The sequence below is a fragment of the Fringilla coelebs genome (genome assembly GCF_963513975.1).
Source record: "Fringilla coelebs genome assembly, chromosome: 27".
In the NCBI taxonomy this organism is placed as follows: Eukaryota; Metazoa; Chordata; class Aves; order Passeriformes; family Fringillidae; genus Fringilla; species Fringilla coelebs.
Window position 1 is genome coordinate 2,520,287 of NC_140053.1, and position 66,893 is coordinate 2,587,179.

The 66,893-nt window shown below is 63.1% G+C and overlaps 5 protein-coding genes across 10 annotated transcripts; all 5 read left to right on the forward strand.

Annotated features, from left to right (window-relative positions):
- The first annotated feature begins 256 nt into the window (after nt 1-256).
- Nucleotides 257-11,623, forward strand: CASC3 (CASC3 exon junction complex subunit). Of its 5 annotated transcripts, none has more exons than XM_084222181.1 (14): nt 257-529; nt 2,252-2,279; nt 2,573-2,610; nt 4,010-4,168; nt 4,245-4,396; nt 4,785-4,961; nt 5,164-5,849; nt 7,328-7,392; nt 7,590-7,704; nt 8,264-8,362; nt 8,945-9,159; nt 10,237-10,359; nt 10,514-10,590; nt 11,188-11,623. In XM_084222181.1, exons 1-13 carry the CDS (start codon nt 263-265, stop codon nt 10,547-10,549), a joined length of 2,160 nt encoding a protein of 719 aa, XP_084078307.1. In that variant the 5' UTR covers nt 257-262; the 3' UTR covers nt 10,550-10,590; nt 11,188-11,623. The 5 variants fall into 5 exon arrangements, with proteins under 5 accessions (XP_084078307.1, XP_084078304.1, XP_084078308.1 ...); XM_084222178.1 differs by having other exon boundaries at nt 10,527-10,590; XM_084222182.1 differs by having other exon boundaries at nt 9,005-9,159; nt 10,527-10,590.
- A 4,105-nt stretch (nt 11,624-15,728) lies between these two features.
- RAPGEFL1 (Rap guanine nucleotide exchange factor like 1) lies at nt 15,729-26,120 on the forward strand (the record flags this gene model as incomplete). Its single annotated transcript, XM_084222183.1, has 15 exons — nt 15,729-16,158; nt 18,001-18,103; nt 18,515-18,671; nt 18,742-18,839; nt 19,232-19,344; nt 19,516-19,683; nt 19,764-19,861; nt 19,956-20,078; nt 21,311-21,489; nt 23,123-23,213; nt 24,198-24,248; nt 24,503-24,590; nt 24,680-24,744; nt 25,020-25,074; nt 25,996-26,120. 15 exons carry the CDS (start codon nt 15,729-15,731, stop codon nt 26,118-26,120), a joined length of 1,944 nt encoding a protein of 647 aa, XP_084078309.1.
- Nucleotides 26,121-27,038: 918 nt separating this feature from the next.
- WIPF2 (WAS/WASL interacting protein family member 2) lies at nt 27,039-37,184 on the forward strand. 2 transcript variants are annotated; one of them, XM_084222185.1, is made up of 8 exons: nt 27,039-27,101; nt 33,092-33,204; nt 33,378-33,510; nt 33,649-33,768; nt 34,198-34,848; nt 35,905-36,114; nt 36,223-36,324; nt 36,997-37,184. In XM_084222185.1, exons 2-8 carry the CDS (start codon nt 33,142-33,144, stop codon nt 37,035-37,037), a joined length of 1,320 nt encoding a protein of 439 aa, XP_084078311.1. In that variant the 5' UTR covers nt 27,039-27,101; nt 33,092-33,141; the 3' UTR covers nt 37,038-37,184. The 2 variants fall into 2 exon arrangements, with proteins under 2 accessions (XP_084078311.1, XP_084078312.1); XM_084222186.1 differs by lacking the exon at nt 35,905-36,114.
- Nucleotides 37,185-38,988: 1,804 nt separating this feature from the next.
- CDC6 (cell division cycle 6) lies at nt 38,989-42,108 on the forward strand (the record flags this gene model as incomplete). The annotated part of the gene is made up of 11 exons (XM_084222184.1): nt 38,989-39,223; nt 39,463-39,681; nt 39,957-40,156; nt 40,233-40,396; nt 40,514-40,620; nt 40,766-40,905; nt 40,990-41,090; nt 41,213-41,277; nt 41,400-41,599; nt 41,707-41,847; nt 41,954-42,108. The coding sequence occupies 11 exons, from the start codon at nt 38,989-38,991 to the stop codon at nt 42,041-42,043; spliced, it is 1,662 nt and encodes a 553-aa protein (XP_084078310.1). The 3' UTR covers nt 42,044-42,108.
- Nucleotides 42,109-45,795: 3,687 nt separating this feature from the next.
- RARA (retinoic acid receptor alpha) lies at nt 45,796-66,887 on the forward strand (the record flags this gene model as incomplete). The annotated part of the gene is made up of 9 exons (XM_084222187.1): nt 45,796-45,929; nt 52,982-53,277; nt 63,537-63,685; nt 63,790-63,931; nt 64,752-64,912; nt 64,998-65,174; nt 65,249-65,453; nt 65,637-65,795; nt 66,790-66,887. Coding segments are annotated over exons 2-9 (1,269 nt in total), but the record flags the coding sequence as incomplete, so codon positions are not given.
- Nucleotides 66,888-66,893: the final 6 nt, after the last annotated feature.

A 66,893-nucleotide genomic window follows, 5' to 3' on the forward strand; every position in this document is an offset into this window, starting at 1 on the left:
TTTTATTTTATTATTTTTTTATTGCTTTTCGTTGTTGGTTTTTTTTTTTTTTTTTGTTCTTTTTTTTTTTTACAATAAACAAGGAAAAGGCCGCTGGGTGCTGATGATTTACCCGCCCTCGGGTCTGACGTCATTTCCGCGGGGCCGGTGACGTCACCGGCGCGCGCGGCGCGCGCCCCCTGGCGGGCGCGGTACCGGCGGGGGCGGGGGGGGGCGGGCGGAGGCCGCGCGCGCGGCGTTCCCGTCGTGCCCCGCGGCCAAGATGGCGGACCGGCGGCGGCAGCGCGCCTCGCAGGACAGCGAGGACAGCGAGGGCTCGGCGGCCTCCGACAGCGCCGGATCCGCTCCCGGCTCACCCCGCTCCGCCCGCTCCCGCTCGGGATCCGGATCCCGCTCCCGGTCCGGCTCGCCCCGGCTGTCGCACCGCCCGCCGCGCGGCGCCGCGGGGGCCCTCGGCGCTGGGCCGCGGGGCCGCGGAGCCGAGAGCGCCGGTGGGGCGGGGGGGAAGAGCGCGGCCGAGTCGGAGTGTGTGAGTGAGGGGCGGGCGGGAGGGGCCGGGGGGCTCTGGGGTGGGAGTGTGGCCGGGGGGAAGGCGGGGGGGCTTGGGGACACTGAGGAACCAGGGCAGGGAGGGGGCTGAGAGAGGGGTTCAGTCTCTAAGGGGGCTGAGTGAGGGGTTCTGGTCTCTAGGAAGGGATGAGAGAGGGTTCTGGTCTCTAGAGAGGGCTGAGAGAAGGGTTTGGGTCTCCAAGAGCGCTGACAGAGGGGTTCAGGTCTCCAAGGAGGTCCTTGGGGAAGAGTGAGAGAGCTGGGGGGCTCTGGTGTCGGGGGGACGCTGGGGACAAAGAGGGGGGTGATGAGCTGGGGGAGCACCAGTCTGGGGAATTGGGGGCAGTGGGCTGAACACCCATAATGTGTGGGAGAGCTGGGCTGGGGCAGCCTCGGCTGGGGTGGGCACTGCAGCTCCCCAGGACCAGGCTTTGCTCTGGCTCCCTGTGCCCTGTGGCTCGATCTCCCCAGCCTGAGATCCCATCCCTGCTCCTGGGGTGCTGGCCCTGCTCCTGGGGTCCCTGCAACAAGGCCAGGTGGGGGGTGGGTGCTGCTGTCCCATCCCCCCCCCCCCACCATGCAGTTCTGCTCTTGCAGTTCACATCCAGGTGCAATTCCCTCTTGGTTTGGGTTCTGCATGTGGTTATTTCCAGCTCTTTCCTGTTTTAGGTTCCAGGGCTGGTTATTTCCAGCTCCCCCTGACTCCCTAGGTGTTTTTCTCTGGTGGTTTTGGGTTTATCATGTCACCTTGGTCAAGTTGTTTGTGCTCTAGGGTTGTTGTTTCTGTACAGTTGGGTTATCTTTGTCTTTATGCTGGAATCATGGAATGGTTTGGTTTGAAAGGACCCTTAAAGCTCATCCAGTTCCACCTTCTACCATGGGCAGGGACCAATTTCCACTATCCCAGTTTAATCCAAGCCCTGTCCAGCCTGGCCTTGGACACTTCCAAGGATGGGGCAGCCACAGCTTCTCTGGGCAGCCATTTTACTGAGCAGTTTTCCTCCTCTGAGCTGTTGGCTTCTTCCAGCCCCTTCCCTGAGCTGGGTCCTGCTCAGCCTCTCTTTGTTATTCCCTGTTCTTGGCCTTTCCTTGGCTCTTGGTTGCTGGGGGAGGGATCCTGGCTCCCCTGTCACTGTCACTCTGTTCCCTGGAGACCCCCAGCACCAACAGGTTGTGCTTTGCTCTCCATATTCCCCCATTGTAGCTGCTCTAGAAGGTTCCTGGAGCCTTAGAAAGGCTCTGGGGGCCTGGAATTTGTTTCTTTTTGGTCACTGGAGCTGAACTTCCAAGGGTGGATGCAATAGGGTCAGGGTCAGACCTTGCTGTTGTCATGTGTGGGATCATGGGATGCTGGGTATTAGGAAAAATGGACATTAGGACAAAAGGACAGCTGTTAGGAAAAGGTCTTAGGGTAGATACTAAGAAAATGTTTTCTGAGGGAATTTTTTTTTATGGAAGGGGTGGTCAGGCACTGGCCCAGGCTGCCCAATTCCCTGAAGTGTACAAAAAGTGTGGATGTGGCTTCTGGGGACATGGTTTAGTGGTGACATGGGGCTGGTTTTTGTTGAAGGTTGGACCTGATCTTAAAGATCTTTTCCAATCTAAACAATTCCATTATTCTGTGTTTTTGTGAATCCATGTTGCTAGGACCTGGCTGCTGCCCTCCCCTCCTCTAACACCCCTCACTTTTCTCTCTCTGCAGGAAAGTGAGGATGGCATCGAAGGAGATGGTGAGTGATGGCTCTTGGCCAGGGTTGTTTGTGTGCAAAAGAATTAAAAACCAGACAAAGCAGCTTTTCCAACAACCCTATGGTTGTTGCCATGCCAAATATTCACTTGTAACAGCAGGCAAATGTGGGGTACAGGGACAGTGTCCCAAACTCTTCCCTGCTCCCCATAGCTGGCTGTGGCATTGATCCAGGGTGGTGCTGGCATCCAAATTCCCTTTGGGAGGGGTTTGGTCCCATGGCAGAGGAGCCATGTCCAGCCCTTCCCTGACCCCATCTCCTCTCCCTCCCCACAGCCGTGCTCTCTGACTATGAAAGCGCCGAGGACTCGGAGGTAAGGGTGACCTCTGTCCTGCTGAGCCCCTGATTCCCATGGAATTTCAGCACAAACCCAGTTTGTGTCCTTGGATCTCTTCCCCTGACCCCTCTGTCTCCTGAGGAAATGGCCTCCCCCAGCCCCTGGCACTGGGACCAGTGTCACTGTGCTGCTGGGGAGGGTGCAGGGCCAGTATGTGCAAGGGAAAACCCTCCTGGCTCCTCGCACTGGGAACTGGATTTGCCATGGCCAAGAAGGGCGTGGGAGGAGTGTGGGATGCTTGCTGGGTTTTAATTAGTTGGAATTCAAAAGCAAAGTGGTGGTTGGGAGCATCCCAGGGGCTTCCCTCTGTTCTGAGGGAGCAGCCGGAGGGGGGATACACTTTGGGAATTGGGGAGTGTTGAAGGAATCCCATCCCACCCATGCCTGGGGGCTGCAGGTTACTCTGGATTTTTAGTTCAGAACTGTAAAGTTTGAGATTTACAAGGAGTTTAGAAAAGTTTTGGTGTCTAAGAATTATAGTGAAGGCTTTCTAAGGAAAATCCATCTGTGTTTTGGGAATCTTGAGGGAAACAGTGTCTAGAGACCATCCAAACCACCAGGCAGAGGAAATCCACGCTGTTTATTTGGGAATTAATCTCAGTTTGGGAATTAATCTATGGTATTAACAAGGAAGGAGCTCTGCAGGCTGCAGAGGTGTTGGGACAGCTCCCAGAGCTCTTCCAGCCTGGAATCCCGCGTGGAGGCTCCCAGTGGCAGCAGGGTTGTTGCATCACTGCCTTGCCAGGATGACTCTGTTCCTGTACCTAAAAATAATGCCCGGCCTGGGCTTCCCCAGCGTAAACACCAGGAGCAGCCGATGTGCAAGGGCTGTGTTGAAAGAGGAAAATGGAGCAGGGTTTGGTTAATCATCCTGAGCTATTTTTAGTTCGGCTCCAGCCTCCAGAGGCTCCTGGGGGTGAAACCAGGTCATGCTCCTGTGCTGAGTGAGTCAGCTGAGGAACTCCAGGGAATTTGGAAACGTGGCCCTGGCTGGATCCGGGCCCTCAGTGTGGAAGGAAGGGCCTGAGATCACCAGTGTTCCCAGTCTGCAGGAGCCTTTTTGGAGTGGTGGGATGTCACATCTTTGTGGGGCAGCTGATCCCAGCTCCATTCCAGAAAACCTGTTGATCATCCCTCTCTTGGGAGAGCTTGGGTTTAACCTTTGCTTTTCCTGTAAATACACGGGGACAGGAAGAATTTTAGGAGCTAATCATCTGTTCTGGAAGAGTCATGTCTAACAGCTGGAGCAGGGATCTAACTCCACAACTGAGGGAATTTCTGGGCAATCTGTTGCTGGATCTTACTCCAGATTTGGGGAGATTCCTGGCAGATCTGTTGGTAACGGAGCATGTTTGAGTCACTGGGTGTCTCCCAGGCAGAGGAAGAGGATTACAGCGAGGAAGAAAACTCCAAGGTGGAGCTGAAGCAGGACAGCAACGATTCCTGCGAGTCGGCGGCCAGAGGGGAGAAGGGGAATGAGAAGGTGGATCCCAAGGGAGCGGTGACGGGCGAGCGGCAGAGCGGGGATGGGCAGGTGGGTGTCCCACGGCTCTGGGCTGGGGGCTGGCAGCAGGACTGCTGCAGTGGTGAGAGCTCCCTGCTTCTGACAGGAGAGCACGGAGCCTGTGGAGAAGAAGGTTGGGAAGAAGGTTCCCAAGCACCTGGATGATGATGAGGATCGGAAGAACCCAGCATACATCCCACGCAAGGGGCTCTTCTTTGAGCACGACCTCCGAGGGCAGACGCAGGAGGAGGAGGTCAGGTATGTGAGTGTCCCCCTGGGGCTCTGGGAGGGACAGGCCAGCTTCCAGGCCAGCCTCTGGCAGCAGGGCTCCTTGCTTCAGTGGGATGCACTGGGAAGGTGTGTGCTTCTATTACCTGCCAGGACACTTCAGCTCTTTGTTTTGAAGGAGAGATGCACAAAACCCACCAAAAAAGCCTCGTGCCAGGCAGCAGTGACTCTTCCAGCTGCTTTTCCCAAATAGCAGTGGGTCACCAGCAGCTGCTGGTCAGGAGGAGCAGGAGGAAGGAGGGATGTTGCCTCCTGTGTATTCCCTGCCGCAGGAATGCTCAGGCTCTGTATGGAACTGCTTGAAATTGCCATATCTTGACCTTACAGCCCCTTGCTCTTCCCTGTGCCCCTTTTCCAGGCCAAAGGGTCGTCAGCGGAAGCTGTGGAAGGACGAGGGGCGCTGGGAACATGACAAGTTCCGTGAGGATGAGCAGGCCCCCAAGACCAGGCAGGAGCTGATTGCTCTGTATGGATACGACATCCGCTCAGCCCACAACCCCGACGACATCAAACCCCGCAGGATGCGCAAGCCACGGTGAGCCCCAGAGTCACACCAGGGCCTGGATTGTCCTGGGGAGAGGGACCAGGTCCGGAGCTCCAAAGAGGGAAAGCTCTGTCACGTGGGATCATGTTCCTGGGGTTTCTAGATGTGCATGCTTTAAAGGTGTTCCCTGACACAGTGATTCTTCCCACCCAGGGGTTTCTTGCTAATGAATTGTTCTATTTTTCTCCCTCAGCTTTGGCAGTCCCCCTCAGCGAGACCCCAATTGGTCCAACGAGAGGCCCCCCAAGCCCCCGAGGCATCAGGGTGCCAAGAGCCCCTCGGCTCCTCCACGCTCCTTCAACAGCCGCAGCTCTGCCAGCACTGGCAGGATGCCCCCTGCCAGGAACTACCCCAGGATGGGGGGCTACAAGGAGACCCGCCCAGGCTACCGGGCTTCAGAGGCCACTGTCCTGCACCGGAACGGGGAACAAGCCAAGCAGGAGGGTGGCTACCGTGGGAAGCATGCAGAGCAGAGCCCATCAAGGGACACGTCCCCTGAGTTGGAGGTGGGACATGTCCATGGCAGCCCTGGGAAGGAGGAGGGGGCTCTGGAGAACCAAGCCACAAGTGCTGATGCTGTGCAGCCACCACCGGACAGACCAGTTGAGAAGAAATCTTATTCCCGGGCAAGAAGGACCAGAGTCAAGGCTGGGGAGGCAGGGAAGCTGGCAGAGGAAGTGCCTGCTTCTGAGGGGCTGGCTCCTGTGATTCCAAAACCCACACCAGCCGAGACCTCCCCCCCACCAGCCAAGAGCAACTGGGAGTCACCAGTGGAATCCAGCGTGGATGGACTTGGGCAGGAGATGAACCAGATGAACCTGACAGAGCAGAACTGGAGCCCGGGGCAGTCCCAGTTCATCCCGCCCCGGGAGCTGAGGGGTAAGTGGGAGCAGCCTCCTGGTTTTCCAGCAGCCCAGTGCCTCCTGATCTGTGTAGTTGGTCAGAGCTGAGCTGTCTCTGTCTGAGCCTTGTCCCAGGGTGGGTGCAGAGTGATGGTTCCTGCTGAGAAAGGTACAGTATGGATGCAACAGCAGAGAAAAAGGGAAAGTAAACATTTTCGTGTAGGTGAGTGGAATTAGGGCTGGGAAGGATAGAAGGGATCCTTTCCCTGTGATGTGAATCACAGGAATACTGACCCCTGCTGCAGGAGAGCATGAGATAAGGATCAATAATTGGGCTCTGTGGTGTCCTGCTGAGAGCAAAAAGGAACTTCTTCCTGTTTATCAGCTCATTTCCTGGCACTAGGATTTGGCTGCCAATAGCAAAGGCCTGGCTGGGATTGGCAAATCCCTTTGTGCCTGGGAGGAGGGAGGGACATGGGACAGAGTAACTCTGGTGCCAGCTGAGGACAGTTCCAGTTGCACATCCACAGAGAGGTCATCCAGGTATAATTATCCCTTTGCAGAATTAGAGTCTGTTCTAAGGAAGTGTTAGAATGCTTCCCGAGGGGAGTAAAACTGGAGCAAGGAGAAGGAAGCGACTTGCTGCTTTCATAAGTGTCTGTGAGGTTGAGGTCATGGGACCAGAAGTCATGGTACTGGTGGGACTGTGAAGTCTATGAGAACAGACCCCTGGACAGGCTGGAAACATCACAGTGGGATGAGATTTCAAAAATGATGAGATTGTCTGCTTTAGGGTTTTTTTTAATGCACAAAAATGAAGCATCTTCCCAAATTTCTCACACGCCAGCTCTTGGCTGCAGGTACATGATCATGTTCCATTGTGAGAAGGGTGATGATTCTGCTGTCCCTTTTCTGTCCCTAGCAGAGTAGGGAGGAGTTATTCTGGGAAGCATTTGCCTCCCATCCATCCATTCTGTATCCCTCTGTCAGTGATCCATAAGCACTTCCAGTGTTTGTTTTACCCATTTTCACTCGCTTGGAATCGCTTGTGATCACCTTGGCATTGTAATTTTAAGCCAAGGTTTAAAATTCACTTTGCTGTGAATTCACAAGGATTCGGTTTGCTGTTGAAATCCAAAGGATCCTGTGATAAAACTGTTTACACAGTGCAGAGGGTTTAAACTGCAGCTTCAGATCCCACGTGGATCCTTGATCCACCTGCAAGAGATCTGTGTCTCAGCAGACACAGAGCTCAGACCAAGACCTGAGTTTCAAGCTGGGGATTTAGTTTTGAAACAGGATTTAGGCATTGCTAAATGCCTAAAATAAATGAATGTGCAGCGACAAAGCAGCCTCTAATTTATCCCAAAATATTTAAAATCACTGGGGCCATGAAGTCCAAAGGTTCCATGTCATGGGAGCGGGAGCTGAGCTGCAGCCACGCCCCCGGGTGAGGCAGCTCCAGCCTGGGAACCAGCACAAGCCACAGTAATAACCAGTCTGTTCTTTCCTCAGGTATTCCCAACCATGTGCACGTGGGAACTGGGCCACCGCCGCAGTTCAACCGGATGGAGGAGATGGTAACGCGTGATCCCGGAGCGTGACTCCGGCTCCGCGGCACACGGGCTCTAATTGTCTTGGGGTTGTGCTAATTACAGGCTGTTGATGGCTCAGCCTTTCCCTTGTGGGGGTGTTTGGGGGTGACCCAGGGGAGGTTTGGCAGTTGGGGGTGTGGGGTGGGTGCCCCACAGCCCCTCTGATCCCTGGACTCTCGCAGGCAGTGCCGGGGGGGCGTGTGAAGCGCTACTCGTCGCAGCGGCAGAGACCCCCCGTGCCAGAGCCCGCGCCTCCCATGCACATCAGCATCGTGGAAGGGCACTACTATGACCCACGTGAGTGTTTCCTTCCTGCTCCTGTGGCTCTGTGTGATCCCTGCTCTATGTGAGCAACTGGAGCAGGGATCACCCCCACTCCTGTTGGGGTTGGGACTGTGTCTTCTCTTTGGTTTGTTGTAGTGGCGCTGTGTCCTCTCATACAGTGTCTGAAAGGCAGCTGGGAGCCTGCCGGTTGTGTTTAAACCCATGGAATTATCCTCAGTGTTATCCCCTCTCTATGCCAGGGCTCTTAGGACACCCCAGTTCTTCCTGAGAACTGGGATTTAAATTGAACTTTAAATCAGGTCTTTGACTTTGAGCATGGGGAGAACAGGACTGGGAATGGATTAGGAATTCCCTCCAGCATTTAAAGTGTTAGAGAAGAAATTCCCTGAGTATTTTCCTGCTTTCTAAAAGGCTTAGGAGGCTTTTCCTTAGGGAACATGTCCCATCTGTGAGCCCTGGAGCCTCTGTGTGCTGTGGGAGCCCTTGGGGCAGGCTGGGCTGTGTGTGCCCAGCTGCAGGGGAATGAAATTCCATGGAGCTTTTCCTCACAGCCTGTCATGTGTTGTTGCAGTACAATTCCAGGGACCAATCTACGCCCACGGTGAGAACCCAGCCCCGCTGCCGCCCCAAGGGATGATTGTGCAGCCGGAGATGCACCTCCCTCATCCAGGTGAGGAGCCTGTGGGACACCCCTGGACCTGGGGAACAGAGAACTCTGCTCTCCCACAGCCTTTATCACAGAAGGGAATCCATTTTCCTTAATTTCTACAACATGAAAGAGACCTGCTCCCTCCTGCAGTGAGGTTGAACCAGTATCAGTTTTAAGGAAAGAAAAAATAGGTGTTTCTAGAGCTTCCAGCCAGTGCAGGACAAGGGGAGCTGAACCTTTGGCAGCTCCCAGCTGGATGTTTGCAGGTCCCTGTGGGGCCTCAGCAGGCTGGGCCGCTCCCTTCTGTGGGCACTGGGCTGGTTCCTTACTCCCTGGCCCTGTAGCTCAGGAAAAAGCAGAACTGGGAGCTGTCTAACACGTTCTCTGCTTGCCCACACAAATTGTTTCCTGCAGTGGAGCTGCCGTGGGGCCATGTCTGGTTCCGCTGAATCCGGAACTGGGGAGGGGGCTGTGCCCTGCAGCTCTGTGTCCCTCCCCAGCATGGGGCTGCAGAGAACCCTCGGAGCAGAACGTGCTCCTTCCTGCTGCCACCCAGGGACGCTCTTTTTCGGGTGACATCCGTGTGCTTCCCATCACCTCCAGGTTTACACCCCCACCAGACGCCCCCTGCCATGGCAAACCCCGGCTTGTACCCCCCACCAGTGTCCATGCCCCCGGGGCAGCCCCCGCCGCAGCAGCTGCTCACTCCGACTTACTTCTCCGCCCCTGGAGTGATGAATTTCGGGAATCCTGGCTACCCCTACCCCCCTGGAGCTCTGCCCCCTCCGCCCCCTCCTCATCTCTATTCCAACACACAGGTAAGCCGGGTGCGCCGCGGCTCCTTCCCAGGCAGGAACAGGTGGGATGTTGTGGAGTGTGGGGTGTGTTCTGTGAGGTGTTCCTGGGAGAGGATGTGCAACAGCTCCGTGGGGAAAGGCTGCTGGCATCCCAGAAAGGATTGTTCTCATGGCAGCTGTGCAGCTCCCTGAGTGTGGCAGGCAGTGGGCAGTGGGTGAAATCCTGTCCTGGGGGGTATGAGGTGTTCCCTTTTGGAACAGGGAAACGACCCCTCCAGGGCCCTGCTGAGCCAAGGATACCTTGGGAATGGCTTTGGAAGTCACTTGTGTTTGAGGTGGAGGCTGGGAACTGGCTGGTGTGAGCAGCATGGGGATGGATTTTTGTGCTCCATGGCCCAGCTTGGTATCTAAGGTTGCTGCTGGGCAGCGAGGAGGCAGATTGGATTGGGTCCCTGAGGGGACAGATCAAATCAGATCCTGTAGGGACAGGGGTCAGATTCCTGTGAAGAGGCAGATCAGATCCCTCAGGAGGCAGATTGGATTGGATCTCTCTGAGGATCAGACCCTATGAGGAGGCAGATAGAGCAGTTCCTTGAAAGGGCAGATGAGACCAGAGCAGACCAGATCCTGGTGCAGTGGCTGGAGCAGGGCTGACAGGCTGTGACTGGAGCAGGGCTGACACGCCGTGGAAGGCTGGGGAGCTGCATGTTCCCTGAGCTCCCAGCCACCCCTGCCCTTCCCACTGCTCCAGCTCATCCCAGCAGGACCTCACCCTGCTTTGAGGGCAGTTTCCCCCAAGGCTGCAGGGCTGGATGTGCAGGGGAGCTGTGTCCAGGCAGAAAAGCTGCTGTTGGGAAGTTCAGGCATTCCATGGACTGCAGGGTGAGGGAATCCCATCTGCACAGGCTGTGTCCTGTCCCTGCTGGAGTTGGGGGACATTGATGAGGGGTGGGGACACACAAGGGGCTTCGGAGGCTGATCTCTGGAGGGCACAGCCCCTCTTGGCTCTGGCTGGGGCCAGCTGTCCAGCCCCAGTGGGTGCCAGGAAGGGCTCACAGGGCCCCCCAGCCCGGAGCTCTGATCCTGCTGCTCCTGCAGGCGCAGTCCCAGGTGTATGGGGGGGTCACCTACTACAACACTGTCCAGCAGCAGGTGCAGCCCAAGCCCTCCCCGCCCCGCCGGACGTCCCAGCCTGTGACCATCAAGCCACCCCCTCCAGAGGTACCATCCCCTCACCTTTGGTCCTTGTGTGTGTGTGATGTCACTGGTGTGTGTGTGAGGCTGCAGTTCCCTCTCCCATCCCAAAAAAATAACGTTGTTCTTTTGTAAGGGGAAATCTTAAACTGTCTCATCTCTGACCTGTCCCAAACCTCAGCTTCTCGTTGCAGGTGGTAAGCAGGGCTCCAGTTAATTTGAGTTACTTAAATCTTTAAAACTAAAACCACGTAAAAAGTAAGTCTGAAGTCGACTCTTTTTTATTTTGTTTGTTCAGGGTAGAAAACAGGACAATTTTGAGAGGGAAAAATCCAGCCCTGGCTGGAGGAGCTAGGAGGCAGGGAGTTCTCTGGAAGGATAAACATTGAAAACTCAGCAGATAATTCAGGCAGTAGAGTTAAAGGTTTTTCAGGATGCGAGTGCTTCCCTGTGCTGGGAATGATCTCCTTGCTCCAGTGCTGTGAGCTGTGCATGTGTGAGCGTGCTGGAATGCCATGTGTGTTTTTGGTTTCCCTTTCCATACCTTCTTCATGTATGGGGGCCAAGCAAGCCCAGACCCGGGCAGGCATGTGCCGGTGGGTTCCTGTACATGGGGAGGGCTGAGAAGCAAATTGTGTGATAGAGGGGCCCTGGAAAGGCCTCGTGATGGAAAAATCTGGAACCATGAGGCGAGGTTGGCACAGGGGGCTGGTTGTGCCCAGAGGGGCGGGTGTGGGGGGTTGCCAACTGGGGTGGGGTCTTGCTGGCAAGACCCAGCCATAGCACTGTTCCCCCCACATAGGGGTTTGGGGGGCCCTAAACCTCTGCTGCTCTTCCCTCTTCCCCCCCTCCCAGGACAGCAAAGGTGAAAAATCAAAGGAGAGGAGCAACACGTAGGGACACGGCCACAGGAATCCCAGCACCAGACTCAGCCCCTCGGCAAGGAGGAAAGCTGCTCCTTGGAATGGCTCCTTCCCTGCGTGGAGGTGAGGCAGCAGGATGAGCCACCTGCACTGTGCTCAGGACCAGGCACTTCCCCCGTGGCCTGAGCAGTGCCTTCCCAAAATCCATCTTGCTGCTGCCCACCCCCCCTTCTCCCCCGTGCTGGGGCCGCCAAAGAACCAACCCCTGAGTCGGTCCTTGGCCACAAGTTCTCCCAACTTCTCCCCGTTACTAAACGTTCCCTGCTCCCTCCTGGGATGTCAAACTCCGCTGGCTTGATTGTGGTCTCTGTTTTTATTTAAGGAATGAAGCAGCTCCTTCAGTAAAGCTGATTTGTTTCTTTTGGGTATTTCGTTTTTATTTGTTTGGGTGAGCATCAGTGACATCCCCCCCACCCCAGTTCATTTTTCTTTTCAATTCTCTCTTCAATTAGCAAGTTGATTTCTGCCACTTTTGGAGCAGGGGAAGGGCAATGGAGCTGTGGGAAGCTGTCAGGAATGCGCTGCCTGGGCAGGAACCACTTAACTTAGGAGTTCCTCCTGATTCTTTTCCCAACAAACTGTTGGTAACTGGTGTGTGTGAGCTCTCAGGGGAAAATCCACAGGGTGACCCCCATCCCTGCCACCCCCAGCAGCACAAGGGGATGTTTTCACCCTCCCTCTGCCAAATCCATAGAGAGAGTGAGAGGGGGAGGTTTGTGGGCACCCAGCACCCCGACGCTGCCCAAGCAGCCCAGCCAGCACCCAAACCAGCTCAGCAGGGCCAGGTTTGCTCCCAGCACTTGGGTGTTGCTGCTGGGGCTGTGGAGGGTGTTGGAACCTGCCCCAACGCACCGGGCTGGGCTCTGGCCTCACAAGGAAGCACCTCAGCCCTGCTCCAACTCCTGCCTCACTTCCCCACGGCAGCCTTGTGTCCCCTTTGGGATTCCTGACCCCATGGGGTGACTGTCACCACAGCTGTGCCACGCTGCTCCTGGCTGGCTCTCGTGTGCCGCAGTGCTGCCGCTCCGCATCCTGCCAGCCCCAAGGCTCCGGCCCCGCTTCGGCTCCGGCTTGGCCACGTTCTCGAAGCCGTTTGCAAATTGCATTAGGAAACTTGGCAGGGCCGGCTGCTGATTCCTGCCCATTCCTGCCGGTTCCTGCTGCTCTCCTGAGCACGTGCCGGGACGCCGTGGGGACGCGCCAGCTGCCGGGCAGGCACTGGCTGAGGGGGACGTCACCGAGCGAGAGGTGGCTCTGCCACCCCGTCCCCATTTGTGACCAGGATGAGGGACCAGCACCCACCTGCTCATTCTGTGTGGATCCATGCCTGGCTGTCCAGCAGAAATTCCTTTATATGATGTTTGTGACTCCATGACCTTTTGTGTCTTGTTTCAGCCACCAAAGCAGAATCCCCTCATGTTTTAGATGTCACCAGGTGTCATTGACACATTGGTCACACGAGTGAAATCCTGGACCTTACACCTCCATGCTGGGGTTTTGGTGTTATTTGGATTCCTATGGGATGCACATTTCTAACAGCTTTATAGGAAGCAGGCAGCTCTTTTGTGTCCTTCCTGTGGCTGAGACCCACAGAGACAGTGTCCACCTGAGCTTCGCTGGCGAGACTGGTGCCACCTCTGCTGTCTCCCAGGAACTGCTCCCTCCCTAGGGGCCGTTCTCCCTTCCCAGGAGCCACTCTCCTCTTCCTAGGTACAGCTCTGCCCTTCTCAGGAGCTCACAATGGGACTGAAATTGCAGCTCTGCTGTGCCTGGCACCAGCCACCCTCACTCCCACACCCTGAAAGCAGCTGTCACCCATCCCCAGCCCAGCTCTGCCCCAGTAGCGGGGCTGGAGGGAGCCCCTTGTCTCTCTGGGGGTTGGAGGGAGCCTCACTGACTCACGGGGAAGGACCAACTGTTGTGTTGGTGGTGCAGGAGCTGCCGCCCGCAGGTTTGTGCCGCACTGCCTCTGCCTTGGCAGCCACAGCCTCCTGCCAGCCCCCTGCCCACGCCAGGTAGAGGTGGGGGGCACACACCCCACTCCTGTTACACCCTGATCCTGTGGATGGAGCATCACGGTGAGCTCTGCCTTCCTGCAGCCAGGTTTGGCAGGGGAAGGATGCTGGTGGGCCCTGCCTGTGCCATGCTGGAGGGGCAGGGGGGCCCCTGCTCCCCCCTTTGCATCCCACTCCCTTTTCCCCCCCTTCCCTTCAGCTCTCCCCACTTTCTGCCCTTACTTCTGGCAGTAGGGTGGAGGTCCCAGAGCAATTCCAACAGCAGCAGCAGTAGGAGGCATCACCTTCCTGCCCACGTTGCTGTATGATCCCTCCCCAGTGCCACTGCCTCAGTTTCCCTCCCTGGCAGCAAGAACAGGTCTGAGCATAGTCCAGGATTTGGCTCAGCCCTCCACAGGGACCTCATGGAGGAGCTGCCCCAATCTCATCTCCCCTTCCCCAACTGCCTGAGTTCCTTCTCCCAGCGCTGCAGCTGGGAAGTGGGTTAAGGCGCTGGCTTGGGGAGGGATTTTTCCCGGGGTGTAATTTTTCCCTCCTACACACGGTCTGTTTTGAGCAGTGCCTGGAGGCTTCGCACCCCCAGCTCGCTGCCGGGGCGGGGGAATGCGCTGGCTGCCAACCGAGGGAAGCGCCCGCTCCAGATCCCAGCTCGTTAGGAGAAATAACAGCAAATTAATTAAGCCAATAGTTTGCTCTGCACCAGCAGTGCCCCCATCCCTGCCGACACCGGGAGAGGGGATGGGACAGGCTGGATCTGGAGCACCTTTCCCGGGGGGAGCATTGCCCTCAGCATGGCACAGTGCTCCAGGTCCCTCCTGCTTGTGTGGCCCAGTGCATCCCCATTGCCACCAACGAGCGGGGTCTCTCTGTGCCTCAGTTTCCCCTCCTGCCGTCAGGAGAAGCCCCTCTCTGCATGGCTGAACCTGGCCAGCAGCACCACTTGCACCCACATCTGAGAACCCCTGTCCAGATGCTGTGGGGAAAGGGGATGGAAGAGCTCAGCAGAATGGGATTTTTGGGGGTGTTGGATGGGCTGTGGAGGATCTGGAGGCTGGAGGAACAGAGGAGGGACGTGCCGGGCCGTGCCGTGCTGTGCCATCCCGACAGGACCTCATCCAGCCGGGGATGAGGATGTGGGGAGGTGTTTTGCTGCTCTCTGGCAGCCGCATGGATGGAGTTGCCAGGCAACTGCCGGGTGGAGGCGAAGCGGGAACAAAGCGGGAACTGCCGGGACCCTCGTTCCTCCATCTCCACCCGAACCCCCTGGGTAGTGGGGCCCAGCAAAGGCCATGGGGTCACTTGCTGCGTCCCCCCGGCCGCTGCCACCATCCCAGCCCGGAGTTGCCGCAGGGCCGTGTTTTTGCAGGGGGATGGACCCGAGAGGGAGAAGGGGACTGGCACCTGCTGGCCTGTCCAGAGGGTGCAAGGTGGGGCTGGGGACAGTGGGCATGGGCAGGATGGATGCTCAGCACCCCGCGGGAGCGGGGAAGGAGGATCAGCCCCAGGCAAGCGCCACATCTGGCCCTGCCCTGCCCCAGAACCTGCCCCGGAACCTGCCCCGGCACCTGCCCCGGCACGCTGGGGCCCGTTCCAGCCTGGCAGGCGGCGGAAGTGGGGGGGTCTGGCAGCCACCCCGACCTGCCCACCCTGCCCGCGGGGGAACCCAGCCCCAGGGGTGCCAGGGTGGGGGATCTCGCACTCACCCCCGGCCTTTTCCCACGCTGCGGCGGGAGCAGAGAGCTGGCCTGGGGGTCGGGGGGTTGCTCACCCCACAGCTGGGGATGTGCCCCCCGTGCAGGGGACACTGGGGAGGGGCGGTGCCATGTGCCCCTGGGCTGGTATGGGGGAACTGTGGGGGTGTGCGGGTGGGAACCGGGCTGGGGGGTGTGCCGGGGGTGTGCCGGGGTTGCGAGGCAGCAGGGGGCTGTGGGGCTCTGCCCCCCCGGTCGCGGTGTGTGACAGTGGGGGGTGACAGGCTCTGGGCTGTGTCCCCCAGGCGGTACGATGTGTGTGGGGGGGAGCGTGGTGGTACCCCGGGGATGCGACAGGGGAATGCGGGGAGATGGGTGCGGGGGTGCGTCATGCATCACCTGTGCGGGGAAAGCGGGGGTGCGGGGGGGGGAGGGCACCGTGTCCTGGCGCGAGCCGGTGTCACCGCAGCCCCGGGGCGGGTTCGGTACCGAGTGCGGTGGTGCGGGGAGGGGGCGGGCAGGTGTCGTTGGCGGGCCCGGGGGCGGCGGCGGTGCGGGGAAAGGGGCGGGCAGGTGCCGGGGTCGGCGGCGGCGGGGCCGTAACGGGGCGGGGCGGTGCTGGCGGCGGGGCCGGTGTGGGGCGGGCGCAACGCGCAGCCGGTGCGGGGCGGGCGGGGAGCGGTGCCGCGGCCCGAGCGGAGCCGAACGGAGCCACCACCGCCGCCGATGGGCCCCTGAGCCGCCGCCGCCGCCGCGCCCGGGCGGCCATGAAGCCGCTGGAGAAGTTGCTGAAGAAGCCGGGCTCGCACCTGCCCGTCCGCCCCGCGGCCCCCCCGGGGCAGGTACCGGGGCCGGGGTCGGTGCCGGGGCCGCGGCGGCAGAGCCTGTCGCGCCCCCCCGCCTCCCCGGAGGAGCCGGCGGGGCCCGCGGGGCCGGTACCGGGGGGCGAGGGCCGCTGGCTGGAGCTACGGCCGCCCGAGGCTCCGCTCCGCTCCCCTGAGGACCCGTCACCGGGCTGCGACCGCGATCGGGACCGGGACCGGGACCGGGAGCCGCCGAGCCCGGAGCCGCCGCCCGCCGCCCGGTGCTGCTGCGGCTGCGGCTGCGCCCCCGCCGCGCCCGCGCCCCCCGAGCGGCTCCTGGCCGCGCTCCTCGACCGGCTGCCGGCGGCTGCACACGGGAGGGGCTGCGGGGCAGGTACGGGCTGCGGGACCGCCGGGACGGGCTGCGGGGGTGCCCGGCGTGGGGAGCGCGTGGATCGCGGGCGATGCGGCGGAGCGGGGAGAGACCGGGGGCGGCCGCTGCTTGCTGGGAGGATGCGCCGGTGGATGCTGGGGTGGGGGACAGCGGGGTGGGGAGCACTCGTGCCCGGTGAGGCGGGTGGCCCTGCACGGGGCACAGCGGTGCCCGCTTGGGGTGACAAGGTCAAAGCTGGGTCCCCGCCGGTGCAGGGCATCGGTGACAGTGGGGTGCGCAGGAATCTGTGGGGTGGACAAGACAGCACGGCAGAGGGGCTGGCGAGGATCCGGATGTGGCAGTGCCAGCTCGGTGGGGGCCGGGGGTGGCCGGGCAGCGGCAGTCACTGCAGCATCCACCTCCCGGTTGGATGGTCCTTAACATCCTCCTGGTGCTAAAATTAGCCCCGACGGGAGCTGCAGTGGAGGGGGGGGCGGTTGGATGCCCCTTTCCTCTGGCACAGGCCACCCGGTGCTGTCCCACCGTGGCTGCCCGTGCCCAGGTGTCGGGGTGGTTTCGGTGTCAGGGCTGGGTGGGAGCCAGGCTGGCTGCAGGTGGGTGTGGGAGCCTTCCCACACCGCGGGGATCCCTGTCCCGGCCAATCACCCTTGGCTGCCGGGAACAGAGGCCGTCAGGGACCCCAGCCCACTGCTAGCCCCCTGCTCCAGTGGTGCCAGGGCCAGGATTGGGTGCAACCACCAAGAGGAGCCCTCGGGTAGGGGCGAGCTGGGACTGGCAGCGCCAGGTCCTGCCTGCACAAGCACGCTGCCAGGCCTGGTGGTGCCCGGGCTGGCAGGGAGCAGGGGGGCAGGAGCCAGCACGGGGGTCCCGACACGGGGGACATCCCTGTGAGTCTGGGGTACAGCATGAGTGCTGCAGAAGGATGGGGAAACTGAGGCAGGGCTGGGGGGAGTGTTCAACTCCTGCCCCACAGGCAGAACCTGGGAGGGGACTGCACTCGGGGTAGGGGGCTGGGGGAGCTGGGGGCTGTGCAGCTGCACCCCCCGTGCTGCCGGCGTCCCTGGCTGTCCCTGTGCCCCAGACTGCGTGTCCCGCTTTCGGCAGCAGCTGATGCCCCCTGGGTGCTGTGCCCGGCGCGGGAGCGTCAGGGGATTCTCTGCCCTGGCTTGGCACTGCTCCGTGACCGGGTTAACACTCTGGAGAGTGGCTGGGGGGATGCTCTGCATGGCCCCTCCGTGGGTCAGCTCCTTGGGCCTTGGATGGGCTCTGGGGTCCCACCACAGGATCCCCGGGGCACCAGGGCTGTGCTGGTGCCAGGTGAGGGAGCGGTGCCTCGTCCAAAGGTCGCGGCGGTGACTGGTGCCGGCTCTGACGGGCACAGACGCCGGTACCGGGCGGCCCTCGGCTCACCTGGCCTCGCCAAAACACCTTCCCAGGGCGGTGCCACCCGCGCTGCCCCAGAGAGCCCGGCTGTGGCACCCGCCCGGTGTGCCCCAAGCTGCCTGCCTCAGTTTCCCTCTGCCGTGTCCTGCTGTGCCCGCGGCCGGGCTCTCACGAGGCTGCCGGGTGTGCCGGGGCGTCGCGGCCCCGGTGCCGCCCTGCCGGCGCCTCTGCCCCCACACCGGCTCGGCCGGGCCCGGTTGCCCCGGGGCTGGGAGCGGGCCCTGAGTCAGCGCCGGCCGCGGGGGGGTTCGCGTGGGGCTCGGCCTCTCCCGGTGTCACCCTGCGAATTACCACGGCTCCTCTCACCCATCAACCCCGCCGGGCATTGGGGTGCTGGGGGGCTCTTTGGGGCTTTGGGGAGGGGGGGTGTGCCCACGCCTGTCCCCCCTGTTCCCCCAGAGTCGCTGCTGGATGACATCGTGCTCACCCACTCGCTGTTCCTGCCCACCGAGCGCTTCCTGCAGCAGCTGCACCAGCAATATCCTGGGGGGCACGAGGGTGGGTGAGGAGGGGTCCGGGGCTGGGCATGAGGAGGGCATTGGGGTGCAGCGAGGGTGGGCATAACGGGGTCCTGGATGGGACATGGTGGTGGCACACATCAAGGTGCAACCAGGAGGGCCCCAGCATGGGCACCAGGGTGCCGTGGAGCTGGCACAAGGGTGGCAAAACGGTGGGCATGGGGGTTGCAAGGAGAAGGGGGACGTGAGGAGGGGGGTGGGGTGCTATAAGGGGGCTCACAGGAGCAGCAAGAAGGGGATTGGGGTGCCACGAGTGTGGGCTACAGGTTTGGGGGGCAAGGTGGGCAGTGTGGTGCATACAGGGAGGCTACAACGACTCTGAGTGAAGTCCCTCGGTGCAGCGGGTGCTGGGGGGTGGCCGCGGGTCCCTTCTTGCCCTGGCACCTCCTTGACAGTGGCACCTTTGTGCTGGCGGCGGGCAGCCCCCCGGCGCGCTGGGAGGAGGGGTCGGGGCTGCGGCGCAAGCGGGCGGTGCTGGCCGTGCTGCTGCACTTCCTCGAGACCTACAAGGGGCTGCTGCAGGAGGAGGAGAGCGCCGGGAAGGTCATCAAGGTGGGTGTCCCCTTCCCGTGTCCCCCCCTCAGTCTCGGGAGTCCCGGCCCTGACACCTCTTGCTCCACAGGAGCTTTACCTGCTCATCATGAAGGACACGTCCCTGTACCACGAGCTGGAGGACGAGATCATCAAGCTGCACCAGCTCGTGGAGACTGTAGAGCTCAAGTGAGAAGAGGGTCAGGGGGTCCTGGGGGTGCCTGGGGGCAGGGGTCCCTGGGGGGAGCAGGGGTCACCATCGGTCAGGAGTTCCTATGGGGTCTGGGGTCTCTGTGGGACAAGGTTCCCTCGGTCCTGGGGGTCCCTGTGGGTCAGGGAGTCCCCAAGAAGGACAAGGAATTGTGGCCCTTGGGGGGTGCCCAGGGGCTGGAGGGGTCACCCACCCTGGTGCCCTCCTGGGTGCACCTTCACATCCAACTCTGTGCCCCCTCATGCCCTCGCCATGCGCAGCCTCGGACCCCTCCTCCTGCGCCCACCCCCCTCCTCTTGTGCCCACCCTCGGGTCTCGGGGTGCATCCCCGGGGTCCGGGGCCCTGCCTGAGCCCTGTTTGTGCCCCCAGGGTGGCCGACGAGACCCCCCCCCCGAACAAGCAGGTGAAGCCGCTGTTCCGGCATTTCCGCCGCATCGACTCCTGCCTGCAGACCCGGGTGGCATTCCGGGGCTCTGACGAGAGTGAGTGACTCCGGGGGGACCTGAGGGGGACAGGGGTCCCCTCCATGTCCCACCACAGGACCGTACCCTCTCCGGGTCTGCTCCGTGCCCGCTCCGTGCCTCAGTTTCCCCGGCGGGCGGTGCTGGGGTGGTGTGGGGGTGCCCGGCGCTGACCCCCCGCCCTCTCCCCAGTTTTCTGCCGCGTGTACATGCCCGACCACTCGTACGTCACCATCCGCAGCCGCCTCTCGGCCTCGGTGCAGGACATCCTGGCCTCGGTCACCGAGAAGCTCCAGTACTCGGAGGAGCAGAGCGCCCGCGGGGACGCCCTCATCCTCGTCACCATGGCCTCGTCCGGAGGTGCCCGCGGGGCCGGGGGGGCTGCGGGCGGGGCTGGGGGCTCCTCCCGGTGCTGACCCCCCCTCTGTGCCCCGCGGCAGAGAAAGCGGTGCTGCAGCCCAGCGAGGAGTGCGTGTTCACCACCCTGGGCATCAACAGCCACCTCTTCGCCTGCACCAGGGACACTTTTGACTCCCTGGTGAGTGGGGACCCCCCAACACCATGGCCAGAGCAAGGGGACCCGGGGGGAGACCCTCCCAGCCCTGAGGGCCCCGTCCGGTGTCCCCTGGCAGGTGCCACTGCCCGAGGAGATCCAGGTGGTGCCGGGGGACACCGAGATCCACCGAGCCGAGCCCGAGGATGTGGCCAACCACCTGACAGCCTTCCACTGGGAGCTCTTCCGCTGCATCCACGAGGTTCGGGGGCTCCCACGGGGATGCGTGTGTGGGATTCACACGTCCTCTGAACAGAGGGAGAATATTAATAATAATTCTTCCTCCCAGGATTTTCCTGGGAAGCTGTGAGAAAGCTCACAGAGAGAAGGAAAACAATTCTTGTCTCAATTTCTGCGCTTGTCGTTTGGCACGTGTGGAAGGTGTTACGGGGATTGTTTGCTAAAAGGGATTTGTTGGTTAGATTCTAGTGATAGTGGTCTTGTTTCATTTGACCAAGTGGAGCCATGTGTGTATCAAGTAAAGATGTTAGTTTTTTCTTTAGTATAGTTTTTTATATATATATAACAGTTTTAAATTTATTTCTTTCTTTATTTATTTTCATATAGTTTTGTAGATTTTTTCTTTAATATAGTTTTATATGTACTATAATTTTTATTTATTTATTTTATATTGTTTTATATTTTTTCTTTAGTTTATTTTATGTATATATTATAATTTTATATATAATTATTTATTTTTATATACTTTTTAATATATATATTTCTGTAGTATAGTTTTATATTATAGTTTTATATATAATTATTTATATATAGCTATATATTTTTCTTTAGCATAGTTTTAGATATATTATAGTCTTATATGTATTTTTATATTTTTTTCTTTAGTACAGTTTTATATATTATAATCTTAGATTTATTTATTTATTTATTTATGTTTTTTTCTTTAATATAGTTTTATATGTATATTATAGCTCTCTATATAATTATTTTTATATAATTAATTTATTTATAGTTTTATATATTTTTCTTTAGTATAGTTTTATATATATTATCATTTTATATATAATTATTTATTTATATATAGTTATATATTTTTCTTTAATATAGTTTGTATATATTATAGTTTTATATATTTATATATTTTATATTACATATATAATATTTATATTATTTATTTATATATAGTTTTATATCTTTTTCTTTAGTATAGTTTTTAATAGTATCAGTATTAGTGTAGTACAGTTTAGCATAGCTTACTAAAACATTTGTTCAGCCAGCCTTCTGCAGTCATAGTCAATACCAATTATTCACCATCAGAGAATAATTTTAATAAGAATTAAAATTTAGATTAAAAAGGTTAGATTAAAAAAAATTAGATTGAAAAAAAGATTAAAATTAAAATTAAAGAATTAAAAATTTAATTTTTTTTTAAATTAAATAATCAGTTTGCTGTGATGTGCGCGTCCCCCGCAGGTGGAATTTGTGGATTACGTGTTCCACGGGGAGCGGGGCCGGCGGGAGACGGCGAACCTGGAGCTGCTGCTGCAGCGCTGCAGCGAGGTGCAGCACTGGGTGGGCACGGAGCTGCTGCTCTGCGAGGCGCTGGGCAAGCGCGCCCACCTGCTCAAGAAGCTCATCAAGATCGCTGCCATGTGAGTCCGGGGGCAGGGGGCTCTGAGCCAACCCCGAGGTGTCACAAAATCCTTTTCTCCCAGTCCCGAGAGCGAAGGAGAAGCCAAGACTCTTCTGTTCTGGTCCCCAATGTTGTTTATTTTCTCTTATCTATGACATTCTGTCTCTGACCTGCTGAGGTCAGTCTGGCAGGTCAGTTCTGGCACACTCAGCACCTTTAAGGCCGTGTCAGTTTTTTAGTATTAAATAAGAAGTATAAAATAAAAAAAAAAAATAGTATAAAAAATTTAGTATAAAAATTAGCATTAAAAAATTTAATATAAAATAAAAAAATAGAGTCTATGTAGTTCTTAGTATACTAAGAACTAAAAAAATAAAATTTTTAATACGAAAAATAAATTTTAAAAATTTAGTATAAAAATTAGTATTAAAAAAATAAAGTATACGTAGTTCTTAGTATACTAAGAACTAAAAAATTAAAATTTTTAATACTAAAATTAAATTTTTTATACTGAAAAATTAGTATAAAAATAGTATTAAAAATTTAGTATAAAATAAAAAAAGAAAGTATACATAGTTCTTAGTATACCAGGAACTAAAAAATTTAAATTTTTCATACTAAAATTAAAATTTTTAATACTAATTTTTAATACTAAAAATTAGTATAAAAATTTAGTGTTAAAAAATTAGTATTAAAAATTTAGTATGAAATTAAAAAAATAAAGTATACATAGTTCTTAGTATACTAAGAACTAAAAAAAATAAAATTTTTAATACTAAAATTAAATTTTTTTGTACTAATTTTTTTACTTAGTATACTAAGAACTATGTGTACTTTATTTACAATAATTTTCCAATACCTACCACCTGTGTCAGACAGTCTGTCTCCACTCTAAACCAATCCAAAAGTGCCACCATCCCAGCAGAAGATGGAGGACAGGAAGAAGAAGGACAGGACACGCCCAGATCCCTCCATCTTGAACCCCCATTCTAAATCCCCAAAATTTTACTTTTTCACCCTGTGACAAATGCACTATCATTCTACTCAAACCCTTGTGGCTTGCACATCCTCACACCAAGCTGGCAGTTTCTTTTGCCAGGGGTTAAAATCGAGGGCACACAAGGTGTCTTTGACTCTGTGCCGAGGTCCCTGAGCCTCCTGACAGGGTCTTGAGCCCTCCAGGGCAGCCAGAGGAATGTCCTGTATACTAACAACTACGTGTACATTATTTACAATAATTTTCCAATGCCTTTCACCCATGTTAGACACTCTAAACCAATCCACAAGTGTCACCATCACAGCAGAAGATGAAGGACAAGAAGGAGAGGAAGGACAGGACACGCCCAGATCCCTCCATCTTGAACCCCCATTCTAAATCCCCAAAATTCTACTTTTTTTACCCTGTGCCACATTAACTATCACTCCACTCAAACCCCTGTGGCTTGCACATCCTCACACCAAGCTGGCAGTTTCTTTTCCCAGGGGTTAAAATCGAGGGCACACAAGGTGTCTTTGACTCTGTGCCGAGGTCCCTGAGCCTCCTGACAGGGTCTTGAGCCCTCCAGGGCAGCCAGAGGAATGTCCTGGCTTCTGACAGGGGGGGCAGGGTGCCAGGGGGTCCCTGTGGTGTCCCTCACACTGTCCCCCACCAGCTGCAAGCAGAACCAGGACATGCTCTCCTTCTATGCCATCGTCATCGGCCTCAACAACGCCGCCGTCAGCCGCCTGCGCCTCACCTGGGAGGTGAGCAACGGGGTGCCCCCCGCCCCCAGCGCGCTCCCACATCGTCCTGTGCCCTTCTGAACACCCCCAGGGGCTCCCTGACCCTTCCCTGGGCTCCCTGACCCTTCCCTGGGCTCCTGACCCTTCCCTGGGGGGACCAGGGGTCAGTCACCCACCCTGGGGAGGGAAGGGAGTCCTAAGGGGTCTGGGGTCCCTGTGGGACAAGGTTTGCTTGGTCCTGAGGGTCCCTCTGGGTCAGGAGGTCCCTGGGGGTCCCTGTGGGTCAGTTCCCAAGAAGGACAAGGAGTTGTGGCCCTTGGGGGTGCCCAGGGGCTGGAGGGGTCAGTAGCAGCCCACCCTGGTGCCCTCCTGGTTGCACCTTCACCTCCAGCTCTGTGCCCCCCTCGTGCCCTGACCCTTTCCTGGGTGATCCCTGACCATCCCTGGGTGATCTCTGGCCCCACCTGGGTGCTCCCAGGACCCTCGGGGTGCCCATGCCCACACCTGGCTGCTCCCAGACCCCTCCTGGGTTCTTTCAGATCCTCCTTGTGTGCTCTCAAAACCCCCCCAGGAGCTCCCTTCCCCTTCAGTACTCCTGCAACTTCTCTGGGTGCTCCTGGACTGCCCCTGGATGCTCCCAGGATTTTCTGAGCGCTCCCAGACCACCCCTGGGTGCTCCCTGACACTGCCCAGGTGCTCCCAGGACCCTTGGGACGCTCATGCCCACACCAGGCTGCTCCCAGACCTCTCCTGGGTTCTTCCAGACCCCACTTTGAGTGCTCTTGGAACCCTCCAGGACCTCTCACCCCCACTTCAGTGCTTCCAGGACTCCTCTAGACGCTTCCAGGCCACCCCTGGATGTTTCCAGACCTTTCTGGACACCCTCAGATGCTCCCTGACCTTTCCTGGGCTCTCCCAGAACCTCCTGGATGCTCCTGCCCTCCCCTTTGGTGCTCCCTGGCCCTGCTGGACACTGCCCACCCTCTCCCCTCTTTTGTCTTCCAGAAGCTCCCGGGGAAATTCAAGAATCTGTTTCGGAAGTTTGAGAACCTGACGGTGGGTGAGAGGTGTGGGGGCTGCTGTGGGTGTTGGGGGGGGGGGGGGTCCCCAGGCCTCCCCTGGGGGTTTTGGGCTGCTGGTGAGCAGGGGACATTCCCAAGGTGTCCTGGGCTGTCCTGGGCTGTCCTTGCCCCTCTCCCCCAGGCCACCAGCCCCATATCCATGGCCACCAGCATGGGGGGGGATCCAGGGCATCCCTGGGGAGCCCCCCCAAAGCCTGACTCCCCCCCCCCCACACCATTTCCCCCCAGGACCCCTGCAGGAACCACAAGACCTACCGGGAGGTGCTGGCCAAGATGAAGCCCCCGCTCATCCCCTTCGTGCCTCTCATCCTCAAAGGTGAGGGGGGGGTCTCAGGGGCTTCCCCTCGGTGGGCTGGGGTCCCTCTGGCACCCCACGGGGCCCCCATCACCCCCTCTCTCCCCCAGACCTGACCTTCCTGCATGAAGGCAGCAAAACCCTCCTGGACGGGCTGGTCAACGTGGAGAAACTGGTGGGTTCCAGGGGGGAATGGGGCAGAGGGACCCCCAGGATGAGGGCAGCGGGGAGGGGACCCCCCTGAGGGGCTGGAGGACCCCCCCCCTTTCCCTGAGGGTTTGGGGTTCCCCTGTCTGGGGGGTGGGAGAATTCAGGGTGTCCTGGGTGCAGAACAGGATCCAGGGGGGTCCCTGAGGGTGGGGGTTGTGCAGAAGGGGTCAGTGGTCCCTGGGGGGATGGGGTGGGGTCTCGGGGGGCTGGGGCTGACTCTGGGGTCTCTCTGTGTCCCAGCACTGCATCGCTGAGAAAGTGAGAACCGTGAGGAAGTACCGGAGCCGCCCCCTCTGTGAGTGGGGGACGGGGAGGGGGCCCTGCCGGGGCTGGGGGGCACTGCTGGGACTGGGGGGGCACTGCTGGGGCTGGGGGGGCACTGCTGGGGCTGGGGGAGCACTGCTGGGACTGGGGGGACACTGCTGGGGCTGGGGGGCACTGCTGGGGCTGGGGGGGCACTGCTGGGGCTGGGGGAGCACTGCTGGGGCTGGGGGGGCACTGCTGGGGCTGGGGGGGCACTGCTGGGGCTGGGGGAGCACTGCTGGGGCTGGGGGGGCACTGCTGGGGCTGGGGGGGCATTGCTGGGACTGGGGGGGCAGTGCTGGGGCTGGGAGGGCACTGCGGGGGCTGGTGGGGCATTGCTGGGGCTGGGGGGGCACTGCTGGGGCTGGGGGGCACTGCTGGGGCTGGGGGGGCACTGCCGGGGCTGGGGGGGCATTGCTGGGACTGGGGGGGCAGTGCTGGGGCTGGGAGGGCAGTGCTGGGGCTGGGGGGCACTGCTGGGGCTGGGGGGCACTGCTGGGGAGGCCCACACGGTCCTGAACCTGTTGTGCTGGCCCTGAGGGATGGGGATGTGGCCAGAGCATCCTCACACCTCTTTGTCCATGTCTCTGCCTCCCTAAATGCCTGCATCCTCATCCCTTATCCCTTCACTCTGCATGCCTGAATCCCCATCCCTCCATCCCTGTCCCCACATCCCCATTCTTGTGGGGCCATTCCATCCTCCCATCCCTTCACCTGCATCCCCTGCATCTCTTCCATCCTTCAATCCCCACTTCCATGTTGCCATCCCCTCCATCCCCACATCCTTGCATCCCCACCACTGCCTTGCCATGCCTGCCTACTTCCATCCCTCTCCCTCCATCCCTCCGTCCCCATTCCCCCACTCCCATCCCCATCCCTCCATCCCTGTTCCCCGTTCCGGGGCCGTTCCCAGGCCTGGAGCTGGAGGCGTCCCCGGCCCAGCTGCAGACCAAGGCCTACGTGCGGCAGCTGCGCGTCATCGACAACCAGAACCTGCTCTTCGAGCTCTCCTACAAGCTGGAGCCTGGCAGCCAGTGAGGGGGGGCCCTCCCGGGACCCCCAAACCCCGGCACCCCCCCGGGGGGCCCGGAGCCCCCCAGCACTGACGCACTTTGCCCAGCCCCGGCCCTTGGGTGCTGCCCCCACCCTTGGGGAGGGGTGGGGGGGTGGGTTTGGGGACCCCCTGGCGCATCCCCCTCTCCCCTGCCCCTTCCCCTGGCTGGGGCACAGGGGTCCCTGGGGGGAGTCATGTTCCTCCCCCCATCCCCTCTATTTTTGTATGTGTGGCCCGCCCCATCCTTTCCCCCCCCAGACGTGTATATTTTGTACCGCCGCTGTCCGGAATTGTACATTTATTTTTTAAGAAAAAGGAGGAAAAAAGGCAAAAAAAAACCCCAACAAAATGAAGCTGGGAGTGGGGTGGGGAGCCCCAATAAAAGTCTGTCCTGGCACCTGTCTGTGATGTCATGCTAGGGATTGAGGTCATGATGGGAATGACGTCACAGCCTCGCTGTCGGTGACGTCACTGTTCCGTCACTGATAGGGTGGAGCCGACCTTTCCAAGATGGCGGCAGCAGGGAGCCAATCTCTGACCTTCTAAACATGGCGGCCGCCAAGCTTTCCGTCAACCCTCCCAACATGGCGACTGCCGGGGTCAGCTGACCTTCCCAATATGGCGGAAGGGGCGGGGGGGAGGGGGGGGCAGGCGGCATAGCCGTACTCTGTCGCAGCCTTCAGCAGCATTTCGGCATAGAGCGGGGAATTTCTTCCCGGTGGTGCCGCTCTGCCTTCGGTCACCGGGACACCGCGGCGCTGGGTGCTCACGGAGCCGCCGCACCCTTCCCAATACGGCGATGACAGACGCTTCCCTCATGGCCGCCCGACCTCCTCATCATGGCGCCGCTGCCCCGCCGTGCCGCGCCCACATCCGGTCGGGCCGCGCAGGCGCAGAGGAGGCAGGACCGCCATTTCGTTCGGCGGGGCTGGGGCCGGGGCCGGGAGCGGCGGGAGGAGCCGCGGGTGAGCGGGGGAGGGCCGGGGGGGATCGGCGGGGCCGGGCCGGGGCTCGCGGGGCTCGGGGGGCCGGGACTGCGGCCGCGGGACGCCTGTGTGAGGTGTGGTGGCTTGGGGTGGGCGCGTGGGGCCTGTGCGGAGCCCGGGACCGGCGGGGCTGGGGGCGCGCTGAGGCCTGAGCGGACCTGGGGGGTGCCCGGGCCCGGCTGTGGGGTCCGCGGGGCCGGCTATGGAGTGACAGGAACCGGCGAGGCCGGGGGGGGCTGGAGCTCTCACATGGACCCCCGGGATGCTCCCACCCTGCCCCTGGGCCGCCTGGGAGATCTCCCACCTCCCTGACTCCTGGGTCACGTCAGGGACCCTTCCCCCGAACTGCCCTGGACCCCCAGCTTGGGTGTGCCCAGAACCTGCGGGTCTGGGGGTTTGTGACCCCACTACCATGGGGACCCCCACTCTGACCTCAAGGTCTCCTCTGAGAGCCATCCCCAGGACCCCCATGGACCTCCACTGAGACCCCCGTGCTGTCCTTGACCCCTTCACCGTGACCCCTGAGTTAGGTGTGGGATCCCTCCCCAGGACCCTCCTTGTACCCCCACCCTGGGTGTGCCTGGAACTGGTGGGACCAGTGCCCTGGGATCCCCATGCTGACCTCCTGGTTTTCTCTACCCCTCCTTGGACTCCTGTCTTTGGGTTGGCTGCAACCAGGTGTCTTGGACCTCCACTCTGAGCCCGGGTGTCCTTTGGGACTGTCCTGAGATCCCTGCACTGACTCCTGGACCCTTTCACTCTGACACCTGGGTCACTTCAGGGCTTCCCCTGCCTTTCCCCAGGACCCCCAACTTGAGGGTCTCCAGAGCTGTCAAGGCTGGGGGCCTGGGACCCCCACTGTGACTCCTGGCACCTCTCTGAGACCCCCATATTGATGCACTGGACCCTTCCACCCCTCCCAGGATCCCCCGTGGATCCCCAGCATGGAGACTCTGACCCCACAGTGTCCCCTGGGACTCCCCCTGTGGCCTCTGAGACCCCCACCATGACCCCATTGACCCCCTCCCCCTGAGGTGGGTCACCTCAGGGTCCCCTCCCCAAGACCCCTTTGGAGCTGTCCAGAACAGGATCAGGTGCCAGGGACCCCCAGTGTGACCCCTGTGTCTATTTGGGACCCCCTGTGACCCCTGTGTCTATTTGGGACCCCTCCCATGACCCTTGGGACCCCTCCACCCTTCCCAGGATTCCCCTAGACCCCCTCTATGACCCCTGGGACCCTCACACTGATTCCCAGGACCCCCTGGACCCCCACCCTGTGGGTGCTCAGAACCAGAAAGGGCTGGGGTCACCCATTGACAAGGGGGAGCCTATTTGTGGTACAGAAGGACAGACGGACCTTTTGGAGCCTGTGGTGGCTTAGGGATGACCATGGACGAAGAGTTCCATGGAATCCCGGAATGACTCGAGTTGGAAATGAGCTTAAATCCCATCTTCCACTGGAAGGGGTTGTTCCAAGCCCCATCCTAGCTGGAACACTTCCAGGGATGGGGCAGCCACAGCTTTTTCTGGGCAGCGCTGGAGCTGAGTTGTCCCTGGCGCTCCAGGGAGACGCATCCAGGGCTCCCCGCTCCCGGTGTTACGGATGGGAGGGCCGGTGCATCGGGAGCGCTGCGGGAGGGATCCCACTCTGTCGGGATCGCTGCACCCGGAATTCCCAGCTCCGGCTCGAAGGAACCGGGAAGTCCCCGCGTCTCCTGCCGCTTCCTCCCGCTGGAATAATTGAGCGCTTCCTGCCCAGCCCCTCGGTTCCTGCCCAGCCCCTCGTGTGCCACCTCTCCCTTCCCGGCTTCCTTTTGCCTCTTCGGCAAAGGGGGAGCGGCAGGGGAGGCTGGCAGGACGGGCTTTTCCTGCTTTTCCTTTTGCTGCAGCGGAATTTCGGGACAGGGTGCCTTGCTCCTGATTAAAGGTTTCCTCTGCTGAGTGACCTGAGATGGGAGCAAGGCACAGACTGAGCCGGGGGTTCTGTGTTCGAGGTTGGGAAACTGAGGCCAAGGAAACTGTGGAGGGAAAACGGATGAGGATGTGGAAGTTGCAGATGGATAGGGAAACTGAAGTTGTGGAAGCTGTGGGTGGATGGGGAAACTGAGGCTGTGGGGCTCATCCCTGAGGAATTAGAAACTCCGGAGATCGGGGTTTTTGTTAAAAACGCCTCGTCAGAGCCCGCGTGTCGTTAATAATTAACAGGGAGCGTCTGGATCCCGCGGGGCCGGAGCGTGTCTGTCTGTCTGCACGCAGGGATGCGCCGGCTCCGCGGGATGCTCCAAATGGAGCTGGCAGCTCGGCTCGGGAAGCATGCTGATAGGATTTTAAAAGCTTGAATGACCTTAAATCCTGCGATGGCTGTCGCTCAGGATAAATTATTTATGTAGCATCCTCAGCTCCTCGGGAGTGGGCAGGAATGTCAGGCTGCTGTGGAGGGAGGACAGGGTTGGAATTTGGGAGGGGGTAACGAGGAACTGCTGGTTTGGATGGGAAGAGAGGGAAGATAAAGGCGCGGGGGCGGGTGTTGGAGAGGTCCAGCCTTGGAAGTCGTTCCCAAACCGGTGCGGCCGCATTTCTGCACCGACATCAGAGGGTGGAAATTCCTCTTGATCTGCAGTTCAAAGCCTCCCTGAGGATGAGGCGCTGCAGCTCGGGCTTGCAAATGTGAAATACAAATCCGCCCGGAGCCCAAATCCCCCTGAAAAGTGAGGAAATAGGCGGCTGAAGGTCACTGCTGCTGCCTGTCCTGCTCCAGCAGCAATCCCCCCGGGATGAGTGGGATGGGGGCTGCTGCTGGGGAGGGCGTTTCAATTCCCTCCACAGCAAACAGCGACTTGAAAAATGCCTGGAAAACGTGGCATGTCTCCCAGGCTGGGCCGGATCTGCCCAATCCTGCTGCTTTTAGGGGACAAGAGGCAGCTGAATGTCAAGTTCTTGGGATTTAGTTTTGATCCCAGGGTTGACAGGGAAGTGCTGGTCCAAATCACTGCCGAGGCGTCTGTGGCCACGGTGGGCTCCAGCGTGTGGAACAGCAGCTGTGAAGCAGCTTTCCACAGGGTGACCTCGATCTGCTGATCTCTCCCTCCTCCCAAGGGACAGCTTTTCACACCTTGTTTTCCTCCTGCTTTGCTCAGAGCTTTACTGAGGTTTGGTTTGGATTGGAAAAGCAAAGGCACTGTGTAAACCTGCCCCTCCTGCCTCAGCCCAGCTTTTATCCACTGGTGTCTTTGGATTCAGCTCTTCCCAGCCACTTTCCCCGCGAACACAGGGAGCTGCCACCACAGCTTATGGAGCCTTCAGAAGCTCTGATGTGTCTTGGTGGAAGGGTCCTGGTAGGGAAGAACAAAGGAGAAGGGGTGCAGAGAAGTCGGAGCGTTGCTCACAGGCATAGCTTCTGCCAGGCATGAAGGGGTGCTGGGAGGAAAACTCCCCCCTTTTTTCTTTTCCTGGAGGATTTAGCTCCTGTCTCCCTAATCTGTATCAGCTGGGTCTGTCTTCTTGCACATGAAAGATCCAGGCTGTATTTCAAAGGCACCGTTCCCAGCCGGAGCTCTCAGCTTTTCCCAGCCGTGTGCTGAGTTCGGGGCCTCTCGATTTTGGTTTTTCAATGTGACCTTTGCTGTTAATCCCCAGCCCGAACGGGGCCGTGCACCGAAATGGAATGACCTGTTTCTTGGGAATTCAGCTCCAGTTTATCCTCAAGCTGCTTTAGCTTAAACTCTTCTTTCCTCTCCCTCTTCTAGGTCAGAGCCTGGATCTGAGCGCGGGTTTTGCTCTAAGGGCACCTTAGAGAGGAGATAGTGACTCGTGATCTGTTTGTAGAAATACCATCGTTGTCCTGCAGGTCTCTGTGGATTGTCCCTGTGGACTGTCTGGAGGTTGTCACAGGGTGTCAGCAGGTCACACTGAGAGACCCCAGCAGTGCTGGCCTGGCACGGGTGGCACTGGCTGGTTTGTGCCAGCTGACAAATCCCTGTTTGTCTGTCTGTGAGATGTGTCGCTGTCACGGGGGCCAACGAGGGAAGTGTCACCCTGGGAGTAACCAGCTGGCACAGCAGCAGAGCGGGGACACAATGCGTGACGTTCCCGTGGGTCGGAAGGTGGTGGCCCTGGCATCACTCCTGTGCTGGCTCAGGGCTGTGACACACGAGACCGAGTCAGGAGTCTCGTTACCTGGCGTGTTCCTCAGCTGGATCCCTGCTAATTCCCTCCGGCAGCTGATCCAGCACGACTGGGGCTCTGCCTGGAGCCACTCGTGCCACCCTGGCCCTGTGATCCCACTGCGGGTGGGAAGGAGCACAGGGAAAAGTGCTCCTGTTCCAACACGTCCCAGACGAGCACGTTCAGAGCCGTCTGTGATCCTGCTCCAGTGGGAAAGGCTGAGGCTGGATGGGTTTGCTGGGTGTTGTTCCCAACTGGAGTGTCCAGAGGGATTGATGGATGTCAGATCTTGGGTGGGAGGCCTCGAGCTCGGGTGAAGGAGCAGCACATTTGTTACAGGAGGGCACTGGGGAGCTGGGAGTCTCAGGGACTTGGAAAATGCCATTACATAGAGGGAGGAATGTCTTCCTGATGAAGCTGTAGCTGAGGACTTCTCACAGTAGAGCTGATTTTAATTAAAAGGCAGTTTAGGTATTTATTTATTTCCCTGAACCCCAGAGCCAGTGGTTTGCCCGAGGGCAGGGGAGCTGCTGCTTTGGCCGCCGTGCTGTTGTCCCTGCTTCCCGTTCTCACACCCTGGGAATGTCTGACGGAGGATGGACCTGTGTCCTGTGGGATTAGGAAGTTGTAGTTTATCTAGCAGGAGATGAGTGGGAGAAGGGATCTGGTTGTTAATACCTGGTACAAACCTGAGTCATAAAGGAACTTTCCCTGCGGTGGGGGCTGTTCCCGTGCCCTCTGTCACCTGCCCTGGAGGTCAGGGCTCGGAAATCGGAAGTTTCAGGTGTGAAACTGCCCTGTCCTTTCCTCCTGTTGGTGGTGTGACTCCCGTTAGTGACTGTGGAATAGGTTTTCCTGTGGGAAGGACATCTGTGGCCCAGAGAAGGGACATTTGTCCCCGCCTCAGGGTCTGCCCTGAGCTCCTGGGGCTCTCCATGTGGTGAGCAAGGCCTCCAGTCATCACATTCCTATTCCCTGAGCCAGTGCTGTGGGAGGCCCTACCTGAGCACTGCTGTCAGTGGCACGAGGGCCTGTGACTTCCCAGTGATTCAGGCTCCCCTTCCTGTCCCCAGTCCCTCTGTGTTCCATCTCCAGTGCCAACCGGAGCTACCGGGCCCTGCGGAGCCCCGGGAGCTGTTCCAGGTGAGCCGTGGTGTCAGACAGGTTTATTCTGGGCTTCTGAGGAGTTGGAGCATTGCCAGATCTGTGCTAGGAAAGCTGGTTTCCCTGACTGCTTGGACAGCTTTGAGGGGGCTTTGGGGTTGTGGGGCGCAGAGAGCCTTCAATGCTGGAGGGTTATTGATGGAGGAGACAAGATGCTGGGAAATTCAGGGATGGGAGGGAGCCACAGGACAGTCCTGTGCTGCTTGGTGCTGCTCTGGCTGCTCTGGAGCCAGAGCCATCTGGCAGATTTGCCCTGGCCATGGCTGGAGAGGCCATGGGGCCACGTGCCAGTGCTGGGGGGCTACTGTCACACTCCCAAGTGAGCAGCCCCTGGCTGCAGCTAGAGGAGCTGGATGGATGGTGCAGGATCAGCTTGGCCGGGTTTTGTTTGCTGGGTGAGGTGATTGTATGAGACATGTCCTGGGTTTTGACTGCAGGTGCTGTGGGAGCCCTGGGGATTTGGGGTGGGGATGTGCTGGCTCCCACCTCTGGCACCTGCTGCTCCAGGGTGTTGGGACAGCCTGGGAGAGCAGCTCTAGCTGCTGCTCTGCATGAGCACAGGGCACCAGCACAATTCCCCGGGGCTGTGTTTTACCTCCAGCTTTCCCCACGTTCCCTGACTGCTTCCTCCCTTCCTGCAGGCATGAGTGCCCAGGCCTGCCCCCAGCACTGAGACCCCGGAGCCTCCAGGATGCCGATCCCTCCTCCCCCGCCGCCGCCCCCCGGCCCCCCGCCACCCCCCACCCTCAGTCAGGTAGGGGTCACCTCGCTGGGCTGGGAGCTGGCCTCTCCCCACATGGGGCCACTTGGCCCTGGAGAAGGCTGGCTGTGGCCGGGGTGGGGTGATCTGGGAGGTGGGAATGTGGAGCTGGGCTGTTCTTGTGCTAGAGGGTCCTGCGGAGGTGCTGAGCTGCTGCTCCTCTCCAGGCGAACACAGAACCGCCGAAGCTGAGCCGAGAGGAGCAGCGGGGCCGCGGGGCCCTCCTGCAGGACATCTGTAAAGGGACCAAGCTCAGGAAAGTGACCCAAATCAATGACCGGAGTGCACCCATCCTGGAAAGTGAGTCCCCAGGAGGCTCCTGTCTCCGTGCTGGGCACCGCCATACCCTGCAGGGCGCTTGCCCATCTGGTTCCCAGCAGCTCCTCATTGGAGGAGCGGATAATTCCAGGCTTAACCTCTTTGCCTCCCTCCTTTCAGAGCCCAAGGGCAGCGGCGGCGGCAGCTACAGCTCTGGCTCAGCTGCCATCCAGCCCAAGGGCGGCCTCTTCCAAGGCGGCGTTCCCAAGCTCAGACCTGTGGGAGCCAAGGACAGCTCAGGTAATGGCCACTGGCCCGTGGTCTCCGTGGGGGTCCTTGGGGAGGGCCCTGAGCAGGAAGGGGTTTGAGGATCTCACTGTGTATCCCTGGGGATTTCAGCTGCTGAGAGGCAGGACCCCAAATCACATCCCATGCATGGCACAGGCCAGCTGTGCCTTCCCTGAGCCTCAGCCCCACACACAGACTTCCTGGAGGGCACAGGAGTTTCGTGTATTGCTGAACTCTGTGTGTTCTCTGTGGTGGCCACAGAGTAGAGTGGTGAGAGAGGAGCCGTGTGTGGCTGTGCTCAGTGCCAGCTCCCTGTGTGTGCCAAACAGCCGTCCCTAGCCGTCCCTGTGGCCTGGCTCTCCTTGGCCATGACTCTGTGCATGGACAGGGCACTGCTCCCGTGCTGTCCCCAACCCCTCACTGTGCTCTCCTTCCCCGCAGACAGCTCCACTAAACAAACACTACAAGTCCCTGGCTCCCGAGCAGCTGCTCCCAGGCCCCCCGTGCCGGCCAACAACAGCCGCCCTCAGGACGATGCCGACAGCAGCCGGGGCTCCCCGCCGGAACTGCCGCGCACGCAGAGGCCCTCCCTGCCTGACCTGTCCCGGCCCGGCACCGCCGGTGGCACCGGCATGAAGCACAGCTCCTCGGCCCCGCCGCCCCCGCCGCCAGGACGCCGCGCCGCCGCCCCCCCGGCCCCCCCTCCAGCGCACGCCAAGGCCTCGCCCTACAACCGGGAGAAGCCGCTGCCGCCCACCCCGGGACAGCGCCCACCCGGCAGCAGGGACGGACCCCCCGCCCCGCCGCCCATCAAACCCCCTCCTTCCCCTGTCAGCCTCCGCTCGGGCGCTCAGGGCCAGTCTCTCGCCCCCCCGCCTCCCCCTTACCGGCAGCCCCCCGGTGTCCCCAACGGCCCCTCCAGCCCCAGCAGCGAGTCGGCCCCGGAGCTGCCGCAGAGACACAACTCCTTGCACAGGAAGGCACCGGGCCCCTTGCGGGGTCTGGCGCCGCCGCCGCCCACTGCTGCCTCCCCGTCCCTGCAGAGCAGCCGCCCCCCACCGCCGGCCAGAGACCCCCCGAGCCGTGGAGCAGGTAAGAGCCACTTGCTCCACGGTGCCTGGGGGCTGCTGGGGTGATCAGGGTGGGGGTGACGGGCAAGAGTTGGCTTCGGGACATGGCGAGCGTTCTGCATGTGGTGATGGGGCTGAGCTGGGGCAGGAGTTGCAGTGCCCTGAGCTGGGGCAGGAGTTTAACACGTGTCCTTGGTCGTGTCCCATGACCATCCAGCTTCTTCCAAGCCTGGTGCTGGCGGTGTGTTGTGGCTGGGTAACTCCTGCCCGTGCTCTCCTGGGGTGGGAGATGAAAATGTGGGAGAGCATAGCTCCCCTCAGCTTCCTAAAGGTCACTGGTAGGGTGCAAAAAGCTATGGCAGAGCGGGAGAAGCCTTTCCCTGGATGTGCAGCCCTCAGGAGTGTGTCCCCGTGGCTGGGACTGCTGTTGGCTGTGCCCCGGTGCCCCCCCGTGCACTCCTGGGCTCCCCGTCCAGACCGCAGCTCCTGCCTGGGCCCCTGCCAAGCCACTCCGTCCTTCTGGCCCTGCCAGAATCCCTCCTCAGAGCTACAGCTGGGGATCTGCGCTGTCAGCCCGAGTGTAATTAGGCTAATGAGGAGCACGAACTGCCACGGAGCCTCTGCAGGAGGCTGGGCAGGAGTGAGAGGTGGGTCAGAGGGGCTGTGGATCCTGTCACTACCTCGGTGACATTGCGGATGTGGCTTCCAGTCCTGGCAGGCAGCATCTTGGCTCCATGTGGAGCTGCTGCCCTTGGACTCTCTGGATTGTAGCTGCTCCTGGGATCCCATCTGGTGCAGAGGGACCTGTGCTCACTGTGGGCTGGGAGCACGTGGGGCTGGAGCAGCCCCCGGGGTGGACGGTGAGCCGTGGGGCAGTAGGGCTGGCTGGTCCCTGCACTGCAGCTGGTGGAGGGATGAGGAATGCAGATGTCAGGAGCAAGCAGGAAATCTCCGGGCACGCGTAGGAGCATCCCTGGGCCGCGGTCTGGCGCAGCAGCTGGCCTGGAACGCTCCGGGGGATGTCCCTGGGTTTGCCCCGGGAATGCCACACTCGGCGCTGACCCCGCTGTCCCCGCAGCTCCGCCGCCCCCGCCGCCGATGCTGCGGAACGGAGGGCGCGACGCCCCCCCGCCCCCACCCCCCTACAGACTGCACGGCCCCGCCGAGCCCCCCAGCCGGGGGAAGCCCCCGCCGCCCCCCACCCGGACCCCGGCCGGGCCCCCGCCGCCGCCGCCGCCCGTGCGGAACGGGCACCGGGACTCTATCTCCACCGTCAGAGCATTCCTGGGTGAGTGGGACCCCGCACGGATCGCCCTCGCAGCCGAGCCCTGTGGCTTTGGCCAGGCTCCCCCAGAGCCCCCCTCCCTCACCTGCCCCTTTTGCCATTCCTTCACAGATGACTTTGAATCCAAATACTCCTTTCATCCCGTTGAAGACTTCCCAGCCCCAGAGGAATATAAATACTTCCAGAGAATCTACCCCAGCAAAACAAACAGAGGTGAGGAGGAGGGGGGGGGTGTCCCAAATTCCCTCTCCTCTCTTGTGCCCTCATGTCTGGCACTGTCCTGTTTGTCCCTCCACAGGGTGGGTGGTGCAGTGGCCATGCCCTGGGCCCTGCTGGTGTTCTGGGGGTGCTGAGCCTCATTCCCAGGGGTCCCAAGCCCTGGAAGCAGCTCTCTTTGCTGTGGGGTGGGGCAGAAATTTGGGCTGTGCAGATGCCCTATCCCACCTGCTCCTGGTTTGCCTTCAGAGCTCATTCCTGCCTTTGCTGAGCACCTTTGGCACCAGAGGTGATCTCAAAGGACCCCACAGCCAGGGCAGGGGCTGGGAGCATGCAGACCCTCAGGATAAACCCCGAGCACCGGCGCTCGGACCCGGCAGAGCTCAAAGTGCCCTTGGTGCTGCACGTCAGCGCTGCGGATCCCGGCGGAGACTCCGGGGAGAATGGGATGCTCGTTTATTTTTAGAGCCATGAATGTTTAATGCGGGTTTGAAAAGCCCCGAGCTCGGTGCGGCTGCAGCGGCTGCTGCCAGGCGCAAATCCCAGGCTCCAGATCTCCGCGGGGAGGTCGGGGGGGGGGCCGGCAGCTGGCGCGGGGGTGTGGAGGAGGGAAAGCAGACGTGCTGGATCCGGCTCTGCAGAGCTCCAACAGGCTTCCTTGTCTTCCAGCTACACGTGGGGCTCCCCCTCTGCCCCCCATCCCCAGGTGAAAACGGGCTGTGCGGGTGGATTGTTCCAGAGCAGAGACATGGAGCTCCTTCCCCTTCCTCAGCCGGACCCCCCCAGCTCCCAGCACCCCGGATCCTGCATGACACACTCCCAGCCTCTCCGGTTTTCCCAGGACAAGTGGATCCCCCCCAGTGCAGCGTGCTCCGCCAGCCCCGCCTCATCTATGCACCCCCCAGGAGTCAGTGACCTCGTGGCAAGCCTGGATGGGTCCATCCCTCATTCCTCCTCATGGATCCTCCGTCGGGATCTGCCTGGGAGCCGGGCACGGGACTTGAGGCTGAGCCGTGTGCTGGCTGTTGGGACCAGGGGGGCTCATGGAGGGGGCTGGGGTCAGGCAGGGAATGGACACGCTGTGAGACCCCCAGAGCGAGGGGAAGCAGGGACAGGCCGGCAGAGCCTCGTGATCCTGGTGGAACCTTGTTATCCTGGCACAGCCCATTGCTTTTTTGCACAGGAGCCAGTGGAGGCAGGGGGGAACATGAGTGGGACCATGCAGGGACACCCCAACAGCTGGTGGAGACCCCCTTTCTCTGACCCCACAGGGGGGCACCCCCATGTGCCCCCCTCAAAACCACTGCTCCCCTGGCACTTCCCCCTGGGATTCCCCTGGCTCTCACTGCTGTCTCCCCCCAGACTTGAGCATTTTAATGAGAAAACACTAATTACAGGAAAGGGGGGGGGGCGTTTGTGCTGGGTCTGGCACAGCAGGGGGCACGTGGGGGGGCCCTGGGGGCCGGTGATGTTTTGCCTTACACTCCCTGTCCGATGGGGGGGTCACACTAACGTAGTTACTGATCTCTTTGTACCATAGCAGGAAGGGCACGGGGTGCAGGGGGGCCACCCCTGCAGGCGGGTTTGGGGCTCATTCAGGGGATTTTTTTTTTTTTTTTCTATGATGATGGACCTTCCCCTGTTGAGGCTGGAGTGAGGTGGGTGAGGGGTGAGTGGGGGGTTTCTCTGGAGAATGAGCCCCCCCCCCAGTGCTGCCCTTTGGGTTGAATAAAGGTTCAATACGGTTCTGCCCCTCCTGGAGCGAGGGGCCCTTTTAAAAGGGAACAGAGGAATTTGGAGGAGCTGGAAATTACATTTAAATAAAAGTAATAAAGTGATTAATGATGTCAAGGACACAGTCTAAGGGAGAGGTTCCCAGGAACCCCTTTTCTTTCTTGGAGGTGATGCCCCGAGGGCTGAGAGCAGGGCACTTTGGCAGACAGGGTGGGGGGTACTGGGAGCGCAGTAGGAAGGCAGGATCGGGTTACTGGTGGCACTGGGACCACTGGGAAGGAGGATTGTGGGTACTGGGAGCAAGGGGAGGGGGGATTGGCGGGTGTGGGCACTGCGACCGTGGGGAAACCGCCGTGGGGAATACTGGGAGGAAGGGTGGGGAGTACTGGGAGCGTGGGGAGACAAGACTGGGCGGCAGTAGAAAAGCAATGTAGGAGGAACTGGTGGCACTGGGAATACGGGGAAGGCTGGGTCGGGGGGTGAGGGCCGTGGGAGCACTGGGGGAACCGGGAGCGCGGAGTACCCGCAGGGAGACTACAGCTCCCAGCGTGCCCTGTGCGCCGCTCTCCGCGCCTTCCGCCCTGCCTCGGCTGCGCTCGCTGATTGGCTGCTCTGTTGCGGCCCTTCCTCCGGCCGCAGCGATTGGCGGCGGCGGCAGCGGCGCAGCCAATGGGGCGAAGGGGGCGGGGCCAGCTCGGCCTGGTGGCGGGAAGTGCGGAGCCGGGGCTGATTTGGCGCGAGAAGGTCGGTGGCGGCAGGGGGGCGGACTCGGAGGGGACCCGAGGGGGCTTGGGGGGGACATGGGGGCCACAGATGGGGGGCAGCGCGGTGGGGACTGGGACTAGGGGGGCAGGGGATGGCCGGGACCCGCGGGGCTGGCGGTCTTTCTCGCCTGACCGCTGTTCTCCTCCAGCCGTAGCCCCCGCCATGGCCAGCAGCAGCCCGCAGAGCCAGCTCACCATCGGCTTCCCCCGCACGAGGAGCGCCCGACGCCTCGCTACCCCCTCGGCCAAGAGCGACCCCGACGCCCCTGCTCTGCGCCCCTCGCCGCGTTCCAAGGCCTCGGGCTCCGGCCAGACCACCCCGGACACACGCTCAGGCCGAGCCACAGCGCAGCCCCTGAGCCCCAGAGCGCAGCCCCTGAGCCCCCGCAAACGCCTGGGTGAGTTCCTCCGCCGGGACCCCCCCGGGAGTGGCGGGGAGAGCATCCCCCTTCTCATCCCGGGTGGCTGGGACAGACAGATGGGCCCAGCCCCCTCCGGCTCTGGTCCAGCTGTGTTTGCGGCTTCACCCCCATTTCGGGAGGAAGAGCTGCTCCCGCGGGGTTTCTGCGGGGGGCTGAAGCATAAAGTCCCTGAGGGAGAGTGGCCCTGTCTCACCACCAGCCTGTTGTCCCCGCAGGTGATGACAACCTGTGCAATGTCCCCCATGCCTTACCTTGCTCCCCGGCCAAACGCAGCAAGGAGAATCAGGGCCGTCGCCTGCTCTTTGGGGATCCCTCGGCCTCCCCCGAGCAGCCCAAGGGCTCGGGGCCATCCCCACGGAGCGGGGGGCCAGGGACCCCCCGGAGCTCAGGGCTCAGTGGGCAGCACCCACGCACCCGGCTCTTCAGGCAGGAAGGTGGGTATGGGGTGATGGATGGGGTGGTGAGTGTGGGCAGGGCTGGCTATGGGGGCAGGGATGGGATAGGGGTTGGGAATATGGATAAGGGACGGTGATAGGAGTCGAGGTGAGGGTGTGGAGCAAAGGATGGGGTTGGGGATATGAAGATAAGGATGGATATATGGAGCTAGGGATAGCTATGAAGGCGGGGATGGGGATGGGGATGATGATCAGCTGGGATGGGGTCCCAGCAGTGCCACCTCCCTCCCTGAGTCCTCTTGCTCCTCGTGCAGGGACCTGTTACCAGCAGGCCAAGCAGGTGCTGCACGCAGCCGTGCCCGAGCGGCTGCAGGGCAGGGAGCGGGAGACGGGGATGCTGCGGCAGTTCCTGCTGGAACACGTCCTGGGGCGCCGGCCCGGCAGCCTCTACGTGTCCGGAGCCCCTGGGACTGGGAAAACAGCCTGTCTGAGCCGTGTTCTGCTCGACTGCAAGGTGTGTGCCATGGCCATGCTGTGGGGCTGCTGGGGAGCAGTGGGATGGGGCAGTGTAACATTGCTATTCCTCACAGGACAAGCTGGCTGGCAGCAGGACTGTGGTGCTGAACTGCATGGCACTGGGCAGCCCCCAAAGCGTCTTCCCTGCCCTGGCACAGCAGCTGGGGCTGCCCGTGGCCAGTGGACGGGAGCGTATCAGGAGCCTGGAGAAGCATCTGACGGCCCAGGGGCCCATGGTGTGAGTTCCCTGTCTCTGGTGGGTGGGTTGGGATTCCCCTGGATGCAGCAGCTCTGCTCTCTCTGATTGGAGTGCTGTGAGGGGACAGAGCAGGGGTTGATCTGGGCTCTCCCACAGCCTCCTGGTGCTGGATGAGCTGGACCAGCTGGAGAGCAAAGGCCAGGACGTGCTGTACACCCTCTTTGAGTGGTCTCAGTTGCCCAGCTCCAGGCTCGTCCTCGTGGGTGAGTGTTCAGGGTGTAAGTGGTTGCACTGCTCCTGGACACCCTCTCTCTTTGGGAGGGAGTTGATGGAGACTTCCCTTTGCAGCCCCCTCCTGCTCCCTCCTTGGAGAACAGCCCTCATCCTCCTCTTCCTCTCGCCCTGCAGGGTTGGCCAATGCCCTGGACCTGACAGACAGGAGCCTGGCCAGGCTGGGAGCCCACCTGGCTGGCAAGCCCCGGCTGCTGCACTTCCCACCCTACACCAAGGAGCAGCTCACCCTCATCCTGCAGGAGAGGCTGGGACAGGTGGGGACACAGGGAGGACAGAGAGGGGCCATGGGGTCGTCTGCCCACACGGGTGGCAGCACTGACAGCCCTGGTGCCCCACAGGTGGCAGGTGACCCCGTCCTGGACTCTGCTGCGCTCCAGTTCTGTGCCCGCAAGGTCTCTGCAGTCTCTGGTGATGCTCGCAAGGCCCTGGATGTCTGTAGGTCAGTGTGTGCCCCAAAACCAAGCCACATTGGTCCCTGGGAGTCTCCATGGCTTCCCTGCACCATGGTGCTCGTGCCAGGGGTGCCTGCTCTGCCTGGCACTCAGGGCTGTCCCTCCCCAGGCGCGCCGTGGAGGTGGTGGAGCTGGAGGTGCGAGGCCAGACCCTGCTCAAGCCACTGTCCAGGGGTGAGTCACTGCTGCCAGAGCCAAAACCCTGCAGGGGCTCCTCAGTGGGAGTCTGGGCTCCCTTTGTGGGGCACCTCTCTCCCTGTTCTCACCTCCTTGGGAATCCTCTCTCTGTCCCACAGGTGACTCCCCGGTGTCCCCTGTCCCCAAGCGCGTGGGGCTCCTGCACATCTCCCGGGTGCTCTCGGAGGTGTTTGGGGACCGGCTGGCAGGGGGGTCCCGGGGGGCCCAGGACACCTTCCCTCTGCAGCAGAAGGTGCTGCTCTGCTCCCTGCTCCTGCTTGCCCGACACTCCCACGCCCGCGAGGTGACCCTGGGGAAGGTGAGTGGATGTGGCACCTTCTCAGGGCTGCACCTGGCAGTGGGTGGGTGTCCCTGAGGTGTCCCTTGGGTGCTTGGCCGTGGTGTAACCCCCCCTGCCCTCCCCAGCTCCACGACACCTACAGCCAGGTGTGCCGGCGGCAGCAGCTCCCCGCCGTCGACCAGGCTGAGTGTCTGTCCCTTGTCACCCTCCTGGAGTCCCGTGGTGTCCTCGAGCTCAAGAGGGCCAAGGAGGCCCGGCTGGCCAAGGTACTGTGGGGTTCTGGGGCAGGGACAGTGCTGGGACACGATGCAGTGGTGGGAGTAGGGCAGGATCTGGCAGCTCCGTGCTGAGCACCTCTGTTCTCCCTCCCAGGTTTCCCTGATGCTGGAGGAGGCAGCCCTGGAGCACAGGCTGCAGGACACGGCGCTGGTGGGCAGTATCCTCACCCAGGGGCTGCGCTGACCTCCCCCAGCAACCCCCTCCCCGTGGCCCCAAGGGGGATTTTGCTGCTGGGGCGAGAGCAGACAAGTGGCTCCGAAGGTTTTGGACATTTGTCAAATTCTGCCCTGGGGCTGTCAGTCTGGGGTATTTTTATTAATATTTTAATGTAATAATATTATTAATGTTATATTGTAATTGCTGCTTGATGGGAGCTTAAGTGGGAGGCTGGGACACCCCCCAGCCCCTCTGTGGCACCCCCAGCCCTTTTTGTAGAGAGTGGGGTGCTCCTGGTTCCCCTTGCCATCCTGGTGTGTGATCCTGAGGTCTGGTGTTGCTGCTGCCATGAATCCCAGACCACGTTTGCTCCCAACTCTTTCAGTGCCTTCTGGGGCTCTCTGGAACCTTCTTGACCACTCTGGCTGCAGGGAGAATCTTCCCAGTGCCAGCCCTGCTCTGGCTCCCAGTGCTGGCAGTGGCACAGGAGGGGCAGGGACCCCTGGGGGGGAGAGGACAGGGGGGATCCTTTTATCTCATGCTATGAAATAAAGTCATTTCAGTTCACCTTTGTCTCCTGCCCCCCGTGTTTCACCCCATGTTCCCCCACTCCCTGCCTGCCCCACAGCTGTGGGGACCAAGCCCTGTCCTCCCCATCCCCTCTCCTGGGCTCCAGCCCCAGCCTCAGCTCCTGGCCCCAGCTCCTCCGTTTCTGTTAAATAATGGACGCTTTGACCTAATTTTGCAGCTTCCTCATGGCGGGAGGGGCTGTGTTGGGGGCTCCAAATGGGGGTGGGGGGAGTGGGAGGAGATGAGGCTCTGCTTGTGCCCCATGTCCCTTCATCCCATCCTACCTCTGCCATCCCACCCTGTCCCCCAGGACCCCTGGCTGCCCCTCAGCACCTCCTGGCGAGGGCTGGGGTGCTGCTGGTGGGGGAGGATGTGGTACTGGTGTCCCCAGTGTGCCTCAGTTTCCCTGTGGGCCCCGGGGGTGGCTCTGCTATGTCCCAGCTCCACCCTGGCTCTGCCCCTGCCGCATCTCTGCAGCTCACAGGACACGGGGACAATTCCACCGGCTGCCCGGACACAAAGGGGAGCCCTCTGAGGCCCCTGGGTGCCACCACAAAACGGGGTGCAGGGCCAGGGGGACACCTGGGGGACACGTGTGTCCCTGTTGGCCGTGGGGAGCGGCGGGGAAACCGAGGCAGGAGGGGCACGGGGGAATGTGGGGGCCCCGAGCAGGCTCAGCCCGGGCTGCCGGCGCTATTTATAGCCGGCCCTGCCATGTGTCGGACGTGTGCGGCGGCACGGGCGGGCGCCGGGGTCAGCCCGGGCTGTGCCCGCTCTGGGCTGTGTCCCGGTGCCCTCACCACGTCAGGAGCTTGTCCCTGCCCCTCCCCGCACCGTGACCCAGCCGCCTGTCACCAGGCTCCGGGGCTGAGCGGGTACCGGCATCGTCCTGCCCGTGCGCTGCCTGGGGGTCCCCAGCTCCCCGCGTCCTGCCCCAGGGAGTGACGCAGCCCCCCGGCACACGGTGACATGGCACACGGTGACAGTGTCAGGAAGGAAGCGTCTGGCAGCGTGCGGGTCCGCGGTGACGCGGTGGTGATGCTGGCAGGCATCCTTCTCCCTCTGTCCCCTCGGTTCCTCCCTCTGTCCCCTCAGTTCCTCCTTCCCCCTGTGTCCCCCCGTGGTGATGGCAGAGGTGATGGTGGCACAGGGACACCCCCACATCTGGGCCACACGGCTGTGGTGGGCACCCCAGGGGAGTGCCAGCCCTGGCGGTGTCCCTGGGCTGTCCTGGCTGTGTGCGTGGCGATGGGGACAGCGGGACAGCGTAGGGGACAGGCCCCCCTGGCCATGCCAGTGCCAGCCCCAGCCCCGCTCTGCCGCAGTGGATGAAAAATCGATGGCGCAGCTGGATCCGGGAGCGTGGGTGCCGGAGCCGTTCGTCACCGCGGGCTGCCGGCGCTGCGGTGGCAGCAGCGTGGCGAGGGGACACCCCGCGACACCCGGCAGCGATGTGCGGAGCCCGAGGGGCCGCCGGGCTCCTGTCCCCCGGCTCCAGCACCCGTGTCGCCTGTCCCCGCACACACGTGCCGTGCCCACGGGGCCGGGCAGGGCCGTGCCGTGCCCGAGCGCGCGGCGGGGCGGGGGCTCGGTGTCCCCTCGGCGGTGTCCCCGGTGCCCCGGCTGCCTCGCTGTCCTCCCTTGCACTCTCCTTACATAAGCGGCCACGTGGCGGGCACGGCCGCCTCCCGCCGCGCCGTCACCGCCGGCACCCAGATTCCATCTGACAGCCCCGTTCCGCTCGGCTGCTCCCGCCTGGCACCGGGGCCGCGGGTGCGGGGCGGGACCCCGCACGACCCCGCGCCGGGCGAGGCCTCGGTGGCATGGGGACACGGGGCCACGGCCACCCGGTGCTGGTGGCACCTCCTGCCGCGCCCTGGCACCCGCTGCCCGCCCTCGGTGCGGCGACGCCGCGGGACCGGCACCGGGCGGGATGCGGCCGGTGATGGGCTCGGTGCCGCGGGGCCGGGCTGGGCTCGGGGGGTCCCCGGTGGCCGGCGGTGCCCCGGTGGGAGCGCAGGGGGGTCGGGCTGGCCGGCGTGCACATCTGGGAGTGATTTGGCACATTCCACTGGGCTGAGCACATGCCGGCGCCTGGGCCTCGCCGCCGCGGCCCCGGTGTGCGGGGAGGGGGCCAGAGGCTGGCCCGGCCACGGTGTCCAAACGCGTTCTGGTGAGCACACGGGGGAAACTGAGGCACGGGAATGTGCTGAGTGGCCTGGTGGGCACAACCCTCCTGTGTAGGCACCTTGGGATCCTGACAGGTACCCAGGGGTCCTGGGCAGCGGCGGGTCAGTGTGACTCCCCCGGAGCATGTCGTGAGGCTGCCTACACTTCTCACATGTGTGACTTCCCAGGGGAGCTCCTGCCCCACTGCCCTCCCAGCCCTCGTGCTGCAGGGTCTGGGCTGTGCTGGTGGGTGCAGCCCTTACTGGGCTCCCCGAATGTGGCTGGGTAGCCTGTGTCCATGTCCATGTCTCCATCGCCATCCCCTTCCTAGGATCAGCATCTCTCCGGGGACACACAGAGCAGGGAATTCCTCTGGCTACAGGCACTCTGTACCCCCGGGGTGCCACAGGTGCCCCCAGCCCTTCCTCTCTGAGCCTGGGGAGCAGCCCAGGGACTCCCCATCCCTCTCCCCTCTTCCCCCCAGTGTGCTCCCATCTCTTCCCTACACCGCTGGAGCGCCCACCCCCTGTGTTTTCCCTCATGTGGGTGCCCCAATCCTCCATCGGGGGAGTGTGGGGATGAGTATCCAGAATCAGAGAAGAAGGAAGCGGGCTGGGGGGGGTGGGGGGGGGCCGTTGGAGCACCTCCTCCTGTGAGTGTGGGGGGGAAGAAGGGTAAGGGGGGGGGGAATCGAACTTGGGGTGCGCGGCCCCTTTAAGAGCCCCCCCCCGGCGCGGCGCGCGCACCCACTTTCTCCCCTTCCGCTTTCTGGAGACTTCAAAGAGTTACAAAGCCGAGCTGGCCCCGCCCCCGCCCCGCCCCCGCCCGCGCCCCATTGGCCGGCTGGGCGGGGCGGGGGCGTGACCACCGGGAGGGGCGTGTCCTCCTCCCGCTCCCCCCCCGCCCTCCGCCGCCGCCGCCGCCGCCGCCGCCGCTGCCCCGCCCGGCCCAGCCCCGGGTAAAGTTTCCCCGCGAGCACATGACTCGCAATGGCCGCGGCCGCCGCTCGGTGAACCCCCCCGGGAGCCCCCACCCCACCCCTCCCTCACCCCTCTAAGCCGGGGCGAACCCCCCCCCCCCTTCCCCCTCGCTCCTTCCCGGTGCCGCCGCCATGCAGCCACCACCGGGAACTCCCCGGGTTTAAGGATTTCGGTGTTGGAGTCTCCGTGAGCAGGTAATGAGGGGGCTCTGGATCTACCCGTGGGAGCGGGGTTGGGAAGGAGGGTCTTGGTGCGGCTCCGGTACCGCCTCTGGGGATCCCCCTCCGGTAACGGGTGATCCCGGGGTTCCCGCAGCGGGGGAGGGACTCCGCCGGGCTGCGGCTGCCGGGAGCACCGGAGCCGCAGCGGGTTCGGGATCGCGGCTTCGGCCTCTGCCTCCTACACTGGGCTTGGGGCTGCCGGAGTTCCCTCTCCGAGTACCGACTGCCTGGGCGCTCCCGGGCGGCAGCGCTGCCCCCCCACCCCGGGGCGGGCTCCGGGGACGCTCCGCTAGCCTCTACACCCCACCGGGGACCGGCCGACCGCCACAGAGCGCGGTGCTGGGGAGACCACCCCGGGATTACCGGGCTCCCCTGGGCCGCCGGTGCGTGCAGCCACATTGCCCCCACCTTCCCGCGGCGGGGGGGGCCGGGGCCGCTTCCCCTTTTCGGGGTGCGGCGGGGCCGGGGCCCGGCGGGGGAGCGGGGCCGGGAGCGCGGGGGGCGCCGGGGGCCGGGGGGCGGGAGCGGCGTCTGCGCCGTTTCCTGGCCGGCGGGCGGAGGAAGCCATCGCTCTGCGCGGCTGACAGGGCGGCGGCGGGCGGGGGGGCCCGGGGGAGCCGGGCGGGGGGCGGCGGGGCCGGGGAAGGGACCGTCGGCCGCTGGCTCCCTCCCGCAGCAGCTGCCCGGGGCCGGGCCGGGGGCGGCGGAGGCCCCGCGGGCACTGGGCGGGGTGGGGGGCTTGGGGGTGCAGTCCCCCGGGTGTTCGACCCCGACGGAGCGGGGACCCCCCCGGTAACGGGGAGCAGCGCGCCAGGTTGGGGCGGGCCGGTGCGGGGACAAATCTGTGCGTCTGTCCCCCAAATCTGTGCGTCTGTCCCCCAAATCTGTGCCTCTGACCTTTGACCTCGTTGGTGGCAGGGCCGCCCCGCAGCGCGGCGGGTGCTGGGGGGGACACGGGGGTTCCCCAAGGCGGTCTCCCCGCTCCAGGGAGCCGGGCAGGCACCGGGTGGTGGCTGCGGGTGCAGCACCGACCGTGTCCCCGCGCCGGGATTAGTGGGTGACGGCTCTGTGGCTTAGCGGCCCCGCGGCCGCTGCTCCCGGGCCATATGTCACCCGTGGGCCCCCACCCTGCCCTTGGGGGTGACCTTGCTGCGGCTCGAGGATGCGCCTGCTCCCGCGGGTGCTCGCACCAGGGATGCCCGTGGGTGTCGTGGTGGGTGCCTGGCCCCTTTGCCCATTGCTCGCAGCCCCCCCAGGTGACACGGTGACACGGCCACCGACAGCGGGATGACAGGAGCAGGGCACTGCCCTGCGCCTCATCCGGAGCTGCCTGGTGCCTGCGGCTGCTCCATCCCACAGGGACACCTGGCTTCACTCAGCTGTCCTCATACATCCTCCGTGTCCCCGCACTCGGTCCCTGTGGCAGGAGCAGCGTCGCGGCCACAGAGCCTGGGGACGGCTGTGCCACCGCCACCGCCTGCCCTGCGGCGCTGGGATTCACCATCCCGCCGCTCTGCATCTATTTATATCCAGGAGGTTCTGGTGTGACAACGTGCCACATTTGGCCGCGCGTGCCCTGAGCCGCTGTGCCCTCAGCTACTGTCCTGGCAGCATCCAGCGCCGATGCTGGTGCTGCCACAAAGAGAGTGGCTGGGTTCTGGGGTCCCCCAGCCCTTTTTGGGGCGCTGCTGCAGCACTCCAGGGCTGGAGGAACTGTGAGCGCCCTGCAGTGCGTGCCTGGAGCCTCAAGGTGCCCCATGCTGTGGGGCACCCCTGGCAGTGCCAGCCCCGGGGGGGGGCGCAGCGAGTGCCGGGGGGGGGTGTGCGATCATATCTGTGGTGACACATGTGCTGATTACGGAAAATGGGTTAATCTCCCTGCGGCTGGAGGCGGCTTAGTGGGGGGTGGCTCGTGGCAGGGCCCGGCGAGGGGCCGCGTGCGCCCGCCGTGGCCTCCGCTGTCCCCACTGAGCCCCGGCTGCCAGGCGGCGACAAGGGACATGGCAAGGGGACGTGGCAGCGGCGCACGGCCGCCTGCCCGCCCTCAGCCAGCCTGGGCACGACGCGGTGGGTCGCGGTGGCCGCGGCATGGAGTGGTTTGGCCCCCCCAGGTACATCAGGGCTCCGCTCCCGGGAGCCTGCCCAGGCTGGGGGCACGGTGCCACCAAATCCCGGTGTCCGGGGGTGTCGCGCAGCCGCCTGCCCGCGGGTCCCCCGCACTGTGTCCCGAGCGGCCCCGTGCCAGCTGCACTTGTCTGCCGGCTGTCGCCGAGCCAGCGAGGGCTGTCTGGGGCCGCGCTGTTCCCGGCACGCCATTCCCAGGGCGCCGGCTGCCGCCGCAGCCTCGGCTAAAAACAACCGGGACTGCCGCGAGTGGCTTCTGGGGCACCATCCCCCTGCTTCCCGGGAGCCCCTGGGGAACGGGGATGGGGCACTCCGGGAGCCCTGGGATGGGGCGTTCCGGGAGCCCTGGGATGGGGCGCTCCAGGAGCCCTGGGATGGGGCGTTCCGGGAGCCCTGGGATGGGGCACTCCAGGCCTTAGGGATGGGGTGCTCTGGGAGCCCTGGGATGGGGCACTCCAGGCCTTAGGGATGGGGCGCTTTGGGACCCTGGGGTGGGGCACTCCGGGAGCCTTGGGATGGGGCACTCCAGGCCTTAGGGATGGGGCGCTCTGGGACCCTGGGGTGGGGCACTCCGGGAGCCCTGGGATCAGGCACTCTGGGACTCTGTGATGGGGCACTCCAGGAGCGCTGGGATGGGGCACTCCAGGCCCCATGGATGGGGCGCTCTGGGAGCCCTGGGATGGGGCACTCCAGGCCCCAGGGATGGGGCGCTCCAGGAGCGCTGGGATGGGGCACTCCAGGACTGTGAACCCTGGGCCTGTGGGTTCCTGCTTTCATCCTGAGGGTTGGGATGCAGGGTGGGGATTGGGCTGTACCTGGGGATGTCCCATTCATGGGCAGGCAGGGGTGGCTGTGTGTGTGTGTCCCCAGGGTGCTGTCCCCACGGTGTGAGGGGCTGGTGGGTCATGCTGGCTGGGACACCACTGGACCTTTAGGACTGGCCTGCTCCTCTTAAGGCACCCACGGTGCAGCCAGGCTGGAGTGGTGCCGATGGTGGCGTGGCACAGCTGTGGCCATGCCAGGGGCCGTGGCGGGGGCTGGGGCACCTGTTCCCACAGAAGAATGGCGCGTCTGGTGGTGGGTGCGGGAGGTGTAACCGGAGCGGCGCGTTCCCAGCGTAACCGGAGTCGGCCCGGCCGCAACAGGTGGAATTTCAGTTTGTGGCTCCTGGCAGCAGAGAGATGTGGGGTGCTGGGGTGAGGACCCACACTACAGGGCCAGTGGTGACTCCCTAGGGTGTGCCTCCATGGGCTGGGGAGGCCAGCATGGACAGTGTCCCCATGGGCCAGTGTGGTGTCCCTGGTGCTGTGTCTGTGCTGGGGGAGCCATGGTGGCTCGGTGTATCTTGCAGTTGGTGTTGGGATGCTGGAACACCAATTCTGCCCAGGGACTTGTGGTGGGGCTGAGCAAGCCCTTGGGTCGGCTGCTGGCCCTGGGAAGGAGGATGTAGGTCCTGGGGTCTGCGCTGGCCTCAGCATCCTCAGATTCCTGTTCCCAGCAGCCTCAACTCCGGCACACGCTGGCCGAGTGTGTGCCGCTGGCTCCGGCCGTGCCGCAGGCTGGGCATGATTCACGCCTGCCCGGGGACGTGAGAAACGTGACGGTGACTCACCGTGGAGAGCTTTGGGGATACGGGAGAGGGTCTCTCTCAGCAGCCCTGTCAGGGGATCACCTCACCACCCCTGCACAACGCTGGCTTGCCTGGGGTGTGGCCTGGAGGGGCCGGTGGTGGCGGGGGGCAATGGGGGCAGCCAGGCCCTTGGCCTCGCGTGCGAGGCCACCCCGGGCTGGCTCTGCTGCCAGCGAGGAAACCGCAGGCTGCAACCGCAGTGGCTCCGCAGGCGCTTCCTGCCCTGCCCGGAGGCTGCCATCCTGTGCCCCCGTGCCTCAGCACGGCAACCCCGCTCTGCCCACACACCACGGGGACAGCCTGGCACGGGGAGGGTCCCCACTGCCTGTTCTGGTCAGGGTGGGGGACGCACACGGCGGCCGCTGACAGGTTTGGGGGGTGCGGGATGCTGCGGTGGTAAACCCTGCGATGGCAGCAGGGACAAGGGGCTGGGGTGGCAGGGCAGTGGGGTCATTAGGCAGTGGGGTGATACGTCAGTGGGGTGACAGACTCTGGAGTGGCAGGGGAGCAGGGTGAGAGAGTCTGGGGCGACGGACTGTGACAACTGGGCCGGGACTGAACTGAAACCTGTCCGCCTGGGAATCGAGAGTGGCGAGGGGAAGCTGCGGCCGGGCGCACGGTGCCCGCCGGCGTGACAGGAAGGGCTGGGTCGCTGCCCGCTGCCCTGCCAGGCACCCCCCAGCACCCCCAGGCCCGCTGGCCCCCCGCTGCCGGGGGTGCCAGGGCGGTGCCCCCGTTCACGGCGTGTCACATCCGGGCGCTGCTGCTGCCATCGCCGTGTGCCCCGACAGGAAGCACAGCTAGGTTTGGGGGTGTCACATGTCACATGTCACATGGGCTGGGGTGCTGCCTGCTCCGGGGGTTTTGCGGGGTGTCAGGGTGAGCTGGAGGTGTAGCTGGCTGGGGTGTGCACTGGGGAGGGGGTGTTGTGGTGTGGCCATCATGGTGGGACCCTGATGGCTCTGTGGTTGATGCTGGCTGTGCTGGATGTGGATGTGGGCGCTGAACCCAGCCTGGGGGGGTGACAGTGGGGGGCTGCCTTTTTGGAAGGGGTCTCTTGTGGGACTGTGCCAGTGCTGCCTGGCCTGTCTGGGTGTGCACACGTTTTTGCAGAGGGCTTTGTTCTCTCTTCGAGGTCACAGTGGGATGGTGGCTTGGGCAGCTGCGTCCCACCTCAGCTGTGTCCCCCACCCCCAGCCATGGCCCCCCAAATTATGTCCCCCACCAGCCCCACTGCTGCTGGCCCTGGGAATGGTCTGATCTGCGTGTCCGTGCGTCTGTCCATCTGCTCCCGGGGGCCACCCCCGGCCCGGGTGGGAGGTTCCTCGTGGCTGCATTTGGCCCGGGCCCCGCAGCAACGTTTTCCACGGGGCTGGAACGAGGCGCTGGATTCCAGGAAGCTCCGGGCCTCGTCCAGCTCCTGCGGGGACTGGAGGAAAAGGCGTTGGGGCGGGTGAGCCTGGGCCCAGCCGAGGAGGCTGCGCGGCCCCTGGCCCCACACTGCTGACCCGAGAGGCTCTGGGAATGCAGCTTGGTCAGGACCCCCATTTGGGACAGCCAGGACCCCCATGTGGGATGCCCAGATCCCCCAGTTGGGGAGCAGCAGTGTGCTGGGGGCTGTGGCGGCGCATGGTCCCAGGGGAGCTCCTCTGGGCAGCTGCTCCTCCTGCCCACCAGCACCCATGGGAGCAAGGCTGGCCATGATCCCTGGACCCTCCTGGCCACTGCTGGTCGTGTGGAGCACTGGGAGGGGGGTCGCTGGGGTGCCCGGTGACCAGGCCAGTGGCGTTGGCCTGGCTCAGTCCCTGGCTGGCCGGTGGTGTGGGGGGGCCTGAGCGGGTTGAGTAATTGGGCCCCGGCACAGCTGGCGCGGTGCCCGGTGAGCACTTGGCACCGGCAAACATAAACAGTTCTTCCCGCGCCTCCCTCCCCTGGCTCCCCCCGGCCAGCACAACTCGGGGGCCACGGCCCGGCCGGGGGGGCCATGGGCAGTGCCCCACAGCGCGGGCCAGGCTCCCTGCAGGGCCGTGTGTGGAGCCCAGGCCAGCCCTGTCCCCAGAACGATGCTGAGCTGGCGTCCGGCACCGTGCCCTGGCAATGCCTGTGGGAATCCCAGGCTCACTGGGGTGCAGGGGCGGCTGTGACCCTCACCCAGCCACTGATGGGTGCCCACCCCAGGGTGACAGGACCATCGGTGTCCCCATGGGTGCTTCCCACTGGGTCAGTGGGCGCTGGGGTGAGTTGGAAGAATGGGGGTCCTGCCTGTAGTGGGTGCACCCAGCTGTGTTCTGGGGGGGCGGGCAGGGCCATGCCCATCCCGGCCCCTCCCCAGCGCCTTGCCGGGCGGCCCAGCCTTGTTCCTCTGGATCCTTTTCCGCCTCCGCGGGGCCGGGAGCCAGCACTCTCGGCAAATAAACAGCCCCCGCCGGGCCCCGCGCCAGCACTTAAATAAACAGCCAGCCCGGGATTGTGAAAGACCCGCGCCCCCCTTCCCACCGGCCCCCGACCGGCCGGGGCCAGGGGTCCGTGCCGGTGGGCACAGGGCATGGCTCGGCTCGTGGCACAAGGCACAGGGCTGTGTCACGACGGGCACAGCCCAGCCCTGCGGCCGGCAGAGCGCCCCGGTGCCGGTCCCGGGGGGCTGAGCCCCCTCCCCATGGGGCCGGGGGCTGAACTCCTCGGGATCCGCGCAGGGATGGGGGGAGCGCAGCCGGAGTGGGCGCGTGGCCGTGACGGCAGAGCCAGGCTGGAGCAGAGCCTCTGTCCTCAGGGGACCCCAGTGTGCCCGTGTCCCCCCCCCCTCCCTGTCCCCAGCTGCCCTGCAGCCCCCCCAGGCTGGGGCAGGGGTTGCTGCCCCCAGGTTCTGCTGCGTGCCCCATGTCCCATGGCTGGCCTGGCAGAGCAGGTTTGGGATCATGGTGTGGCCTTTGGCTGGAGGGGGTGCCCTGTGGGGCCACAGTGTCCCCAGGCCGTCCCCACGCCGTCCCCCCTGTCCCCTCCACCCAGCTAAGCTGGGATTAGTGAGCTGCGCCTGCCGGTGCCGCCGTCCCGGTGTCGTTAATCGGGGGGATCGGCGTTAATCCCGCACGGAGCCCCAGGCCCGGCCGGCTGCGCCCTCCTGGGGCCGGGAGGGGATGCGGCTCCGTGGGGGGGGGGGGCGGGGGCTGGGGAAACTGAGGCACGGCTGGCGGGTGCCCCACGGGGAGGGGTGGGGTGGGGGGGTCAGTGGTCACAGCCCCTGTGCTAATGCCCCTCTCTGCTTCCCCCGCAGCGCCGCAGGAGCAGCGCCAGCCGTGAGGACAGCCCGGCAGCAGGGCACCCGCGGGCCCCATGCTCTGCTCGCCCCCGGCACCCTGCACCTGAGAGCCCCCCGCAGCGGAGAGCCCACCATGGCCAGCAACAGCAGCTCCTGCCCCACGCCGGGTGGGGGGCACCTCAATGGCTACCCTGTGCCCCCCTACGCCTTCTTCTTCCCACACATGCTGGGGGGGCTCTCGCCGCCCAGCACCCTGGCTGGCATCCAGCACCAGCTTCCCGTCAGTGGATACAGCACCCCGTCACCTGCCAGTGAGTACCAGAGCCCTGAGGGGGCTGGTGACACCCCCAGTGCTGGAGGGATTTGTGGGGACCCCTCTGTCCCCAGTATGGGGTGTGGGATCCATAGTGTGTCCCTGGAGCAGTGGCACTGGTGAGGGAGGGTCTCCTTGCTCCCAGCCACACATGTGGGGAGCTGATTTTGAGGGCTCCGTGGTGCTTTTCCTTATATGTCCCTGTGAGTGCTGCTGCTGGGGAAACTGAGGCACGGAGTGGTCAGTGGCCCTGGTGGGGTTGTGTCATTAATTGCAGCCACCTTCATTAGTGGCTGGTTATTAATGGCCTGCAGGCCCTGACCGGGGTGTTCCTGTCCCTCTCTGTGACCAGCCTGGGTGCCAGCGGGCGCTGTGTGTCCCCACGATGGCTCTTTGTTTGCCGGTGGCAGGGCTGCCATGGGGGAGGTGATGAAGGCGATGAAGACAATCATCATCACTGCTGCTCCCGATTCCATTTCCCCATGACAGGGTCGTCCATCACGGCCCCGGTAATCACTGCCTGCCATGATGGCAGCTGGGAGCCGCTGGAGGTGGGCTCCCACCCGGGATCCCCCCAGACCAGCACCCCTCAGCGTGCCTCAGTTTCCCTGGACGCCGTGCGGTGGCTGCCGGACCTCTTCTCACCCCGGCCCCGGTGGTGGGTGCCCGTGCTTGCTCCCTGCAGCATGAGTGCCCTGCGGCGCCCGCTGCCGGGGAGAACCCCGTGGCTCGGGGTGTGGCGGGCCCCCCCCGGCCCGTCCTTGGCCCCGGGGGCCGGTGCAGGTCCGGGCAGGGCCGGCCCTGGGTGCTGTCCCCCGCCGGAGCCGCCCCGGCGGCGGTGGGACCCAGTGGGACCAGTTCAGCGACTGGGTGTCGGCGGGTGGGGCCACTCCCCCGCGCTGGCTCTGGGGCCATTCCGGGCGTGTGGGAACAGGCTGGGGGGGCCGCCTGTGTCCCCCCCTTCACTGACACTGAGGACAGGGCTGCGGGCACGGCTGGAGGGTGTCCTGAGGCAGGTGGTGAATCGTGCCTCAGTTTCCCCTTGGCTTTCCCTGCTGGGTGCCCGAGGGATGCAGGGGGTGGGGGCACCGTGTGTTGCCCCCTGCCTGTAGCATCCACACAGCTGGTGGGTGCCCTCTTTGGGTCGGTCCTGCAATATTGGCGTGTCCTGTGGTGCCACTGCTGTCGCTGCTGGCTCAAGGAGGTGCCCGTGTCTGTGTCCCGCCTGCGGGGGGCCGGTGCCGCCACCCCCTCCTCGCCATGTGTCCCGCCCTCACCAGATGTGCTGCAGCTGCGCGGCCCCGGGCTGGGCCCTCCTGAGGGTGCAGCTGCCCCTCCTGGGATGCGGGGCTGGACAGGGCAGCCCGGCGGGTCCGTGGGCGCCGGGATGGGGATCTGGTGGGGTGGGAGCTGCGTGTGGGCACGTGTGTGCTCCCACGAGGGGTGTGGGGACACAAGCCCTCTGTGTGCCCTCTGCGGGCAGCGTGGAGCTGCGTGTGTGCTGCTGGCAGTGCCGGTGCTGTGTGTGCACAGCTGGGGCTGTGCAGGGTGTGCACACGTGTGTCACACGTGTGTGTGTGTGTGTGCCAGTCCCCTCTGTGCCTCTTTGTGCACACATGTGTGTCGTGTGTGTGTGTATCAGTGCCCTCTGTGCCTGTGTGTGCACACATGTGTGTCATGTGTGTGTGTGTCAGTGCCCTCTGTGCCTGTGTATTGGTGACACACAGCAGTGTGCCCCGTGCCCCTGTGCCAGGTGTGTACACGCGTGTTGGCACGCGTGGCACCGCTGGGTTGTGCCTGTGCCCCCATCCCCATCCCTGGGAGCTCTGTGGCGCCTGCCTGTCCCTGGAGGTCCCCTCCCCTCGCCCACTGCTGGCCCGTGGCGTGTCTCGGGGGTCCCTGAGGGGCTCCCTGTGCAGCCCTCGCCCTGATTCCCAGGCCTGGCTGCGGGACGCGGGACCCCAGCCCAGCCCCCGCGGCAGCCGCGCCCCCCCGGCCCCGCTCGGGGCTGCCGGGACAGGGGGCCCCGCGCCCGGGCTGGCCTGTCACCCTACCCGCTGGCTCCGGTTTCCTCGCGCCGCAGCCGCTCCCCCGCAGCGCCCCGTAATTAATTAATTTTTAAAAATTAATGAGCAAAACGTGCTCCCTGCAGGCCGGGGGCCGGGGGGGGGGGGGGGCGCGGGGCCGGGGGGCCCCGCTCAGGGCAGTGGCCGGGGGAGCCCCGCGGGGTGCGGTGCTGGGGACCCCCCCGGCCCCCCCATCCCTGCCCGGGGAAGATTGATGAGGCGCTGGGCCCCCAGCCTGGGAAAGCCCATTAGGCGGAGGTTCTCTATCACTGTCAGGGGCCGGGGGGAGCCGCCTGCTCCAGCCGGGAATTCGCCGGGCTCAAAAGCGGCTGAAGGGGATAAATGGGGTCTTTTGAAGTGGGCGGGTGAGAGGGGGGCTGCGGGGCCCGGGGGGGGGGGCTGCGGGGCCCCGAGGTGCCGGTGCGGCGGTGGGGGAGGGGCTGGGGGGGGTTGTGTGGGGTCCCCGGGCATCCCTGTCCGTGGGGACTGCGACCCTGTGATCCCAAAGCCATCCCCTCCGGGCACGGGGAGGGTCCTCCATGGGGTCCCCATGGGCTGTAGGGTGGGCTGGGTTTTCATCAGCCCTTTGGAGGCAGATCTGTCCCCCCGGAGCATCGCTCAGAGAGCGGGGCCAGGAGGATGCGGGGCTGGGGATGTTGCTGGAAGGGCCCCGTTTTCGTGTCCTCAGGCTGCTGGTGGGATGTGGCTCAGGGCGGGGTGTGCCTGTCCCCCTCACACTGCGGGATTTACGTGCGGGGTGTCCCCTCGCCCAGTTCCTCTTGGCTCTGGAATTAAGGCTTTGTTGTATTTTTTTTTTTTTTTTAATAATCTCTGTTTCTTCCTGTTGCCGCCGACGCGGGACGGGAGGGGATGCGGGACGGGAAGGGATGTGGGAAGCGGTGCAGGAAGCGATGCGGGATGGGAAGCGCTGCCCGTCGGGGCGGCCTCCGGCACGGCCCGGCCGCGCGGTGCCACCGCCCGCGTCCCCTGCGCCGTCCCCTCCGTCCCCTCCATCGCAGCCACATTCTTTCCAGCGCTGGTAAATGAGTCAGAGCAGACATTTGTCATGTTCGCTGCAGGAAGTTGGAGCAGCGCTGGGCTTTTGTTCGAAACCTGCTGGCTAAGCAAAGCCCCGACTTCCCATTATTATTTAAACAGGCGCTGCCGCGCTGCGCAGCCCCGCACGAACACACGGAACACACGGACACGCGTGCACAGCCACACACTCGGGGACAGCCACACACGTACAGCCACACGCATGGGGACAGCCACACATGTACAGCCACTCATGGACAGCCACACAGACATGTACAGCCACACACAGGGACAGTCACACACAGGCACAGCCACACACACGTGCACAGCCACACACACGTGTACAGCCACACACACGTGTACAGCCACACACAGGGACAGTCACACATGTGCACAGCCACACATGTGCATAGCCACACACACAGGGACAGCCATGCATGTGCATGGCCACACATGTACAGCCATACATGTGCACAGCCACACACACAGAGACAACCACACACATACAGCCACACACGCACACAGGACAGTCCCAGAGCCACACACACACACACACACACACAGATGTGTGAGGCAGTGCCCGCATCCTCCCAGCCTGTGCTCCTCCTGCCCGTGGCAGGGCCCAGCTGGGGGCTCAGTGGGGCTCCTCTCCCTCCAGGGCAGCCCTGGGCTGGGCAGCTGGAGCCAGGGCAGTGCGGGTGCCGTGCTGTGCCCGCTGTGCAGCAGAGATCACCTCTGCAGAGGGAAGTGGCACCCCCAGGGCCTGTCCTTGGCGTGTGACCGTCCCCACTGTCACCACTCGGGCTCCCTGGGTTTGTGGTGTCAGCTTTAGCAGCGCCTTGTGTGAAGGGGAGTGGTGGCACACGGTTCTGTGCCCTGGGCGGGTGACACGCCAGCACACACGTGTGCTTGCACACACAGATGGATACAATGGGCTGTGCACACACCCGTGTGTTCATGTTCTCAGCTGTGCTAGGTGGGACACGGTGTCACACACGTGTGTGTGTGTGTGTGTGTGTGTGTGTGTGCGCGCGCATGTGTGTGTGTGTGCAGGACGAATGCACACGTGTGTGCACGCACGGGCTGCCCTGTGCAGGCACACACACCTCCCCGTGTGTCTGTGCAGCAGGAGCACACCTGGCCCAGCTGCAGTGGGGATGCAGACACGCACCATGCTCTGGGAACATGCATGAACACACGTGCACATGCATGTACACAGACCCACCCACCCCCCCCGGCGGGGGGGCCGAGGGTCAGGCCGAGGTGAGCCCTTCCCGCGGGTTCACCCGCAGTTCACCCGCATCCCATTAGGCAAATGAGCTGCGGCCGCCGGGCAGTCCCCGGGACCCCCCCGGGACCCCCAGGGCCCCGTCATCTCCGCCGGGCAACCCCCGGGCCCCCCAGCCCCGCCTTGAGCCCCTCCCCATTTCACTCCCGAGTGGCACTGCCCCCGCGTGTCGATGTCCCTCTGCATGTCCGTGTTCCCCTGCCTGCCCCCTTGCCCCCGTGTGTCCATTTCTCCGCCGTGTCCTCCTGCGTGTCCGTGTCACCTCATGTGTCCGTGCCCCCACCACGTCTGTTACCCCCCTGCATGTCTGTGTCCCTCTCGGTGTCCGTGCCCCCCCTCCCGCATGTTCTTGGCCGTGTCCTGTGTCCGTGCCGCCCCCCCCCCGCCCCGGTGTGTCCATTTCTCTGCTGCGTGTCCGTGCCCGTCCCCGGCATGTCCGTGCGCCCCCCGCCTGTCCGTGCCCCGTGTCCGTGCCCCGTGTCCCCTCTCCTGCGGGCGCCGGTGCGGCCCTGCGGCGCGGAGCGGGTTAAGCGCGGGGAGGCGGCGGGTGCCGGGAGGGACCGGGGCTGGCGAAGCCGCAGAGCCGGCGGGGCTGCGCCTTCCTCCCCTCCCCCCGCCTCCTCCTCCTCCTCCTCCTCCTCTTCCTCCTCCTCCTTCTCCTCCTCCTCCCGCCGCTCGGGCGCGGAGCGAGCGGCGGGGCCGCTCCGCGGGGCGATGGCAGCGCGGCGCGGGGCGCCCCGGGGGCGCGGGGGGGGGCACTGACCGCCCGGGGCCGCCCCGGCCGGGGGAGCCGCCCCCGCCGCCCCGGGGCCATGTACGAGGGCGCGGCGGTGGCGGGGCTGCCCCCCGGCCCCTTCCTCCGCATGGATTTCTACGGGCCGGGCCCCCGGGGCTGCCCCCCCCGCCGCCCCCCGCCGTGGAGCAGCTCCGGCCGCTGTAGGTACCTGCGCACCGGGGGCGGACGGGGCCCCCCGTCAATCGCATCGGGCCGGGGAGAGCGGCCCCGAAACCCGGGCGGGTGTGGGGGGGAGGCTGCGGGGATGGCTGCGGGGTGCGGTGCTGGGTGCGGGGGCCGTGGCCGTGGGCGGGGGGCTGAGCTGAGTGCTGGTCCTGGAAGAGTGCGGGGCTCAGCCCCCTCAGCCTCCTCCCCACCCGCTCCATGCGCAGAAGCCACCGGCTCTTTAAACACCCCCTGCCCTATTTCGGGGGCAGTCGGGGCCGAGCTCGGTGAAGGGGCGCAGGGGGGGTCGTCTCTTGCTCCCCCTTCCCGCAGCGGGGTCCGGACAGCGCCGGCTCCGCCGGGAATTTCGCTCTCTCCTGATAAAGGCTCCGGGAAAATCCAATTAACTACAGACGGAGCCGCCGCTGCTGCCCAGGCGCGGGGGAGCCCCAGCCTGGGCCCCCACCCTGCCGCGGATCGGGGGGTCCTCCTGGGCGGGGGGGTCCCGGGTGTGGATGTGAGGCCGGGCCAGTCCTGCTCCCGCTGGCGGGACCCTGTCCCGTGTCCCTAGAGGGGTCACGGCCCGGTGCCCTGTGCAGGGGGGGCACGGAGGGCGTGAGGACACCGCCGTACCGGGGTGGGCAGCGGGGGGCACGGGCAGCGCGGTCCGAGTGCCGGCCAGCCTTGGAGCTGTTCCCCCACGGGGATGGAGCCCTGCTGTGGTTTGTGCCCACGGTGTGGGGGGCGAGTGAGGTTTGGGGGGGCTGGAGGAGTCCCGTGTCCCGGCCGGTGTCCTGGCACCCACCGGCCACCGCAACGGCCCCGGGAGAGTCCTGCCGGGTTCCGTGGGACTTTCACCCCGGTAAGGGCGGGGATTGCTGGCGGAGGCCCATGGCGGGGTGCCCGCTGTGCAAAGGCTGTGCGGCCGCGGACCCCCGCTCTCGCTCCCCTCATTGTCTCGGGGCCGCTCGACCTTTGCGCTGGCACCGAGCGCGGCCGCGGGGCCTTTGTCTGCGCCGGGGACATGCGGGGGCTCCCGCTGCCTCTGCGAGGGGTGGGGGCTGCCCCCGAGGCCTCGCTGGGGCGGGGTGGGCACGGGGGTCCCGCGCTCCAGTGCCACCCTTAGCGCAGAGCCCCCCGGCTGGCTCTGACTGTCCCGAGCAGGGTCGCTGGGGGACATTGTCCCTTCTCTGTGCCCCCCAGTCCTGCGGGGGCTCCCCGTGGGCAGCAGCGCTGCTGGACGTGGGTCCCCTGCCCTGGCTGGGGCACCTCGGGGCTCTGGTCACGGTGACCATGACCTGGCGAGCGCGTGGGCGGCGGGCGCTGGCGGGACTCCCTGGCTCTGTGCCCCTCTCCCGACGTCACTCGAGGTGCCGTGTCTCCCCAGCCTGGGGGTGCCAGCCCGGGCAGGGCTCAGCGGTGCCGTGCCGTGCCTCAGTTTCCTCAGAGCCAGCTGCGGCTGTGCCCGCTGGCCCCGCGGTGCTGGCAGCTGGCCCAGCGTGGCACTGCCCTGCCCGGCGGGGCGCGTTGCGCTGGCATAGGAGCCAGAGCTGCTCGGGGGGCATGGGGAGCCCACCCACACCCCCAGAGAGGACTGGGGTGGCCACCATGGGGAAACAGAGGCACGAGGCAGCTCCTGAGGGTGGTGGAAAATCTCGTAGGAGCCCACCGAGACAGGGGGAGCTCCCTGCTCTGTGGAGCTGTGTGCTGTTGGGGGTTTTGGAGTGCTGTGGGGCTGTGAGAGGGGTTGGATTGTGCGTGGCCCCCCCCCCCCCCGCCGGGCACGGAGTGGCCTCACATGGCCTTGCAAAAACTCTGGGTCGCAGATGGGTGTGTCGGGGTTTTGGAGATGCCTGGTGCTGGCAGGGGGCAGAGACCGGGTCCTGGCAGGATGCCCGTGGGGACCAGGCGGTGCCGGTGGCCGTGAGCAGGACCGGGCACTCCGCAGCTCTGGGTTCCCGGCACCCTCTTCCCTCCCTCCCTCCCCCTTCTCCTGCAGAGGCGCAGGAATTCGGGGCACGTGGGATTCTCATCCGCAGGGAAGCCCTCGGTGGGCCTCCACCCTTCTGTGGGGTGTTTGTGACCCCTGGCACGGCCCTGCCACCGCACCGGCCTGCGGGGACCCCCGGTGACCCCCTCTGCGACCCCCGGGCGGGCTTCCCCCTGTAATCGCCCCATCCTCATCCTCCCCGCTCCGCTGGCCGGGCTCTGTCCTGGAGCCACGGCGGGGTGGTGGCGGCGCGGAGGCCGGTGTCCCCCCCGGGCACTGGCACACGGGGTGTCCCCGCAGGCGCTTTCCCACGCCAGGGCGGGGGTGCGGGTGTCGGGGTGCCCCGGGGTCCCCCGGCGCGGGCAGGAAGCAGCCGGCGGGGCCGCGGGCGGGGGCGGCGCGTTCAGCGTTCACCCGGGATCTGGCGGAGCCGCAGCATCTGGTCTGCAGCTGGAGCCGGGCTGCGCTGCCTCGGCCGGGGGGGACAGCGGGGTCCCCCCTGCTGCGGTGGGGGGGGTGGGTGGGCGGGTTGGGCACTGGGGTCCGCCGTGCCCCCAGCCGCACCCCGTCACCCAGCCGTGTTCCAGCAGGGCAGGTTGGCACCCATCCTGGCCTGCCCAGCGCCTTTGGGCGCTGCTCTGTGCCCTCCCCGTGCCCCCCAGGGGTGCGAGGGGCACCCAGGCCTGATGCTGCCATGAGAGGGGCTCCTGGGGAGCTGGCCAGGCTGGCGGCTGTGTCCGTGTCCCCTCCGCGGTGGCACCGGGCTGGTGACGGTGGTGGCAGGGGATTCCCGGGGTGCTGGCGCAGCTCTGCCAGCGCAGGGACGCGGAGGGAGCCGGGTCCCCTCCCCCCCTCCGCATCCAGCACATCAAAATCTTGTCAAATCCGCGTTTTGTGAGTGCAGCTCTCCACGAGGAAGTTCTTAAATTATATAAAAGAGGCGATAAATTATAGACGACGTTCTCTCAGTCACTTTAATGGCTCCGCTCCCTCGAGTGGCAGCGGTGATTTACTCAGCCTGGGAGCTCTGCCCGGCGCTCGCCCCCGCGCCCATGTCCCACCCACCCCTCGTATCCCACCCCGCACACCCACACCCACCTCGCAGCCTTGTGTCCCACCTTGCACCCTCCCAGCCCCCCACACACACTCGTATCCCACCTTGCACGCTCGTATCCTACCGTGCACACTCCCCTGCTGCTCCACACTCCTGCACCATCACCTCGGTGCCCTCAGATCCCACCCCGTCCATTCCTCCGGTGCCCCACACACTCATATCCCACCCCATACATTCATATCCCACCCCATACATTCATATCCCACCCCATACATTCACATCCCACCCCATACATTCATATCCCACCCCATACATTCATATCCCACCCCACACACTCATATCCCACTCCATACATTCATATCCCACCCCACACACTCACATCCCACCCCACACACTCACATCCCACCCCACACACTCATTTCCCACCCCACACACTCATTTCCCACCCCACACACTCGTATCCCATCCCATCCCACCCCATGTACTCCCCACCCTTTCCCGCACGCTCCTGTCACACCCGCACTTTCCCCGTCCCCGCTGGCGCCTGGGGACAAACCTCAGGGGTGGCTTTGTCCTGTCGTCCCCTCCCTGGCCCCATCCCGTGGCCTTTGGCGAGGGGCCCGTGGCGCTGCCGGCCTGGGGACCCCCACCCCTCACTCCCCAAACCCCCCCACTCCGCTGGGGCCCCTTCTCCGGGCCGGGTGTCCCCGGCCGGGGCTCCCCGCGGCTCCCCGGCCCCGGGGGGGCTCCGGCGGCCGTGGGGCCCTTTTTGGGGTGCAGGGGCCGGCGGGGCGGGGGGGGGCCCAGGCTCCCCCGCCGGGCCTGGCCTTTAATATCCTGTTTGACTGGTTCGCTTGGCTCTGCTGCAGAAAAACATTCTGCAAACATCCCGGAGCAGCCGGGGAGCGCTTAACCCCTGCCTGGCTGTGCCCCACGCTGGGGCTGCGCCCCAACTGTGCTGAGCCCCTGCCCAGCTCCAGGGGTGCACCCTGACTGTGCTGAGCCTTCCCTCCCCATGCCAGGGGTGCAGCCTAAATGTTCTAAGTCCCCCCAGCTCCAGGGGTGAACCCCTAGTGCACTGAACCCCTCCCTGCCCGGGCTGTGCTGGGACAGGGCCAAGGCTTGACCTAGGGAACTTGGGCACCTCCCGCAGGCCCCTGGGGTCTGGAGGTGCTTCTGGGGTGCGAGAGGCACATTCCTCCAGGTTTGGGGTGCAGGAGGGGAACAGGCATGTTCCATGAGGTTTTGGGGTGCAGGAGTACTGGCTGTGTCCCCTGTGCTGTCAGGGCCAGGGTCTGCTTTTTACAGGGACAAAGGTGGCACTGCCCTTGGGGATGTCCTCCATTGGGGGACCTCAGGGTGCCAGCTGGGTGCCACTGTGCCTGTCCCCTCCTGGGGGGCCAAGCTTTGGCTGGGGGTGGTGGGTGACCCTGGGGCTGTGGGGGTCACCGTGTATGTGTAGGTGTCACACTGTACGTGTGCCCACACGTGTGAGTGAGTGTGTGGCACCGGCCCCTCCAGGCTGGCCCTGCACCCTCCGTCCCCTCATCCACTGGCAGTGCTTCCTGGGCTGGGGGCTCCTGGGATCCCGGCCCTTTTCTTTTCTTTTCTTTGTTTTGGTTTTGTTTTTTTTTTTTTTTTCCCTTTTTTTTTTTGTCTGCCTGAATTCCACATCGTCTCTGTGACCTGGAAATGTCACGTTGCATCTTCCCAGCACGCGTCCTCTCCCCGCTGGCCCCGCTCGACCTGGCGCCAGGGCCGGGCTGGGCAGTGCTGGGCTGGGGCTGCCGGGACCCCTGGAGCTGGGGGGCAGCCGTGGGGTGCGGGGTGGGGGGCTCCCTGCCCGGGGGGCTCCATGCCCTGAGTGTCTCCCCTTCCCCACAGCCGTGGAGACGCAGAGCACAAGCTCGGAGGAGATCGTGCCCAGCCCCCCCTCGCCCCCACCCCTGCCCCGCATCTACAAGCCCTGCTTCGTGTGCCAGGACAAGTCCTCGGGGTACCACTATGGGGTCAGCGCCTGTGAGGGCTGCAAGGTGAGCGCTGCCACCGGCCCCGAATGCCACCACGGCTCCCCGGGCTCCTCGGGGTGCTCGGGGTCCCCGTGCCGGGCGCTGACGGGGCCGTGCGGGGTCCCCAGGGCTTCTTCCGCCGCAGCATCCAGAAGAACATGGTGTACACGTGCCACCGGGACAAGAACTGCATCATCAACAAGGTGACACGCAACCGGTGCCAGTACTGCCGGCTCCAGAAGTGCTTCGAAGTCGGAATGTCCAAGGAGTGTGAGTGGGGATGGGGAAGGGGAAGGGATGAAGAGCAGGGATGAGGGGACACTGTGCCTGGTGTCCTGCTCAGGGGGTTCTGGATGTCATGGGCCATCCCAGCAGCCCCCACTGTGTGCCCAGCAAGGCTCGGGGGGGATGGGGACCCCCTGGGATTGTGTCACAGCCTGGCAGTTGCCCGGGCAACACGTGATTGATAATGTCAGAGATAAATGACGCTGAGGAGGCCTCCCGGCTCCGCTGGCAGTTGTCATGGTGCCCGGCTGTGCCCCCGCGGTGGGTGCCCGGGGGGATAGGGCTGCTGAGGCACAGCTGCCTCCCTGAGTCCTGCCCCATCTGCCAACCCCTGGGGGACGGGGACCCCTGGGAGGAGCTGGCAGAGCCTGGGGGGCCAGGAAGTGCCAGGGGGGGTTCAGCATCCCAGGGGCTCACCCTGTACCTAAGAGGGGTCCTGGCCCTCTCAGCCACAGCGGCTGATCCCTGCAGGGCTGGGGCTCCTCCCAGCTGCCACCCCCAGGGTCTCCCGTGCCTTTCACCTAGCATGGTGGCTCAGCTGCCATTCTCTGTCCCCGGGGTCCCTCTCTGATGTGTTGGCTTTGCAGAGCACTGTCCCCTTGGAGAGGGGTGTGGATCCTCCAAGGGTGCAGGGTCTACCTGCACCTCTAATCACTCTTAATGACTTGGGGGATGTTTAAAGGAATCTGTGGGGCTGATGGCTCTGCTGGTGGCAGGTCCCATCCTGCCCTGAGGGGCAGAGCGGGGTGGGGCAGGGGCTGGGTGGCCCCAGGGCCAGGTGACACTGACCCTGCCGTTCCTGCAGCCGTCCGCAATGACCGGAACAAGAAGAAGAAGGACGTGCCCAAGCCGGAGTGCTCGGAGAGCTACATCATCACACCTGAGGTGGAGGAGCTCATCGAGAAGGTGCGCAAAGCCCACCAGGAGACCTTCCCCGCGCTCTGCCAGCTCGGCAAATACACTACGGTGAGTGTCACGGGGTCCCGGGGGTCCTGGGGGCTGGGGAGGGTGACAATTCCCCCGTGCCCTCATCCCCCACCTCCCGCCACAGAACAACAGCTCGGAGCAGCGCGTGTCCCTGGACATCGACCTGTGGGACAAGTTCAGCGAGTTGTCCACCAAGTGCATCATCAAGACGGTGGAGTTTGCCAAGCAGCTCCCCGGCTTCACCACGCTCACCATCGCCGACCAGATCACCCTCCTCAAAGCCGCCTGCCTCGACATCCTGGTGAGCACGGGGACAGGGGGACGGGGACGGGGAGGGGACACCAGGCTGAGCTCCCCGTCCTCTCCCCCCACCAGATCCTGCGGATCTGCACGCGCTACACGCCGGAGCAGGACACCATGACCTTCTCGGACGGGCTGACGCTGAACCGCACGCAGATGCACAACGCGGGGTTCGGGCCCCTCACCGACCTGGTCTTCGCCTTCGCCAACCAGCTGCTGCCGCTGGAGATGGACGACGCCGAGACGGGGCTGCTCAGTGCCATCTGCCTCATCTGCGGAGGTGGGTGCAGGGATGGGCACCTGCCCGGTGCCCGCGGGCCCCCGCCGCGGCCCGGCCGTCCTCCCCCCAATGGCTGAGCAAGGAGACCCCAAATGAAGCCCAAGCGGTGGGAGCTGGGAACCCACAGGATGGCAAGGGGGATGTGCTGTTCCCCACCAACCACTGTGTGTGCCCCCTCCCCAGACCGCCAGGACCTGGAGCAGCCTGACAAGGTGGACAAGCTGCAGGAGCCACTGCTGGAGGCGCTGAAGATCTACGTGAGGAAGAGGAGGCCCAACAAGCCCCACATGTTCCCCAAGATGCTCATGAAGATCACAGACCTGCGCAGCATCAGCGCCAAGGGTGAGGCTCCTGTGGCTTTGGGTCCTGAGGGAGCATCCAGGGGACACTGGGGGGTCTGGGTCACTCAGCACCCTCCAGAGGGGATGAAGGACACACCCAGCACTGCATCTTCTGGGGATGCTGGGGATGTGACCCTGTCCCTTGTCATCAGTGCTCAGAGAGATGCAAAACGGGGGGTGTCAGTTTGAGGGTGCTGTTTTGGCAGTGTCACTTTTTGGATGCCATTTTGGGGGTACTGGTTTCGGGGTGCCACTTTCAGTCTGTTGTTTTGGCTGTGCCATTTTTTGGGCGCCCATTTCGGGGGGTGCCATTTTTAGTGCGCCATTTTGGTGGTCCCATTTGGGGTTTTTTTGGGTGCCTTTTGGTGGTACCATTTTGGGTTTTTGTTGGTACCATTTGGGGTGCCACTTTCAGGGTGCTGTTTTGGGCATGCCATTTTTTGGGTGCCAGTTTTTGGGCGCCCATTTGGGGGTGCCAGTTTTAGTATGCCATTTTTTAGTGTGCCAATTTGGTGGTGCCATATTGGGGTTTTTTTGGGTACCATTTGGGGGTGCCAGATTTAGTGTGCCATTTTGGGTGGTTTTGGGTGCATTTTGGTGGTGCCATTTTGGGGTTTCTTTGGTTACCATTTGAGGGTGCCACTTTCAGGGTGCTGTTTTGGCAGCACCAAAAATGGCGTGCCATTTTTTGGGTGCCAGTTTTGGGCACCCATTGGTGCCCAGTTTTAGTGTGCCATTTTTTAGTGTGCCAGTTTTAGTGGTGCCATTTTGGGTTTTTTTTAGGTACCATTTGGGGGTTCCACTTTCAGGCTGCTGTTTTGGTCATGCCATTTTTTGGGTGCCAGTTTTTGGGGGAGTGCCAGTTTTAGTCTGCCATTTTGGTGGTGCCATTTTGGGGTTTTTTTGGGGTGCCATTTGGGGGTGCCACTTTCAGGCTGCCAATTTTAGGAGTCCTGCTTTGTGGCAGCACCCTGCTGACCCTTGCCCTCCCGCAGGCGCCGAGCGGGTGATCACGCTGAAGATGGAGATCCCGGGCTCGATGCCGCCGCTCATCCAGGAGATGCTGGAGAACTCGGAGGGCATGGACACAATGGGGGGG

Coding starts and splice junctions, on each gene's coding strand:
- CASC3 (XM_084222178.1), top strand. CDS start 263: ATGGCGGACCGGCGGCGGCAGCGCGCCTCGCAGGACAGCGAGGACAGC. Junction 530..2,251: donor GCGCGGCCGAGTCGGAGTGT/GTGAGTGAGGGG, acceptor CTCTCTCTGCAG/GAAAGTGAGGATGGCATCGA. Junction 7,705..8,263: donor AGGGCACTACTATGACCCAC/GTGAGTGTTTCC, acceptor GTGTTGTTGCAG/TACAATTCCAGGGACCAATC.
- WIPF2 (XM_084222185.1), top strand. CDS start 33,142: ATGCCGATCCCTCCTCCCCCGCCGCCGCCCCCCGGCCCCCCGCCACCC. Junction 33,769..34,197: donor GGGAGCCAAGGACAGCTCAG/GTAATGGCCACT, acceptor CCTTCCCCGCAG/ACAGCTCCACTAAACAAACA. Junction 36,325..36,996: donor CCCCAGCAAAACAAACAGAG/GTGAGGAGGAGG, acceptor CTTGTCTTCCAG/CTACACGTGGGGCTCCCCCT.